Below are 72,089 nucleotides of genomic sequence, written 5' to 3' on the forward strand. Positions count from 1 at the left end.
ATGTTGCTTCTCTTCATCTACCACGGAGCTAATGTTCTCCAAACCTCCAGGTAGCCTAGATAAAGCATCTGCGATCAGGTTATGTTGTCTCTTTATATATACAACTCTGAAATTATATTCTTGTAAAGCCAAGGTCTAGCATGATAGACGAGCGTGAAGTAGATTGCATTGTTGCAAGAATGTGAGAACTTGATGATCGCAGTACACGGTAGGGCGTGATCCAAACAAGTAATAGTGGAATTTTAGAAACGCCCACACAGCTCCCAAAGCTTCCAATTCTGTGGTTGTGTAGGAGCGCTCGCAACGTGGTAACACACGACTTGCGAAGTTATGGGAGAGAACGTTGGCTGATTATTGATTTCCTTGGTTTGAAACAAACAGCAACCTAAACCAAAGCCCGATGAATAAGTCATCAAACCAAAGTCATATCTGGGTGGTGTAAAAGTTTTTCATCCGCAAGAGGGTCTTTCATAAGCTGCAATGCAACTTCACAGTCATTTGCCCACCTCCACGTTACGTTTTTTCGTAGAAGCTGGAGTAAGGGCTCTGCATTCATCACCTGTTTGTTTATAAATCGCCTATAGAAGGTCGTCATTCCTATGAAAGATTTTAACTGCTTTTTGTTTGATGGTGTGGGAAAATTCTTGATGGCGCTCACCTTTGCTGAATCTGGCATTATTCCCTTACTGTCTATTATATGCCCGAGGAAACGGATCCATTCGAGTGAAAAATGATATTTTTGCAGGTTAGCTGTCACGCCTGCCTTACTAAGTACGTTTATGACTCTGGCCAAGAGGTTAATTTGTTCTTCCCAAGAAGACGTAGCCATGAGAATAGCATCGACAAAAAGCGTAAGTTGACTACGCAATGCAGGTCCTGAAACAGCGTCCAATGCCTGGATAAACACACCAGAGCTAACATTTAGGCCAAATGGAAGAACCTTGAAATGATAGCTTCTCCCTGCATAAACAAATGCTGTGTACTTCCTCGATTCAGGACTTGGCATTATCTGCCAGTAAGAAAACTCTGAGATCACAAGTTGAAAAGAATTTCTTGCCATGAAACTTCTCTATAAGCTCGTCGATATTTTCTGGATGAGTGCGGATAGGAACTATGATCTTATTTATCTGTCTTGCGTCCGAAATTAATCCAACTTTGCCGTCTGGTTTAGGGACAACCAATAACGAACTACAGTATGGGCTTCTTGTGGATGGCTCAATCAACTTCCAATTCAACATTCGTTGCAATTCTTCATCGACAGATAGTCAAGGTCGCCAAGGTACAAGATAAATACTTTGGCAATATGTACAGGATGTACATAAAGTCTAGGAACACTTTCAGTTATTTATTACTTTGTACCGATGTCATACATATTGCATTTTGAAGAGAAACTCTGGAAGTTTTTTCTACAAACATTCGATGTACGAACCATGAGCGACCCGGCAGACGTCAATACGGTAATCGAATTCTTGCCATACCCGTCCCAGCATGGCATTGTTGACTGTGGCAGTCGCATCTTGTATTTTCTCCCGGAGCTCTGCTACATCACGTGGTGAGGCAGTACATACACCAGATCTTTAATGTGCCCCACAGAAAAAACTCAAACGGAGTGAGATCTGGTGATCGGGGATGCCATTTCATGAAACAGCTGTCTCCTTCTGTAGCAACGTGTCTATGTCGTCGTCATTGAACTTCTGCACTAGCTTCAATTTGAATGGTTTCGTAGACAGCTTCTGTGGCAGGACTTCCCACACTGACATTGAAACCATTTCGAGATCACGGGATGCGCGACGCACCGATTTCTTTGGACTCCTTATGAAGGTCTCTCGTACGCGCTCCACATTCACTTCACTCACACTGGGACGTCCGCTTCTCTTTGCCGGACATAAGTAACCCGGCGTAACGAATTTGTTGTGCCAGTGGTAAATGGCCTTCCTTGTTGGTGGTTTCTTACCGTAATTGGTTCTAAACATCCGTTGAACAGCTGTAGCACACACTTGTTTTTGTCTAACTCCAACACTCAGAAAGCTCGATCAGCACCTGAACTCGACATGTTTACTACCAGCGCTGACTATTGGCAAATTACCAAACTACGCTGAGGAGATATACACGAAAAAAAAAGTTCAGGGTTTCTCTTCAAAATGACATATGTATGATATCTGTACAGAGTTTGGTTCTTGTGCAATAAATAATTGAAAGTGTTTATAACACTATACTGTATCGCGTTTTGCTATGTCAGAATATAGATAATACTCAATTTTGGTATTTGAATACAGTATAATGTTACCCTCTGGGACGATTTAAGTAAAACTGACCGTGAGTTACCTACTGGGTTTGGCTTATCTGACCTGAATATCAATGTTACTTACGGATATAGAAAGTGACAGATCCAATTCAGAAAATGTTTTAGCTAATTACGTTTACTCAAATGAAATAGAATATGGTCACCGGCATAATTAGGCATAGAAATATGAAACATTTTTGTTAAATGAACAGTAAATAGTTTGATAGAAAAACACAACCTATACTTCTTTCTCACAGAATTGCAACGAACCCTTTTACAAACAGGCAAGTGGTATAGTGGATGTAACCAGTTTCAATAGGAAATGCAAGTTCTCACAAACACATCTGACACTTTAGCACTTATCAACAGTAAATACTTTACCTGGCATAAGTTATTTCATCAACAATAAAAGTTGAAATCAATGTTAAACAAAAAAATTAACATGGACCTAGTTCTGTTCCATCAGATACATTATAAATACCACAAATTCAACTAAAATTCACTTGCAGTAAGATTTACACATTCCTCAATAAGTAATGTTGTAAATGTTTTCATGAATAAGGGCACTCATAGTAACTTTATCTTCAGTAAGAAAAAAACTGTAAGGGGGTTCACAAGCTGATATTACACTTTTCATCACAAAATGTACACAAAAGTCAACATTAACTTCAAATCCATTTAGTACATTCATTAATCAAGTAAATTTATGCATTTTAAGCAACTTAAAATGGGGGACCCTTTATCTTGACCATGTTACATGTTCCCGGAGTTTATGTTATACCCTGTACTTTGTGGGTACACTTGTAAATTACACACACAGCCTTTCACTGTACCCAGTTTTTCACGAAAGACATCGATATTCTGCTGCAGTAAGTCTGCCAATTGTTTTCGCTGTCGAGCGTCCAAACAGTTACATTCATACGTCTTTTTAGATATAACATGACTCAACGTGCATACCTGATAAAGCTCTTCTGCATTTGATCTCCGATTCTTCTTCAAACACCTTACAAGCTTAATTGTTGATTCCCGACAATATCTTCCGTGGCTACAGTCTTCTCTGATCAGCTCCGCACACACATTCTCATTATCAATCTTAAAAGAGGCACAGCCCGCAGAGAAGTCAAATTTTACGTCCTTCTCCCAGATATTCTCAATACCCTAAATACAGTCCTCTATTAATTTATTTATTGCTAGAAACGTGCATAAAGTTGCTACGTTTCCTATTCTTAATTCAATAAGAATCTGTGTCTTTGCCTTCTGTGCCTTGGTACCGATTGCATCTATAACTTTACAATTACTCACAGGAAAGTCTGGTAGTTTCCGGTGTCGTGTGAACCTCTCAAACCGTGCTGCGGAGATTGCATTCACATTTGCTTCTGTATCAAGAATGACTTTAATGGTATGGCCATGGACTTCTGCATATATCGCCGGTATAGCAACGGTCGTATGCTTTGCTGTACAGTGCTGGAAATCATGCGTAAGTTCATCTACTAGTCTCTGTCCGTCATTGAACTGGAACGTGACAACTCTCTTGTCAGAGTCCCTTACATCACACCCGACCATTTATCCGGGGCACGATCCGGTCGTCTTTAGTGTAACGGATGGGTTCTGGGTTCGTCAGTGACATCCGTAATCACTGACGGTTGCTCTCTCCAGTCATTTATATTTGAAGATTGCTAGTTAATATTTTGTGGTTGCCAATTCGGATTATTCCCGTGGAGTTGGTGATTATTCTGACTATGTAGGTTGTGATTATTTTGATTCGTAGTTTGCATCGGGTTGAATGTTCGCTCTTAAGGTTTATTTTTCGCCCAGCGAGGTTGCAATTGCACCGCATTGGCATTCAGTCTTTGGCCGCCGTTCAGCTGTTATCATGCTGAGCTTCGAAGCCTGAGCTCTGCTGCACTCTACTATTATTATTGCCGCTCGGTCCTGGGTGGTATACAAAGTTCTTGTTTACATTAGTCGACAACCCATTCCCATGATTTGAAGCTCTTAACTCTTCGTTTAATAGGTCGATGGTGTCGACGACAGAGAGAAAGACTTCGACATTGCCTTCGGGAGCATACATGAGTTTTCCATGTATCTCGACCGGTAGCTTTTTGCCTTAATAATCTTCGAAATATCTACATGTGGGACTGGAGAATCTTAATATCTACTTTTATTCAGATACTTCTCAAAGTACCGACGCAAGTTTCCACTCTTGACTGAAAATGGTTCTGGATTATAAACCTCTTTTTCCAGTCGTTCTTGAATTCCTACTCAAGAACGCTCGCTCAAAATCCTCGTAGGTGCCACAGGTTTCCATAATATCCGTGCACCGTAAAGTATCTTTCCCTTGTACGTAGCCATAAAAGAAATCTTTTGTGTGTCGGCCCATGCACAGGGTAAGACACCTCGAAACGCGCGAATGAAAACGACGGGGTTAACAGTTTTCTTCTCCCGACAAAAGGCTTGGTACTGCCGGTGCTTTAGGAGCTTCTACTCCATTAACATTTGGGCGTATAAACTGTTGGGTGGTATATTGCCATAAATAGAGACAGACACCACATGTGCACTTTTCGTAGTTGGCATAGGGCTACTCGTCACTGACGCCGAATTCGTCACGTTTTGCTTCGGTTCGTCGGAAAATGTGACATGTGTGTCAGAACCACTCGCACTTATTTCTTTTAGTGATTTGGAACACTCTTCAAGCGATATGGTTATATAGTCTTTCCACTTCGAGAACTCTTGACCAAATTGTTGGCTTATCACATCATTATCGAGTTGCAGTTGTTCATTAACACATTGTGTCACCCTCTCTTCTATAACTGCGACTTAAACTGATTTAACAAGTTCCAATTTGGACACAAGAGAATCTACAGTTGTGGTAACATCTTTTACTTCGGTTTGGATTTTGAAGATTTCCTCAGGAACTTCCTCCTGGGATAGCTTAAGATTTGCCATTTTCGTAGCTAGATAACTTCGCATCTCAAACTTTCAACATCTTGTTTGGTTGGCAGTGTCTCAACCATAGCAATATACTCCTGCATAGTTAGCCTGACATTGGCTTGTACAGTTACTAGTGCCTCCTGCTGCTTAACGAGACCGTCTTGTTTAGCAGAGAGACTTACACGTTCTACTGCTACAGTATGAACTATAGCAGAAATTTTGTCTTGTTCTGCTGCCATAGATTCTTGTGCGGAAGCTTTTCTAGACTGTTCAGTTGCTATAGATCGCACTTTAGCAGAGATCGATTGTTGATTTGCAGTTAACGTCTGCGCCGCTTGGGATATACTATGTAGCAGATCTTTAATGTTAAACTCCTCAGTCCTAGCTGTGGTCATTACATGTACTGAACTATCAGTGGAAATTGAATATTATCCGTTGTATTATGTCTCCGTTCCATTCTCGACTGGACGCGTGTCCTAATCATAAATCACTAAACAAAAAGTTTTCACACGGCCCACGTAGTTTCAAAATACACACATAAAAGCAGTACAAATCTACACATGAATTTTTTAAAATATACGTCTATAACTAATACACTCCTGGAAATTGAAATAAGAACACCGTGAATTCATTGTCCCAGGAAGGGGAAACTTTATTGACACATTCCTGGGGTCAGATACATCACATGATCACACTGACAGAACCACAGGCACATAGACACAGGCAACAGAGCATGCACAATGTCGGCACTAGTACAGTGTATATCCACCTTTCGCAGCAATGCAGGCTGCTATTCTCCCATGGAGACGATCGTAGAGATACTGGATGTAGTCCAGTGGAACGGCTTGCCATGCCATTTCCACCTGGCGCCTCAGTTGGACCAGCGTTCGTGCTGGACGTGCAGACCGCGTGAGACGACGCTTCATCCAGTCCCAAACATGCTCAATGGGGGACAGATCCGGAGATCTTGCTGGCCAGGGTAGTTGACTTACACCTTCTAGAGCACGTTGGGTGGCACGGGATACATGCGGACGTGCATTGTCCTGTTGGAACAGCAAGTTCCCTTGCCGGTCTAGGAATGGTAGAACGATGGGTTCGATGACGGTTTGGATGTACCGTGCACTATTCAGTGTCCCCTCGACGATCACCAGTGGTGTACGGCCAGTGTAGGAGATCGCTCCCCACACCATGATGCCGGGTGTTGGCCCTGTGTGCCTCGGTCGTATGCAGTCCTGATTGTGGCGCTCACCTGCACGGCGCCAAACACGCATACGACCATCATTGGCACCAAGGCAGAGGCGACTCTCATCGCTGAAGACGACACGTCTCCATTCGTCCCTCCATTCACGCCTGTCGCGACACCACTGGAGGCGGGCTGCACGATGTTGGGGCGTGAGCGGAAGACGGCCTAACGGTGTGCGGGACCGTAGCCCAGCTTCATGGAGACGGTTGCGAATGGTCCTCGCCGATACCCCAGGAGCAACAGTGTCCCTAATTTGCTGGGAAGTGGCGGTGCGGTCCCCTACGGCACTGCGTAGGATCCTACGGTCTTGGGGCGCATCCGTGCGTCGCTGCGGTCCGGTCCCAGGTCGACGGGCACGTGCACCTTCCGCCGACCACTGGCGACAACATCGATGTACTGTGGAGACCTCACGCCCCACGTGTTGAGCAATTCGGTGGTACGTCCACCCGGCCTCCCGCATGCCCACTATACGCCCTCGCTCAAAGTCCGTCAACTGCACATACGGTTCACGTCCACGCTGTCGCGGCATGCTACCAGTGTTAAAAACTGCGATGGAGCTCCGTATGCCATGGCAATGTGTTCTTTTTTCCATTTCCAGGAGTGTAGAACAACTTGCGATGAAGACGCCGTCTCCCTTAGCAGCTACAATATTCTTAGTCACCGTATAAGATTTTATTTTTCTGGAAACACTTTTAGAATGTTAAGGTTGAACAACAGTGGCAGTATGATATCTTCTGACTAACAAACTGGTCACTTAGGGAACGTCTTGAACACACAAGTTGACGGCGAAATATTGCGCGTCGTTCGGACCCTGATAGTAGCAGATTCGCCCAGTATTGTAAATTCGCGAAGAAATCATTATGCACTGTATTGCTAAACACACTAATGAAGGTCAGAGGATGCAACATCGAATAAAGGTTCGTAAACGATATTTATCTACTTTTTTCCACAATTTCAATTTCTACTCTTGATAATCGCGATTACATGTTGGTCTCTGCACTTCAGATTACTTCTATATGCAAACTTATGTGACCTAAAAAACACAGTGTCCAATCGGCATTTCTTAACTCCAACAATTACAAGAAAACATAGATGCCCCTCAGTTTTTTCAGCAAAGAACTTTGTCATCAGAGCAAAGAGCGTTACCGTATCAAATTACGATACTGCATCATCACTGGTACTCGCAGCCAGAATATTATAATCATATTACATTAGTTGGACGCATCATATATATCGTATTTCTAAGTACCTGCAATAGTAGAATCTAAAGGAATTCCAGTATTATCGACAGAGGGCGCCACGGACCTGTAAGTCTGTCTTCGTCCAGATGTTCGGATATCCTTGATCACGTTGTGTATAACAGGTATTTATTTGTCCACTAATAACTAGGCCGTAGCAATAGTGCGGGAATATTTGATTTTTAAATAAATGTTTATTATAGAATGAACAATTTGTGTTCGTAAAATTTGCATTGCATTGAAATATTGCGTTACTATAGGATATGGAAAAGCTACCAGTGGTGTTTTCTACATTTACATCCATACTCCGCAAGCCACCTGACGGTGTGTGGCGGAGGGTACCTTCAGTACCTCTATCAGTTATCCCTTCCATTCCAGTCTCGTATTGTTCGTGGAAAGAAGGATTGTCGGTATGCCTCTGTGTGGGCTGTAATCTCTCTGATTTTATCCTCATGGTCTCTTCGCGAGATATACGTAGGAGGGAGCAATATACTGCTTGACTCTTCGGTGAAGGTATGTTCTCGAAACTTTGACAAAAGCCCGTACCGAGCTACTGAACGTCTCTCCTGCAGAGTCTTGCACTGGAGTTTATCTATCATCTCCGTAACGCTTTCGCGATTACTAAATGATCCTGTAACGAAGCGCGCTGCTCTCCGTTGGATCTTCTCTATATCTTCTATCAACCCTATCTGGTACGGACCCCACACTGCTGAGCAGTGTTCAAGCAGTGGGCGAACAAGCGTACTGTAACCTACTTCCTTTGTTTTCGGATTGCATTTCCTTAGGATTCTTCCAATGAATCTCAGTCTGGCATCTGCTTTACCGACGATCAACATTATATGATCATTCCATTTTAAATCACTCCTAATGCGTACTCCCAGATAATTTATGGTATTAACTGCTTCCAGTTGCTGACCTGCTATTTTGTAGCTAAATGATAAAGGATCTATCTTTCTGTGTATTCGCAGCACATTACACTTGTCTACATTGAGATTCAATTGCCATTCCCTGCACCATGCGTCAATTCGCTGCAGATCCTCCTGCATTTCAGTACAATTTTCCATTGTTACAACCTCTCGATACACCACAGCATCATCTGCAAAAAGCCTCAGTGAACTTCCGATGTCATCCACCAGGTCATTTATGTATATTGTGAATAGCAACGGTCCTATGACACTCCCCTGCGGCACACCTGAAATCACTCTTACTTTGGAGGACTTCTCTCCATTGAGAATGACATGCTGCGTTCTGTTATCTAGGAACTCCTCAATCCAATCACACAATTGGTCTGATAGTCCAATATGCTCTTACTTTGTTCATTAAACGACTGTGGGGAACTGTATCGAACGCCTTGCGGAAGTCAAGAAACACGACATCTACCTGGGAACCCGTGTCTATGGCCCTCTGAGTCTCGTGGACGAATAGCGCGAGCTGGGTTTCACATGACCGTCTTTTTCGAAACCCATGCTGATTCCTACAGAGTAGATTTCTAGTCTCCAGAAAAGTCATTATACTCGAACATAATACGTGTTCCAAAATTCTACAACTGATCGACGTTAGAGATATAGGTCTATAGTTCTGCACATCTGTTCGACGTCGCTTCTTGAAAACGGGGATGACCTGTGCCCTTTTCCAATCCTTTGGAACGCTACGCTCTTCTAGAGACCTACGGTACACCGCTGCAAGAATGGGGGCAAGTTCCTTCGCGTGCTCTGTGTAAAATTGAACTGGTATCCCATCAGGTCCAGAGACCTTTCCTCTTTTGAGCGATTTTAATTGTTTCTCTATCCCTCTGTCGTCTATTTCGATATCTACCATTTTGTCATCTGTGCGACAATCTAGAGAAGGAACTACAGTGCAATCCTCCTCTGTGAAACAAGTTTGGAAAAAGACATTTAGTATTTCGGCCTTTAGTCTGTGATCATCTGTTTCAGTACCATTTTGGTCACAGAGTGTCTGGACATTTTGTTTTGATCCACCTACCGCTTTGACATAAGACCAAAATTTCTTAGGATTTTCTGCCAAGTCAGTACATAGAACTTTACTTTCGAATTCATTGAACGCCTCTCGCGTAGCCCTCCTCACACTACATTTCGCTTCGCGTAATTTTTGTTTGTCTGCAAGGCTTTGGCTATGTTTATGATTGCTGTGAAGTTCCCTTTGCTTCCGCAGCAGGTTTCTAACTCGGTTGTTGTACCACGGTGGCTCTTTTCCATCTGTTACGATCTTGCTTGGCACATACTCATCTAACGCATTATGTACGACGGTTTTGAACTTTGTCCGCTGATCCTCAACACTATCTGTACCTGAGACAAAACTTTTGTGTTGAGCCAACAGGTGCTCTGAAATCTGCTTTTTGTCACTTTCTCTAAACAGAAAAATCTTCCTACCCTTTTTAATATTCCTATTTACGGCTGAAATCATCGATGCCGTAACCGCTTTATGATCGCTGATTCTCTGTTCTGCATTAACTTTTTCAAATAGTTTGGGTCTGTTTGTCACCAGAAGGTCTAATATGTTATCGCCACTAGTCGGTTCTCTGTTTAACTGCTCAAGGTAGTTTTCAGATAAAGCACTTACAAAAATTTCACTGGATTCTTTGTCCCTGCCACCCGTTATGAACGTCTGAGTCTCCCAGTCTATATCCGGCAAATTAAAATCTCCACCCAGAACTATAACATGATGGGGAAATCTACTCGAAATATTTTCCAAATTATCCTTCAGGTGCTCAGCCACAACAGCTGCTGAGCCAGGGGGCCTATAGATACATCCAATTACCATGTCTGAGCCTGCTTTAACCGTGACCTTTAATGGGAATACCGACAGAAACGAGCAAGAAACACATGGTATAAGAATTGGTACAGCATTGCTGAGACAATGAAGTACCTGCTACCATGTGGCGTGGCCTCTTAGACGATAAGCGCGTACATGCAATGTGCAAGAGTTGCCCCCGTTAAGTCTACATGGTGGTTCATCACTGTCATTGCTGGACATCATTTGTATAACAGAACAGCACCATCCCTAATCTGGAAGTTTTTACGGAATACTGTATCAATGAATTACAATGCTCCACTTGTTTTAAAAGACTAAAAACGGGAGTAGCCACAACAAAATTGTGACTTAATATAAGCAGTAAACTTATAACTTGACAGTTCTGTCATAGTTTAGAACAAAAATAGAAATTAGCAACCTGTGTATACCTTGCCTTGATCTGATTGTAGCCCTTCAAAATGGACAAACTAACACGAAAAACAGGGTTCTTCAACCTCTGTTTTCTTCCTTTAACAAGCTGAATGAAAACCACTGCAACTGTTATAAATCCTTTATCGAAGAGTTTACACCTGTAGTGGTTTTTATTGGACATGCAAAAGTTTGGCTCTGGATGCCCATACAGTAAACTGTTAGTATCGCCGTTTAGCACTTACTTTTCGTAATGCCCAAATAGTAGTATGATACCCGATTACACCATGATTTTTGAGCGTAGTTTCAAAACATTATGATTTTACTGGCGATTTTTTTCTGTAGGTAAAGCGCTTATCACTTTCGAGGAATGCAGTGAACTGTGGATGGACTGTATTTTTTTGCCTATTTAATTCATTTCCCCTATGTATATAGAATTTGGGCGAGTCAAAACTTTTCAATATTTGTGCGATTTCTACGTTTGCTACACGAATTAATAGCAATAAAAAACCGAAAATCGGATGTTTCAGGAATCGGTTATTTTGAGCTGTTTTAACTGATCGGTTAAACTGACGTTGAAGAAAAAAAAGAAAGATGTGACCGAAAACCGGTTGTTTCAGCCATAACCGCCATTCCTGCTAGGTAGCCCTATGCCGTAGTTCGCAAAATGCAGTGCGACGCTTAGTCTGAATCGGCAGATGATGTTGTTGCTCTGTTGTTGGAAAGACCAGTGGTATCATTGGTTCATTTACCGCTCACAGACGGAATCTCATGGAAAAAAGAAAACAAACGAAAAATATCTTTTGCCAGCAGGTCCATTCTTTCCATGGCCTTCTGTACATTACCACAGAAATTATCAGCCAATAGTTACACATACACAGTCTCACAAAAAAAGTGGAACACCCAGAAAGGGAGGAAGAGTCGAATTGAAACTTCTCAGATTGATTGGATGCGTTATGTGATTTCAGAGACAGAGGCAGAGAGAGAAAGAAACAGAGAGAGAGAGAGAGAGAGAGAGAGAGAGAGAGAGAGAGAGGGAAAGAGGGGGGCTAGAGAAAGAAAGAGAGATAGTCAAACGTACAAAGCACTTGACAGTTGAGCATAGCCATATGTTAATCTTTTTCTTGTATTTCTTGGGCTGCTAGTACTTGTACCAACTACCATAAATTAATTATGCGTTGAGCCATTATTGAGGAGACTTTTTTGTAAAATATTTGGTTGGTGCATAAGTTCGTAGTGTTTTTGTTTTGTATGTTGGTATTCCATTTGCTATTGGTTTATTTATCGATTTCCATTTTTTATTTGTATTTCACTGACGCCGTTTGATTGTTTGAAACTGCCATTTCGTCTTTCGGAGATGGTGAGTGGAGCTATGAATACTAGAAAATGGAGTATGAAGTGGTGAAATCGGAATCCGAGATATTCATCTGTTTCAATTCAACAGAGAGATGGCAGCAGCGGAGACAGCCAGAAACATTTACGGCATGTGTGTGGATAATTATACTGGACGGATCACAACAAGAAACTGGTTTTCTTGTTTTCAAGAGGACCGTTTTGGCAATAGTGACTCTCCACGTTCAGGGAGACCTTCGGAATTTCATGAAGATCGTTGTAACGCATTACTCCATGATGAGTGTGCTCGAGAACTGGCAAATGTGATGAACTGTGATCATTCCGCCATCGTGCGATATTTGCATACAATGGGAAAGGTTAAACAATTGGTTGTGTGGGTGCCGTATGCTTGAAGCCAAAATCACAAAACTCCGGGGATGGCCGTATGTACATCTCTGTTTGGTCGTCATCAACTAGCTCGTGAGCAGCACCGGACATTCCTATCTTCCGTCGTTACTGGTGACGAGAAATATTGTCGTTATGCTAACATAGCGAATAGTTGAGCCCAAAAAATGCAGCATCACCCGGTGCAAGGACTAGCGCGCATGCATCCGGTGAAAAGGCGACTGTGTGGTGCACTGCGAATTGCGTCCCTGAGGTTTAACCATCAATGCGGAACTTAATAGTCAAAACGAAGACAGCAGACGCAGTCCAAGAACAACCACTAGACAAAATACACAACACAGGAGTTGGGCTGGGAAGTCATTCCGCACCCACCTTGTTCACCTGATGTTGTGCCCCCAAATGTTCACCTTTAACACTCGCTATTGAACAACCTCTAAGGCACTTCCTTTTCCGATTAAAATGCACTCCAAACATGACTCGACGAGTTCTTCGTCTCAAATCCACGTGATTTCTACATTCGCGGAATCGAAAAGTTATCCCAGGGCTGGCAAACTGTTGTAAACAGTGAAGGAGAATACATTATTGATGACTAAAGTCTCTGTGTATATGTCGCGTTTATTAACCTACGACAAAACGCTTCGAAGTTACGTACGAACCCAATATTAGTTCATAGTGTTTCAAAAACTGGAGGAAGGGGTGTAAATTAAAATACCTTTGTTATGGAACCTCAGTCTTTTGTCTGTATTTCTTGTTCTGTCACTTGCTTCGTTATCTTTCGTCCTCCTGGGCTTGTACTGTAGCCGGCCGCTGTGGCCGACTGGTTCTAGGAGCTTCAGTCCGGAACCGCGCTGCTGCTACGGTCGCAGGTTCGAATCCTGCCTCGAGAATGGATGTGTGTGATATATTTGGCTTAGTTAGGTTTAAGTAGTTCTATGTCTAGGGGACTGATAACCTCAGATGTTAAGTCCCATAGTGCTCAGAGCCATTTGAACCATTTTTTTGTTAAGTCCCACAGTGCTTAGAGCCATTTGAAGTTTGTACTATTATGATGCACATGTTTATTTCAGTTTCGTTAAGTGAAACCAATCACTCTTTTTTGTCCAAATATTGTCTAACTGCCTTCCGTTTATACTAATGTTACCCTTTGTATGTTTTTAATAGGTTTTGTAACGAAGTGTGGGTGAGTCTTGCTGTGTGAACGGCAGTAACCGGCTTGAGCGAAGTATACATAACCGTCACTAAGGCCATCTCACCAATATAACCACGAACTACAGTGATTGAGAACCTACATATAATTTCGTTAAAAAAGTCCGACAGCCCAGTGCAAAACAAATTAGCGCTCTTGAGATTTTCGAAATCTTAACGGTAGCGAAAATGCGATACCAGGCCAGTTATTCCGAGAAAACGATATTATGTCTTATAAATTTTAGACCCGGTTCTAGTTACGTTGAATTAAACTTGCGACCGATCGTAGGACTATTAAAATAGATTCTGAATGTCTTGCATACGTAATGTTATTCCAAAATATGTATATTTCATTATTATTTATTTCTTTTTCGTATAACATAACTAAACGTAACCCCCCCCCCCCCCCCCATGAACCATGGACCTTGCCGTTGGTGGGGAGGCTTGCGTGCCTCAGCGATACAGATAGCCACAACGGAGGGGTATCTGTTGAGAGGCCAGACAAACGTGTGGTTCCTGAAGAGGGGCAGCAGCCTTTTCAGTAGTTGCAAGGGCAAGAGTCTGGATGATTGACTGATCTGGCCCTGTAACACTAACCAAAACGGCCTTGCTGTGCTGGTACTGCGAACGGCTGAAAGCAAGGGGAAACTACGGCTGTAATTTTTCCCGAGGGCATGCAGATTTACTGTATGGTTAAATGATGATGGCGTCCTCTTGGGTAAAATATTCCGGAGGTAAAATAGTCCCCCATTCGGATCTCCTGGCGGGGACGACCCAAGAGGATGCCGTTATCAGGAGAAAGAAAACTGGCGTTCTACGGATCGGAGCGTGGAATGTCAGATCCCTTAATCGGGCAGGTACGTTAGAAAATTTAAAAAGGGAAATGGATAGGTTAAAGTTAGATATAGTGGGCCTTAGTGAAGTTCCGTGGCAGGAGGAACAAGACTTCTGGTCAGGTGACTACAGGATTATAAACACAAAATCAAATAGGGGTAATGCAGGAGTAGGTTTAATAATGAATAGGAAAATAGGAATGCGGGTAAGCTACTACAAACAGCATAGTGAACGCATTATTGTGGCCAAGATAGATACGAAGCCCACGCCTACTACAGTAGTAGAAGTTTATATGCCAACTAGCTCTGCAGATGACGAAGAAATTGAAGAAATGTATGATGAAATAAAAGAAATTATTCAGATAGTGAAGGATGACGAAAATTTAATAGTCATGGGTGACTGGAATTCGGTAGTAGGAAAAGACAGAGAAGGAAACGTAGTAGGTGAATATGGATTGGGGCTAAGAAATGAAAGAGGAAGCCGCCTGGTAGAATTTTGCACAGAGCACAACTTAATCATAGCTAACACTTGGTTCAAGAATCATCAAAGAAGGCTGTGTACATAGAAGAACCCTGGAGATACTATCAGGTTTGAGATAGATTGTATAATGGTAAGAAGGAGATTTAGGAACCATGTTTTAAATTGTAAGACATTTCCAGGTGCAGATGTGGACTCTGACCACAATCTATTGGCTATGACCTGTAGATTAAAACTGAAGAAACTGAAAAAGGGTGGGAATTTAAGGAGATGGGACCTGGATAAACTGACTAAACCAGAGGTTGTACAGAGTTTCAGGGAGAGCATAAGGGAACAATTGACAGGAATGGGGGAAAGAAATACAGTAGAAGAAGAATGGGTAACTTTGAGGGATGAAGTAGTGAAGGCAGCAGAGGATCAAGTAGGTAAAAAGACGAGGGCTACTAGAAATCCTTGGGTAACAGAAGATATATTGAATTTAATTGATGAAAGGAGAAAATATAAAAACGCAGTAAATGAAGCAGGCAAAAAGGAATACAAACGTGTCCAAAATGAGATCGATAGGAAGCGCAAAATGGCTAAGCATGGTTGACTAGAGGACAAATGTAAGGATGTAGACTCATCTCACTAGGGGTAAGATAGATACTGCCTACAGGAAAATTAAAGAGACCTTTGGAGATAAGAGAACGACTTGCATGAACATCAAGAGCTCAGGTGGAAACCCAGTTCTAAGCAAAGAAGGGAAAGCAGAAAGGTGGAAGGAGTATATAGAGGGTCTATACAAGGGCGATATACTTGAGGACAATATTATGGAAATGGAAGAGGATGTAGATGAAGATGAAATGGGAGATACGATACTGCGTGAAGAGTTTGACAGAGCACTGAAAGACCTGAGTCGAAACAAGGCCCCCGGAGTAGACAACATTCCATTAGAACTACTGACAGCCTTGGGAGAGCCAGTCCAGACAAAACTCTACCATCTGGTGAGCAAGATGTATGAGACAGGTGAAATACCGTCAGACTTCAAGAAGAATGTAATAATTCCAATCCCAAAGAAAGCAGGTGTTGACAGATGTGAAAATTTCCGAACTATCTGTATAATAAGTCACAGCTGCAAAATACTAACGCGAATTCTTTACAGACGAATGGAAAAACTAGTAGAAGCAAACCTCGGGGAAGATCAGTTTGGATTCCGTAGAAATGTTGGAACACGTGAGGCAGTACTGACCCTACGACTTATCTTAGAAGCTAGATTAAGGAAGGGCAAACCTACGTTTCTAGCATTTGTAGACTTAGAGAAAGCTTTTGACAATGTTGACTGGAATACTCTCTTCCAAATTCTGAAGCTGGCAGGGGTAAAATACAGGCAGCCAAAGGCTATTTACAATTTGTACAGAAACGAGATGGCGGTTATAATAGTCGAGGGACATGAAAGGGAAGCAGTGGTTGGGAAGGGAGTGAGACAGGGTTGTAGTCTCTCCCCGATGTTATTCTATCTGTATATTGAGCAAGCAGTGAAGGAAACAAAAGAAAAATTCAGAGTAGGTATTAAAATCCATGGAGAAGAAATAAAAACTTTGAGGTTCGCCGATGACATTGTAATTCTGTCAGAGACAGCAAAGGACTTGGAAGCGCAGCTGAACGGAATGGATAGTGTCTTGAAAGGAGGATATAAGATGAACATCAACAAAAGCAAAACGAGGATAATGGAATGTAGTCGAATGAAGTCGGGTGATGCTGAGGGAATTAGATTAGAAAATGAGACACTTAAAGTAGTAAAGGAGTTTTGCTATTTGGGGAAGATGGTCGAAGTAGAGAGGATATAAAATGCAGACTGGCAATGGCAAGGAAAGCGTTTCTGAAGAAGAGAAATTTGTTAACATCGAGTATAGATTTAAGTGTCAGGAAGTCGTTTCTGAAGGTGTTTGTCGCCATGTATGGAAGAGAAACATGGACGATAAATAGTTTAGACAAGAAGAGAATAGAAGCTTTTGAAATGTGGTGTTACAGAAGAATGCTGTAGATTAGACGGGTAGATCACATAATGAGGAGGTACTAAATAGGATTGGGGAGAAGAGAAGTTTGTGGCACAACTTGACTAGAAGAAGGGATCGGTTGGTAGGACATGTTCTGAGACATCGAGGGATCACCAATTTAGTACTGGAGGGCAGCGTGGAGGGTAAAAATCGTAGAGGGAGATAAAGAGATGAATACACTAAGCAGATTCAGAAGGATGTAGGTTGCCGTAGATGAAGAAGCTTGCACAGAATAGAGTTGCATGGAGAGCTGCATCAAACCAGTCTCAGGACTGAATACCACAACAACAACAACTAGACGTACAGTCAATCAGGGTAACTTTTTACCAGTCAGGGTATCTTTGTACCTCTTACGACTTTTGTTTGAAATCGCTGCTCCTCCTCCTACTTGCATTACTTTGTACTAGTAGCAACAGTTTTGTTACGTCTGTGGTTTCTAATTGGTATTTCTGTTCTCTTTCCAATTTCTTACAAGCTCTTAAGCTTGGAATTATTCTTTAAGTGCGTTGGTTTTGAAGAGAAGCTAACGACAGTTAGTACAGATAAATCTATATTTCAAAGTAAACTTCCAGTACTGAATTAACATTATTTGTTTGTACTTGTTATTAACACCTGATTTTCTTCTGGTAGGTTCCAAAATTACCCAGACCATTAATACAGGAAAAATTCTTTATTTTTTTTGTTTTTTTTTAAGGCTTATCTAAAGTTATGCTGAATGATAGTGAAACTTTTTACTAGTATGGAAACTGAAATTTTACGGTGTACGGCACAGTTAGTACACATATTTATTACCCCAAGCACTCAATAAATATAGATGTAAAATGTTACATTGTCGATTGTGATGTGTAATTCATTTTGTGTGTAATGGTAAAAATTGTTACCAAGTTACCCTAACAGACTGTGCATATTAATATTAAAAAGTTCATAAAAATTAAAAGGGAACGAAATTTTACTGAAAAGCAGCAACAGATTTAAAGAAATGAATAAAAAATAATGCACTCAATAAATTCTTGCGAAGATATTACTAGCCGGCCGGAATGGCCGAGCGGTTCTAGGCGCCACAGTTTGGAACATCGCGACCGCTACGGTCGCAGGTTCGAATCCTGCCTCGGGCATGGATGTATGTGATGTCCTTAGGTTAGTTAGGTTCTAGGCGACTGATGACCTCAGAAGTTAAGTCCCATATTGCTCAGAGCCATTTGAACCATTTGAAGATATCACTATTAGCAGCTGCATCACAAGTAAGATAATGTACCACTCACTCCCCCTAGTTCTGCTTTCTGTAGCTCTGAAATCTCTTTATTTGAGGCTTTAAAAGTAGAAAATGGAGTGAATGGTGAAATATGTAATTATAATGTAATTATTGCACATTTTGTAAAAAAGGTCACAACATGGCGGGTATCCATAATTAGGCAAGCGCAGCGTTTAATAGCGATTGGCATTTGTCTCTCAAAGAAGCCTTCAGTGTGGGGCTGCGCGCAAATACCACCTGTAAGTTAACAAGTCTGCTTCCGGCGCCACAGCAGTAAGAGCAAACGATATGAAAATTGTGAAGAAAAATGCTCGGAACATAAAAACCTGCTTACGTTTCGTAAGTAAAGTTACAGTGGAATATTCAGCATGTGACCATATAAAAGAAAATGCAGATACAGTGACCAGATGAGAAGAAATGCGGATACAAATAAAAAACGCGAAGAACTGTAAGTACCGACCTATTTACGTGAAGAACGAGAGGTGAAATGTTTTATAATCTACAATTATAGTGATCAGCCAGAACATTATGACCACCGACTTACTATCAATATAAACACGTCCAGGCAACAGCAGCGTCACGTGGCGAGGTCGCAGGTTCGAATTCTGCCTCGGGCATGGATGTGTGTGATGTCCTTAGGTTAGTTAGGTTTAAGTAGTGCTAAGTTCTAGGGGACTGATCACCTCAGAAGTTATGTCCCATAGTGCTCAGAGCCATTTGAACCATTTGAAGATATTACTATTAGCAGCTGCATCACAAGTAAGATAATGTACCGCTCACTCCCCCTAGTTCTGCTTTCTGTAGCTCTGAAATCTCTTTATTTGAGGCTTTAAAAGTAGAAAATGGAGTGAATGGTGAAATATATAATTATAATCTAATTACTGCACAATTTGTAAAAAAGGTCACAACATGGCGGGTATCCATAATTAGGCACGCGCAATCCCCCATTCGGATCTCCGGGGGGCGGGGGGGGGGGGGGGGGGGACAACTTGAAAGGAGGAAAAAAATGTAAACGAGAATTGGTACCTGGAATGTCAGAACTCTGCTACAAGCAGGAAAACTAGAAAACCTTAAAAGAGAGATGGAAAAGAATCATATGGACCTCGTAGGAGTTGCTGAGGTAAGATGGAATGGACATGGAGAGTTGCAGTCAGATGAATATGTATTCTACTACTCAGGAGGAGAAGTTAAAGGAATTAATGGAGTAGGAATGATTATGACAAAGGAATTGGCTAAATGTGTGGAATATGTAGACTATGCAAATGACCGGGTTATTGGTGTAAGGCTGAAAGGAGCACAAAAAGATTTACTGATTGTCCAGGTGTATATGCCAACTTCAGAATATGATGACCAAATTGATGCTAGTCAGACACACGCACGGCGCATGTAGTATCAGTGAGCTTGATGTCCGTGTGTAGAATGGGGAAGGTGTGCGATGTATCTGAGTTTGACCGAGGGCAGATTGTTGACGGTCCGGAGGTTAGGCTCGAGCAGTCGGGTGTTCGAGGAGTCCTGTGATGAGTGTCTTCAACACGTGGCGAAACCAAGGGGAAACCACGCACAGACGTCGTGCGGTTGGGCGGCCTCCCCTCATCACAAATGTCGGACGTCGTAGGCTGGGCAGACTGGTGAAACAGGACAGGCAGCGAACTGTGGTGGAACTAACACCAGACTTTAGTGCCGGACAGATCAGAAGAAGGTTGTAGTGTCCCTTTTGCAATATTCACCCTTATCGAGGTGAAACATAAATAAAAATGACTGTATGTGACCGAAAATGAACTGCAAACATCGATTTATCTGCGAAAGGCAATAACACTAACTAAAAATATACAATATAGATCGTTAGATGCAGAAAAGACATTATTTTTAGTGTATGAGATTATAATGTGTAAGTAATTAAAAGAAGTATTATCATCTCTGTAAGAGCATAAAACACAATGCAATGTGCATTCTTCTGTCTAGTCTGTTTTGTTGTGTTCGTTCTGGTGTTAGCTGGAATAAGGTACGCAAGCTATTGTGCTGCGCTAGCATTTGTTTCTGTCGTAACGTAATTGCAAATATTTAATGGTGTAAACTGTGTCCTAGTAAGAATATATTAGTATAAAGTGATCTCCGTGTGTTATTTCAAGAACCTACGCCACATTTATCTTGTGAAAAGAATATTTAATGAAAATTATTTAGCATGTTTCCAGCTGCTGCGGAGCGAGTAACAGTGATCTCTGATTGTTAACAATTAGCCGCCATTACGCGGTACATTTAAAAATATTTCTTCACAGCACAATGTCTGATAGCCGGAGCGGAAGAAATTATGTAAAAATATTCAGCGAGATTAATTGAAGTAATCCAGTGAAATAATTTTATTAAAACTTGTCTATTTTCTGTGATAGTGAACTGGAGCTGAGTAATACTACGCTATTGCATTTACAGTAATTTGTAGGGAGCCTGGCGCTCGATAAAACCAGATATAATACGTAATTGGCAACCTACAAAATTCATTATTTTGCTTATTATATCTCTTTTGTATTTTTTTGAAAGCTAAAAGTAAAAACTAACTCCACTAAAAATCAGTAGCAGATCACGATAAATCAAAGGACAAATAAATTTACTAGGAGAGTGTTTCCTCTAAATAAATAGTTACATTACTTTTTTTAAGAGATATAATAAGGTCTGAATGCATACTGCACCGAACACTCCTAGTGATGTTCCTCCGCAACCGACGACCCATGCACGCGGCAATGTTAACGCCACGACATCGGCAACTGCGACTGCTATGGGCACGTGACCATCGGAACTGGACGTTGGCGCAGTGGCAGAGCGTTATATGGCCTGATGAATCCCGATACCTTCTTCATCATGCCGAAGGAGGGCGCGACTGTGTTGTCTTCCAGGGGAACAGCTCCTTGACAGCTGTGCTGCGGGATGGGTACAAGCAGGCGGCAGCTCCACTATGCTCTCTGGAACATTCACGTGGGCATCCACGGGTCGAGTTGTGCAAGGAATTGACGCGGCCGAGGAGTATAGTACACTGATTGCAGACGAATTACCTCCTTGCATGACGACGGCTGTGGCATTTTTCAGCAAGATAATGCTCCATGTCACAAGGCCAGGAGTGTGATGGAGTGGTCCGAGGGACAAAGTGGCGAGTTCCAATTCGTGTGCTGGCCGCACAACTCTGCAGATCTCAATCTGATCGAACACATCTGAGATGTGGTTGAACGTGGCCCCCATACCCGGAATTTATGGGAATTAGGTGCCTTGTGTGTGCAGACATGATGCCAACTCCTTCCAGCAAACTACCAAGGCCTCACTGCTTCCATGCCACGACGCGTCGCCGCTGTTATCCGTGCCAAAGGGGGACGTGATGTTCTGGCTGATCAGTATATTACAAATAAAAAAAAAACTGTATCGTTCTGGATCCCACTGAAGATGCCATTAAGTAAAAGGAGAATGCGTGTGGAAGAAATAAAATACGTTGCAGCAAGAAAACGCGGTTTTAATTTACAAAACGAACATATCTGTAAACTGACATCTTGGATATTCGGGAATCCAGCCGGATGTTCGCGTCGTTCTCGCACGATATTTCAACAGCGTGCCTCGCTGTCTTCTTCAGGTGCTACCTGAGACTGGTTCTTGGGTCTTTTTTTTTTCTTTATTGTAATTTTTATCACCTTACACAAGGCGGGCTGTCAGCAGCTGAGTACGCCGCTCTTCAGCCTTGAGATTTACAATAAGTAATAAATAGAGGGGACACAGAGAATACAATCAAAAATGGTGGGCAAAACAACGTAGACACCAAAAAACAAAAAAAAAAAAACACGGAGCCGTTCACGCCTGACGAGAAAACATCAAAAATAGTTCAAATGGCTCTGAGCACTATGGGACTTAACATCTACGGTCATCAGTCCCCTAGAACTTAGAAGTACTTAAACCTAACTAACCTAAGGACAGCACACAACACCCAGCCATCACGAGGCAGAGAAAATCCCTGACCCCGCCGGGAATGGAACCCGGGCGTGGGAAGCGAGAACGCTACCGCACGACCACGAGATGCGGGCGAGAAAACATCACTGACACTAGTTGACACGGCGCACAAAACATGGATGACGGCGATGGTACACGTGAACAGTGGCGGCGTTTCGGCGAACAAACACTAAACACAAACGAAGGCACACACACGAGACACTAATGGCGATGACCTCCGGCGCGCGAATGTTCACTATGCGTGTGCGAGTCCGGGGACCTGCCAAGAGAGGAGGAGGAGGAAGGGGAGTGGGAGAGCGAGAGGGGAGAGCAGAGATGCCAAGGGCAGGGGAGATAGGGCGAGGGAGAAAGGGGGAGGGGAAGCCCAGGGGAACAGGGGTGGAGGGAGGGGACGGGGGAAAAGGAAAGAGAAGGGAAGATAAGGGAGGGAGAGTGCCTAAAGGAAAGGACACCAGAAGTGGGGGGTGGGGCAGGGTCAAAGTTGATAGGAGGGGTAGATGGAGGGGAGGAGGGCATCATCAGGGAGAGGGAGTTGGCGGAAGCCACCTTGGGAGAGCGTAAGGAGGGTGGAGAGATGGAGACCGGGTGGGACGTGGGAATACAGGCGCGGCAGCGGGCGGGGGTGGGAGAGGATCGGGGAGACGAGTGGGTGAGGAGGATCGAGTTTACGGGAGGTATACAGGATCCGTATCCTTTCAAGGAAAAGGAGGAGGTGGGGGAAGGGGATGAGATCGTAGAGGATCCGCGCGGGGGAGGGGAGACGGATGCGATAGGGGAGGCGGAGAGCACGGCGTTCAAGGATTTGGAGGGATTTGTAAAAGGTAGGGGGGGCAGAGATCCAAGCCGGATGGGCATAACAAAGGATAGGGCGCATGAGGGATTTATAGGTGTGGAGGATGGTGGAGGGGTCCAGACCCCACGTACGGCCGGAGAGGAGCTTGAGGAGACTGAGTCGGGAGCGTGCCTGGGCTTGGATTGTCCAGAGATGGGGAGTGCAGGAGAGGCGACGGTCGAGGGTGACGCCAAGGTACTTAAGGGTGGGAGTGAGGGCGATAGGACGGCCATAGATAGTGAGATAGAAATCAAGGAGGCGGAAGGAAGGGGTGGGTTTGCCTACAATGAGCGCCTGGGTTTTGGAGGGGTTCTTGGGTCGATCGAGTCCAGTATTTATGCCTGGGAGGAGCTGGGCGTTCCCTAATCGGTCCGCACCGGGTCGAATGTTCCATCTGTGGTCCGCGCCGCCAGACTCGGCTTCAACGGGCCCCTCCAGTCGCAGATGTTCCGACTGCCGACGGCGCCCGTTCTGGCCGTCCTCAACGGATGTGGTTATCATCTGAGGACGTCGAGGACGGCCAGAACGGGCGCCGTCGGCAGTCGGAACATCTGCGACTGGAGGGGTCCGTTGAAGCCGAGTCTGGCGGACGCGGACCACAGATGGAACACTCGACCCGGCGCGGACCGATTAGGGACCGCCCAGCTCCTCCCAGGCATAAATACTGGACTTGATCGACCCAAGAACCAGACTCAGGTAGCACCTGAAGAAGACAGCGGGGCACGCTGTTGAAATATCGTGCGAGAACGACGCGAACATCCGGCTGGATTCCCGAATATCCTAGATGTCAACAGATCGCCGGGAAAGCATGAAGAATTATATCTGTAAACTGTTTACGTACATGCCGCATCACGACCAGCAAAAGTTCCCACAAACTGTTATGTACTGTACATAAATATGGTTACAGCGAGAAAACAGCTAAATATGGTTGCTTGAGTAAATCCAGAGACTGAATTGGATCAGGTGGGGGATGGCGAATTAGTCACTAAAAACTCAAGTAACGTTACAGCTGCGACTAGTGAAGTTACGTCGTCGACTGCAAGTTATTCTAGGAACTAAAAAACAAAATGGCTACTGTGAATCAGAGACAGAGAGGAACGAAGCGGAAAACAAGGCGATTTGACCTGTCAGATCTGGCTGCCAGTCAGGTGATCAAAGAGTTGCGACTTCAACCAGAAACCGTAACCCAGGAGAACTCAGACCTGATAACTACCATTAGAAGTATAGTCCTGAGTCTATAGAAAAATTGACGGGATATCTTAGTACCTTGCAATTACAGCAAGAAACTTTTAAATTTACGCTTCAGCAGGTAGTGGTAGTAAGCCAAGTAGAGGATCTTTGTAATGATCATGAAAGAAAACTGGATGAAGTTTCAAAGGAAAAGGAAGAGTAAACTACAGAAAAGAAAGCCGTACAGCACTTTATTACCAAACTGTATTCCAAACACTGACTTCGCATCAAATCAGTCAGAAGACGCAGTTCACACCACGTAAACACCGACCACGCTACTATGGAGCCACGACGAGCTTACACAGTGCCTTATTGACAACTGGGGCCCATGATTTCGTGGAGTCTGCGCCACACTCGTGCCCTATCGTCAGCTCTTACCAACCGAAATTTGGACTCCTCTAACCAGGCCACGGTTTTCCAACCATCTAGTGTCCAAGGAGCCCAGGAGAGGCGCTGCAAGCGATGTCGTGCCGTCAGCAAAGGCACTCGCGTCGGTCGTCTGCTGCCAGAGCCCATTAACGCCAGATTTCGCCACACTATCCTAACAGATACTTTTGTCGTACGTCCCACACTGATGTCACGCAGTGTTGCTTGCCTATTAGCACCGACAAATGCAGCTACTCTCGGTCGTTAAGTGAAGGCCATCGGCCACTGACTTGCCCGTAGTGCGGGGTAATGCCTAAAATCTGATATTTTTGGCACACACTTGACACTGTGGATCGCGGAATATTGAATTCCGTAACGACTTCCGAAACAGAATGTCTCACGCGTCTAGCTACAGATACTGTTCCGCTTTCGAAGTCTGTTAATTCCAGCCGTGCCGCCATAATCAATTCGGAAACAGTTTCACCTGAATCACCTGAATACAAATGACAGCTCTGCTCATGCACTACAGCCCTTTTATATCTCGTTTACTGCCATGTGCATACGTGCATATCGCTATATCATTACTCTTACGTCACCTCAGTATACAGTCCGCCCCCGGCGTTTTTTCTGTTTGTATGGGCAGATTAGCAAGGAGTGGGAGCAGCATACATTCAAGTGCTCAGGAAAATCTACGAGAACTCTTCAGCTTGTGTTAACATCGGCGAATCAACTCAAGAATTCCGTATCATGAGGGATGTCAAGCAAGGCGATCCCATCTCCCCAAAACTGTTGTCTGCTGTATTGGAAATGGCTATGTCAAAGCTGAACTGGGAAGGCAAGGGAATTAGAATTAATAGAAGAAGGCTTACCAACTTGAGATTTGCTGATGATATTGCCTTACTGGCCAAAAACTTCGCAGAGCTCCAAAACTTAGTTACAGATCTTGCATCGGAATGTCAGCTGGTTGGCTTGAACATGAACCCATCCAAAACAAATGTCATATCCAACAAATGGGTCCCAGCTGGAGATGTGAAAGTCAAGGACAGTCTATTAGAAGAGGTCAGTGAATATGTTTATCTTGGCCAGATTATAAATATGGAGACATAAGGCCAGAAATCTATCGACGCATCAAGCTTGGCTGGCAAGCATTTGGGAAGAATTCAACAGTATTCAGATCAAAAATGCCAGTAAATCTGAAGAAAGCAGTATTTGATCAGTGCATTATCCCTGTGATGACGTATGGCTGCGAGACATGGACACTGAACTCATTTACAAAAGGGCAACTTAGGACAGCACAGAGAGCCATGGAGAGATCAATGCTGGGCTATACAGGAAAGGATAGGAAAAGGGCAGATGACATTCGGTCTGTGACGAAGGTTAATGACATCTTAGAGACAGTAGGTTCCTTGAAATGGCAGTGGGCTGACCACGTCGCAAAAAGAAAAGACAACAGATGGACGAAGGTAGTACTGGAATCCGAGAGAGCACCGGAGGCCTAGAGGAAGACCACCAGACGGATGGGAGAAATACATCATTCGATCGCTGGTAACACCTGGCAGAGAACTGTCCAAGACCGTCCCACTTGTTGAAGACTGCTGAAAGCCTACCTGAATCTACGACTCGAAGAAGCCACATCATTTAATCACTGAACTGGCTGCTGCTGCTGCTGCTGATGATGATGATGGGCAGATTAAACTCAGATACCTCCGTAGTGATTTTGATACGGTTTTCGCTAATAGACTCCGACTGAGTCATGACGAAGGTTTGTCTAAGCTGAAAACTTAACAGAGACACGTTTTCGCTGGGCTATCGACAACACATCAGATGTACGGAATATCGTTCCTTTTTATGATTTTCCAAGGCGTAATGCTGATTTTATAAATAGGAACGCCTTTTTCTTAGTGCAGTTTAATATTTGCTTAGGAGTGCCTGCTGCTTTTCTACTTTTATATTAAATGCATCTTGAGTCGATTTTTGCTGGACTAACGCAGTTATGTCTCTACATGTTATACTTATAAATTCGAAACAGTTTGAAGTATGAAATATTTCTGAGTTACTAGTCCCTTCCACCAAAATCTAAGGTTCCTCCTGTTGCACCTACGCTAGACAAGGCATTTCTATTTCACTTACGTAAATTCGATGTACGAGGGTTGGAACTTAAACAGTGGCAACTATTTATTCACAACCGATATAAAAGAGTTGCATGTTTGCACCTGTTACTTTCCTTCGAAGTAGTCACCAGCGTTGTGTAGAACCCGTTGCCACCGCTGTGGAAGGCATAGTATACCGTTAACAGAGCCTGTTCTGTTGATGGTGCGATTGGAGCGGTCTACTGCCTGTCGAATCTCTGGAACAGAGGGAGTTTGAATATGGTACCATCTATCTGCAAATCACTGCGCATGCGCTATTTTCGCGCCTGCGCATTCTTTGCGCACGAGTTCTAGAAATGCGGTCGACTTGCGGATACCGTCAGCCGTACCTAGCCACCAGCAAGGTTGAACCGCCTGAAGAAGTTGCACAGTTGTTTCGAGGAAATATTGTGGAATTTGCACAACGTGATCCGGCGGCAAACTCGTGAAGACTATTTACAACATATCCACCAGGATAGCTTAAAGAGTCACAGTGTCTAGTTATGCGACAGAACGTAACTGCAAAATTATATCATTACACGAAACATAGTTTACGAGTTGATGCGTGAAAAATTAACTGTTTTAGACATGGGAGACGGAATATTTTTAGAATCAAGGGTACGGGTTGCTGGTTTTTAAATTATTAAAGCAGCCGCCGGTAGATGAGCACGTATCCAAAAATTCTTACAATTGTAGACTCAATCGAAACTCGCAATTAGCATTTTTTTATTTTTTCTTGCATAAAATTTCTTATTTATTTGTATAAATGAAATTTAAATGTTCTTTTGTACAAAACCATAAATCTTCGAAAGTTCTTCACCTATTTCTTCGGAATTTTGACACAACGTTGCGTACAAATATGGACATGTTTGTATGTACCTATTTTGTAACAGATAAAGGGGAAACGTTCTTACCAGAAATCTCGAAAAGTTCTTGACCGGTTCATTTCTAATTTTTCACCATCCTGTAATAAACATTCGGACGGACGTAGGAGAGCAACGTTGTTAGCAGACAGGGAAGTTGTATTTGTAACTCATCGGCGTATAATTAGAATATTATTGCAGAACCTCAATTACCTGTAGCAACAAACAAGGCCTAGTCAGAGAGAGGGGGAAGAAGAGGTGACAGAGTGGTGGAAGGAAATGAACATAAAAAGTGGGAATAAGAAGGTGGAAGTGACAAGAGGAAATTTGAGGAGGAGGGGAAGATGAACATAGAAAGGGGGAGAAGGTGGTGGACAGAGAGGGAGGCAGGAGAAGATGGAGAGAGAGAGAGAGAGAGAGAGAGAGAAAGAGAGAGAAGAGAGGAGAAGGTAAACATACAAAGTGGGAAGTAGGAAATGGACAGAAACAGGAGGAGATGGAGAGGGAGGGGGAGGAGAAAAAAGATAGAAAAAGGAGACAGGAGGCCACAGACAGAGAAAGGGGGGCAGCAGAGATGGAGAAAGAGGGGAGCAAAAGATGGACGCAGGGAGGGGGCAGAAGGTGATGGACAGAGGGAGGCGAAGGCAGAGAAGATGTACAAATGGTGGGGATGAGGAAATGGACAAAGACAAGGGGGGGTGGGGAGAGATTAAGACGTATATCCAGTTCCCATACATATCAGATATGGGTGCTTTTTCTTTTCTCTCTTTTCCACTTACCAAAACTGACACTTGGCTGGAAAAATTAATTGGCTCAAATGGCTCTGAGCACTATGGGACTCAACTGCTGTGGTCATAAGTCCCCTAGAACTTAGAACTACTTAAACCTAACTAACCTAAGGACAGCACACAATTACCCAGCCATCACGAGGCAGAGAAAATCCCTGACCCCGCCGGGAATCGAACCCGGGAACCCGGGCGTAGGAAGCGAGAACGCTACCGCACGACCACGAGATGCGGGCGAAAAATTAATTATCAAATGGAAATGTTAACTGACAAACATTGATTCATGTCTTTTTTTTAAACAATAATCACACGTTTCTGCCTTAATTAATAATGGCATGAACACACGATGATTCATAATGAATCAAAATTTGATACATCAAAAGTGCTTTTATATTTCTAGAGACTAATCAGTATTAATTATTTATGAATTTGTCTTGTTTCACAAAAACTCATATCGCACGTCCGCATAAAATTTTGTTTTATTTTCAAACGACAAGTAATTAAAAATAAAAGAAGTTATTTTTATATAAAACAAGAATTTAATATTTGTTAACTTTTACAATTGATAATAAATGTACAACTGAAATTAAAGTAGAAAAAGAGTCGCTGCTACTAAGTTTCGATCCAGTGTATTTACGATTAGAACCGGGTGAAGCTGTACACTCAGCTGCCGGAACTACCGGTGACCATGTCAACAAATAACGAATGTTTTGCACTTGACAGGGCTCAGAAATCTTCAGATTTACGAAGGTGATTCATTTGGACTTTATTTTACAATTGCGTCGTTTTACAATCAAAAACTTACTCCCAAGCACTGAGCTTCATATCTATAAGTTTGATGAAAATGATAGATGGACAGTCTGTTTTTGGCCAGAAGGCCCATCGCATTTTAAAATCTTTACGTTCGAATCTTTTTAATCCTGTAATTTCCTTTCAGCTTTTTCAGCGTTTCTTCGACACCCGAGATGAACAACAATAGAAGCTCCCACACTTCTTCGTACGAACAGCTGTTTTTTTCCATTTCTCAGTTTCATTACATTTGTGTGTCTCAGCATTTGTGATATGTCATTCCCCACGCAAACAAAAGTTCCGACGCGGAACAGATCCGACTCGACAGCATCGTAACTTGCTGAAGACATTTCTTACTCGCAAGTAAGGCTATCGGTTATTAGCATTTTCTCCGTTTTAGTACATTTTGCAAAGTAGATGCAGTATACATTAACATCAAGGCTTACTTTGTCTTTACTAGACTTACGCGAGGTTATGGGTCGAAGTTCCTACAGTTAATCTCCTGCACATCTCAGATGGACTGTGTGTGCATACACGCATAATGCAGTTGCCTATGCGCTCCGTGGAACCGGATAGTGGGAAATAAATTCAGCGCCTAAGCATCATGTCCGAGGCGTAAATTACGTCTGGGACGTCTATTAGCGTTGGAGAGCTAGCTAGCTAGAGAAACACAGCCAGTGCTCTATTCTATGACTTGGGGTTGACGCAGAACCTCACAGGTAGCTTTGGCCAATCCCCCAGAGCAACAAAGTACCCCGTTCCACCCTTCGCAACCTGGCAGCTAAACTTATATTGACATGTACAATAGCTGGCGTCATGGCCGTGTTGTACAAGGAGGTCCGTAGCAGTGGACAGGTCGAAAAAGTGAAGTAATATGAGATGAGTGCGACGGGGGGGGGGGGGGGGGGGGAAGTTGTGAGTGAGGCCACGTTGCCAACATAGTGACCATGTTGGAAGCCGCCGTCTGGGCTGCAAATCCTACTTTCATCATCGTCATGTTGTTTCCAAAGTTTACGCTATAGCACATTTCGAAGTTAGAAACAAAATCAACCCCTTCTTTTCCGAGATCTTCCAGTATCTCTTTTAGGATCCGCTTTGCAGTGCAGGGTCTTCTGGCAAATTCTATGACCTGGCATTTTCGTGAGATATTGTCTCAAATTTTCGTGATATTTTTTGAATTTTTTCATTCATGTTGAAAATACTTAATTATGGTTTAACATTTACATTTATAGTTATGTCTATTCTTGTCCAGCGCTTTGTCCCCCAGCTTCATGTCTCCTGTTTGAGTTTCCTTTTCTTTTCTTTCCTTTTCCTTTTTTCCTGTGCTAAACCAGCTCTCACTTCCTTAGAACAAGAAAGAAACCGCCATCACTTCATAGAATTTCAAGGTCACTTTTTGCACTTGATGACTGACGTTCCGCTAATGGTACCACAGATTGCTTGGACTTTTCTGTCGTTTTCAAAATCAAAACTTTTTTCACAACGGAAGTAGGAGATGTGAGACGTTCTAAGCTCAGTTATCTAAAACAATTTTTGATGTACTCGATATTTTACTTATTATGCTATTATTTTCGTTGTATTACTAGAAATTTTAAGTTTTAATCCTTGTATGTTTTGTTGAGCTGGTATACTAATTTCTCATCCACCTGTCAACAAAACCACATTCAGGTACTCATGGTTCGCCATCTTAATTTCATTGGGTCATTCAATGTCAAGTGATTCAGGCCATGACACGCATTATCTAGTTGTGAACTGAGATTTTGTGTACTGCTTTTGTGTCTAATATCATGAACTTTTGCCAATTTTTATTGCTTTATATACATTCTGTTGGTAGCAACTGCTGGAAGTTTGATGTAATGCGTTAATTCAAAGCCAACTGTAAAAATTTTAAAATTGGCTGCAATTTTTAAACAAAATACGGTTTTTCCCCTGAATATCCTGAATGAAAACATGTTAGAATTGTCCAATTAAATTTTTGTAAATTAATTTTACTTAATTTTATTGCTAAACTAGAAAAAATATTTTGGAAAACACTGAAAAAATTATAAATTGATCTACAAATAAAGTTTCATCACACAAAAAATCAGGTTTGAGAAATGAATTGCACTGGGGAAAAGAAATTACATATATACGAGAGAGAAATACAATTACTGACCAAAAGACATTAACAACGTAAGTACACATAACAATATCGAAATTGAACAAAAATTTGAAATATATGAAACAAAATTACACGTTATAAAATATAGAGCAACTTGTACATTACATGACATATGAACACTTTGTTACCTCTGCCATAGCCATATTAACTCAGTGTAGAAATACATTGTATTTCCTTTATAATATTTAAGCATTTTGACAAAAGCCAATATTGTCAACACTTCACAAAATGCTGGTGCTGCAATCTGTATTCAAGCTGATTCGGAACTACACATGTGACGATACACTTTGATGGTTAGATAATATTTTTTTGTATGAGAACCACTTTTCTTCCACCGACTTTGAGGACTCTTTGCTCAGAGAATAAGTACGGCCTGTTGCTGTGGTGATACCAGCTTCACACAGAATATGAGAGAAGGAAACATCACAAACACCATTCTCAGGCCGATAGAAGGTCGGGTATGGTCCATGAGGATGCATGAACCTTATTGTAACATCTTCATCACAATTCACCTTCTCAACAATTCCGGAATGCCAAGAAGAGTCATATGCAACCGAAACATAGCAATTGGGTTACACAGTGCCTTCTGGCATTAGTGGCGGAAGTGCATCTGAGAAATCATACACGATACTAAAATCCGTATCACAGCTCAGCCTTGTTGCTCGAATCTTGGTTGATGATACTTGTACAATGTGATGTAGAGATCGTGTTCCAGGAATAGTTTTTGCTCTTGTGAAGTGCTGAGAAAGATAATGTCTGACTTGTACCATTTCATGTTTTGAAACAAAGAGAACTGAAATGTCTTGTAGGTTCTCGCGACAGAATTCAGATACCTGTGAAGCTGTAAGTATTTGATCTCTATAAAATCTTTGCAAACTTGTTTTTGTTACAGGTCTTTTAACAGTGCCACCAATACCATCACAGTGAGATTTGCCATGGCTGGTAGCAAAAAAGGATCAGCTGCACTTTATGTTGAAGTCGTGTTCGTGGTAGCAGATATTTCTGAAATTCTTACAATTTTTGTATTGTGCAGCATAACAATCAGTGAAATATTCAACATATGCAAGATGAATTTCTGGAAAGTCACACTTAAAAAAATTCAGTACAGTCTTCTGAGTCTGGTACACCAAGGCAACATCATTTTCTAGATCATCATAAACAATACAAATACTTTTTGCATGCAACTGTTTGTCCTTTTTGTAATATATACGGACAGTGTGAAGCGTGCAGTTGCCATTGTTCCATTGGTACCCCTATACTTCATCTTGAACAACAAAATTGAGATTTTCACTGAAATCCAAAAAAATGGACACTGATCATTCAAGTGTTTCCTTCTTCATTTTCAGACAGTCAGATTGATTGGAAAATAAAAGAGTGTGGAGTAAGTTTTTCAATTTTCTTAATTAGTGTGTCACAGAATTCTGATAGAGAAATGATTTGAACACTTAAAGTCATTCTATCAATTAATACCCATTGACTGTACTGGACCATCTCATCAGGATCATAGTCTTCTATTTCATTTTCTAAGTGGGTTTGAAGCAGTGAACTGCTGGGGCATTTTTCACACAGACGAAGCATACAAGTTCGGTTATTTATATCACATGTTATTATTTTAATTAGATCTTAGTATACTTCTTCAAGAGAAATGAAATTTAGAAGCAATTTAACGTTTTGGTGGTAAATGCACACACATACAGTATGTGTTGCTGATGATCCTGCAAGTATGCACTATTTTGGTAAAGGGAAGCAAATTTTGAAAATCCTACTTTGTCTCCAGATTACTTTTTTATAGAGAGAATACAGTTCAGTTAAATTACTTAAAACAAGACTCTTTTGCTCATAGGTGCTCACGTTGTCTTTTTTACCACGCATTATTCTTGTGTTTTCATCATTCAAACAAAACTCTTTGCTTTTTGCTCTGTATCATGTGGCAACGTCTTTCGTCTTTTCTGCTCAGCCATCGATAAAATACCCTTCTCCATTAAAAGTGCTCTTGCTTGTCGTTCCAAATATTCAGAAACCTAAAATTGGGAATTGCCTTTATGTCGAGACCAAGTTGGTGGCACAAGGTTAAGTAATTGAATTTTTTCACGATTATTTGCATATTCAATTTTATGTTTCATTTTGTCTATGAGTTCATCATGAAGCTTTGCCTTTTCTTCCTGTTCTGTTAAATCACTGTCAGCGATAGTGCTTGCATCAGAGGCCAGCTCAACTTGATATGTATCTGAAATTTTTGTTTTACGGAGCACCAGCAGCTGATTCCAATTTTTGCTTGGCTGCTGCATACCGACTACGCCGAGCAACCAATGCAGCTTTGCAGGAGATACTCCTAGGCTTGTACTGAGCACAGATTTTTCAAGAGGCTGCACCTTCACATTACTATCTTTTTTATAGTCTGGTGATGAGTCGTCACTTACTTGTTTTTCATTAGTAAGTTTGATACAAGTTGAGCACATTTTCTTCCCAGGAGTAACGCTAAACCCACTCATTTTGAAGGTCTTTGCCTTTTCTAAACAAATTTCACGCAATCCAGATGAAACAGATGGTTTATGGGCGCTCGAAGAGATCACAGCAAATTTTACTATGTAGAGAGAATCTGCGCAGGTGCCTGTCTTTGTGTTAGCGGGATACTCACGATTCTAGAGAGCTTTGTTTCACTATTTTTGATGACTTATTGCTAGGTGTTTTAGAGCTATTTCTCAGTCAACATTACGAAACTATTTCGCTGAAAACTCATTTTCTGTCGTTTTTGATGTGGTATATGTCGAGATGTTAAATAAATGACTTATTAAACTTAGACTTGATTTGAATCTCAGAACCGAGCTTTTGCTCTAAAACTGTTTTTGGTTAGGCGGCCCTTTAAAAACAAATATGACCACTGCATTCCTAATTGGCCTGTTTCATAACCCCTGCATTCCTAATTTACCTGTCTCATTGCGGTGATGTTCCACTGCAAAGTAGGTGCCAACCCTTTTGGTGTAAATATTAAATATGAGAGTCCTTTGATCATCGGATATGACTTACAAGTATCTTCAGTATTTATGAGTATCGCACTGATCTCCCTACAGACGTAGTAAAGGCATGTTAGAGAGACTAAAGTAAATACAGGCAGTAGGCGTTAACTGTCCAACGTTTGACATGAACTAATATAGAGGTAATAATTTATTAGACACATTTGTTAGCTGTTTAATAACTGAAGTATTCACGTTGTCAAATATTGGCAATTCAGTGGAAAGTGTTGCTGCAAGGAATTTGCGGCAACGGCGTACTGAATATTTGTTTAGGTAATACACGAATCCACAGATTTTTTTGTTTGAGTTATACCTATAAGTCTCCATGCTGGTTTAATACCACCGGTCACAAATTCCTGTCTTGCACTAACCTCTCCACCTAAAAAATTGGCAGTCTCTTTCCTCGCTCATTATCTTACTAGTCCACCTAACTTTGGACATCGTTATACAACACCACGTTACAAACTCTTCGTTTGCCTTTTTTTTCGTTCCCAACAGTTTCTGTTTAATTTCCGTAGAATGCTGTGCTCCAGATTTACATTCTCAGAAATGTCTTCCTCAAATAACGGTCAGTGTTTCATACTAATAGACTTCTTTTGGCTAGGAATACAATCTTTCTCTGATCTAGTCTGCTCTTTATATCATCCTTGCTTCATCCGCAACATGTTGTTTTCGATCCATTGTAGCACAGTTCTTTAATTTTATCTAATTCGCAGTCACCAGTTATGGTGTAAATTTTATCGCCAAACTCGCTACTGCTTTTCCTCACTACTTTCGTCTTTCTTCGTTGCTCTTCAGACTTTTCATTTAACGGGTCCTGCACTTCTTCTTCAGTTTCATCAGCTAACCTTATCATTGATATTCTTCCAGCCAGAATATTAATCCAAAACTTTTAAATTTCTTTTATTTACGTCATTGATTCTTCTGTATATAGGTTCTGCAGGAGGAGCGAGAAATGACACCTCTGCCTTGTACCCTTTCTAGTGCGAGCGTTACATTTTTGGTCTTCCATTCTTATTTTTGCATGCTGGTTCTTGGATTTATTTCACATTAACCGTCTTTCCATACAGCTTACACGTCTTTTACTGATGATTTTGAACGTCTTGCACCATTTTACATTTTCGAACACTTTTACCAGGTCGACAAATCCTGTGAATGTGTCTTGGTTTTTCTAAATTTTTGGTTCCATTATTAACGTTAGACCTACCTAAATCTAAACTTATCGTCATCTATCAGCTTCTAATTTTTTTTATTCTGGGTTAGATGGAGCAGCAATCAGTCGTGGAATTAAGTTGCTTTAATATGACATTTATAGTCACAACGCAGATCAGATTTCGACCTGTGTCAGGTCATTATCAATGCTAAAACAAATACAAGAGTATATATTACAATGTGATGTACAAAAGTTATAAGTCCATCACATCGTTGTCTTTTAATGTTAACATTACATACCAGTGCGGAATTGTAGCAGTTGTTCGTGCTCAAGTGAATGCTTACACAATTCAACCATTACTGTCGTAAGATTATATGTTGGTTTCACAGTACACATCGGTTTTGCGTATGGCGCCCTCTATGAGCTGCGCCTGAAGTTTACAGTTTTGACGACATTTTTTGTAATATTTATGTTGTATAGTAACTAAGTAGTAACATGAAATTATTATGAGTAAAACTATGTAAAATTACAGTTCTTACTTTTTCTCCTGTCTGTAATGTGCTAGATGTTTAAAATTACTATAGCACGTAACAGAGACAGTTTACGCCTCATGGACTATAATTAATTATAAAACTGATATGGCTACGTAAAGTACGTTATAGGAAGTGTTGCATATTTTCTCGTGTTGGGACCTGTCTTAACCTAATTAGTTGTTAGTTGACAAAAGATGTAACGTGAACTTTATTTACAAAATGCACTTTGTTGGCGCTAGTAGCGCTTGTAGGCATCATTTCAATATGTCGCACTTAATGGCCGAGAAATAAGAACAATATGATAAAAGGTGATCTTTTGAACACTTATTTTGAAAAATGACAGTTTTACGTATTAATTTTTGCTAATAGTTTTCCTCATGAGTTTGTGTGTTATTCTAATACAGTAAGTTATGTAAATATAGTGTTATGAAAGTGGTACTCGTTTAGATCTTATGCAAGTGGCTGCTACATAATGGCGTGAGGTTGCGACTGATCTTCGAGACCCCCTGGGTCGAGTTTTTCACTGCTTTCAAGTAGGGAGTTTTCATTATGACCTGATCATTGTTCAGGTTACACTAAGCATTTCTTTGGTGGCAAAAGGTCTCCATGTCCTCAAGAAGATCGAGGTGTCCATACTTCTCGCCTCTATGTAGGAACATTTTTATTTCTGTGTGGTTACTCTTCATTATTTTCGTCTTTTTTCGGTTCACTCATATTTAGTAATGTGTGTTTATTGAACTGTTCCCCCTATTCGATAGGTCTTGTGGTACCTCCTAATTTTCACCAGAGAGCTTGTTTTAGGTATGGTGTAATGTCTGTGTATTGCTGCTCCTAACACAAGAATAAAAAGTTGTAGAGATAAGTTTGTAGTTTCCTATGCAGCTGGATAAGCACCTGTCGTCCGGCTGGTTTCCTGAGCTGCTGAGTCTGCTGTACTGGTGGGCGCCGGCGGCTCCACTGTTCTTAACCGCCTCATTTGTCTGTCTGGGGCAGATAAGACTCGCCGGTGCTGTTGCGCGGCCTGTGCTGTACCTGGTGAGGAGAGTGGAGGTGTGGTACACTCATTAGCCGTCAGACGGATGCTAACAGCGCCCGCAGTGACAGCCACGAGCCTTATCCCCGCCGCATCGGACGCCGGAGGCTGCATCTCAGGTTTAAGGCGCTGCCCACTCGCCCAGAGAGAGCCAGCAGTGCAGCTGAGGGCGGCACCTGGCTACTGTGTTTACAAACTGTTCTCTACTAACATAGCATGTCGGTCGAACTGGAGAGGCCTCGTCAGAAGCGAAGCTGGCGTCCGGCTTTCCTCAAGGCACTATGCTAGGGCCGCTGCTATTCGCTATATCTACCTACATACACTCTTCAGAATCCACTGTACGGGTTGTGGTGGAGAGTATTTCTGACACATCTGTCACTCCCACCTTCTGTGTTCCATGCACGAATGGAGCGTGCGATGGACGACTGGCGATAATCTTCATGCAGAGCACAGTTTTATCTGATTCATTTTCTCGTAGGAGTCCTTTCTTGAGACGTATGTGGGAAGTGCACCATGGACCTTGGGTTGCATACTCAAAACGGTTCAAATCGCTCTGAGCTCTATGGGACTTAACATCTGGGGTCATCGCCGGCCGGAGTGGCCGAGCGGTTCTAGGCGCTACAGTCTGGAACCGCGCGACCGCTACGGTCGCAGGTTCAAATCCTGCCTCGAGCATGTATGTGTGTGACGTCCTTAGGTTAGTTAGGTTTAAGTAGTTCTAGGTTCTAGGGGACTGATGAGCTCCGAAGTTAAGTCCCATAGTGCCCAGAGCCATTTGAACCATCTGGAGTCATCAGTCCCCTAGAACTTAGAACTACTTAAACCAAACTAACCTAAAGACATCACACACATCCATGCCCGAGGCAGGATTCGTACCTGTGACTGTAGCGGTCGCGCGGTTCCAGACTGAAGCGCCTAGAACCGCTCGCTCACACCGGCCGGCTTGCATATCTCAAGAATATGGTTAGTTTAATTTCTGTCACAGTCTTCTGATGGTTTTATGCAGTGCCAACGTCTTCATCTTGCAACATACGTCCTCACTTATTTGCTGGGTGTATCCCAATATCTGTCTTCCTCTACAGTTTTTGGTCCCTACAACTCCCTCTAGTACCATGTAAGTCATTCTACACTCCTGGAAATGGAAAAAAGAACACATTGACACCGGTGTGTCAGACCCACCATACTTGCTCCGGACACTGCGAGAGGGCTGTACAAGCAATGATCACACGCACGGCACAGCGGACACATCAGGAACCGCGGTGTTGGCCGTCGAATGGCGCTAGCTGCGCAGCATTTGTGCACCGCCGCCGTCAGTGTCAGCCAGTTTGCCGTGGCATACGGAGCTCCATCGCAGTCTTTAACACTGGTAGCATGCCGCGACACGTGGACGTGAACCGTATGTGCAGTTGACGGACTTTGAGCGAGGGCGTATAGTGGGCATGCGGCAGGCCGGGTGGACGTACCGCCGAATTGCTCAACACGTGGGGCGTGAGGTCTCCACAGCACATCGATGTTGTCGCCAGTGGTCGGCGGAAGGTGCACGTGCCCGTCGACCTGGGACCGGACCGCAGCGACGCACGGATGCACGCCAAGACCGTAGGATCCTACGCAGTGCCGTAGGGGACCGCACCGCCACTTCCCAGCAAATTAGGGACACTGTTGCTCCTGGGGTATCGGCGAGGACCATTCGCAACCGTCTCCATGAAGCTGGGCTACGGTCCCGCACACCGTTAGGCCGTCTTCCGCTCACGCCCCAACATCGTGCAGCCCACCTCCAGTGGTGTCGCGACAGGCGTGAATGGAGGGACGAATGGAGACGTGTCGTCTTCAGCGATGAGAGTCGCTTCTGCCTTGGTGCCAATGATGGTCGTATGCGTGTTTGGCGCCGTGCAGGTGAGCGCCACAATCAGGACTGCATACGACCGAGGCACACAGGGCCAACACCCGGCATCATGGTGTGGGGAGCGATCTCCTACACTGGCCGTACACCACTGGTGATCGTCGAGAGGACACTGAATAGTGCACGGTACATCCAAACCGTCATCGAACCCATCGTTCTACCATTCCTAGACCGGCAAGGGAACTTGCTGTTCCAACAGGACAATGCACGTCCGCATGTATCCCGTGCCACCCAACGTGCTCTAGAAGGTGTAAGTCAACTACCCTGGCCAGCAAGATCTCCGGATCTGTCCCCCATTGAGCATGTTTGGGACTGGATGAAGCGTCGTCTCACGCGGTCTGCACGTCCAGCACGAACGCTGGTCCAACTGAGGCGCCAGGTGGAAATGGCATGGCAAGCCGTTCCACAGGACTACATCCAGCATCTCTACGATCGTCTCCATGGGAGAATAGCAGCCTGTATTGCTGCGAAAGGTGGATATACACTGTACTAGTGCCGACATTGTGCATGCTCTGTTGCCTGTGTCTATGTGCCTGTGGTTCTGTCAGTGTGATCATGTGATGTATCTGACCCCAGGAATGTGTCAATAAAGTTTCCCCTTCCTGGGACAATGAATTCACGGTGTTCTTATTTCAATTTCCAGGAGTGTATAATTCGTAACAGATATCCTTTCATCTTGTCCCTTCTCCTTGTCAGTGGTTTCCACATATTCCTTTCCTCTCCGATTCTGCAGAGAACTTCCTGATGCCTTATATTATCAGTACACCTCATTTTCAACATTCGTCTGTAGCAACACATCTCAGATTCTTCGATTCTCTTCTGTTCCGGTTTTCCCACACTCCATGTATCACCACCATGTAATGCTATGCTCCAGACGTACATTCTCAGAAATATCTTCCTCAAATTAAGGTCTATGTTTGATATTAGTAGACCTCTCTTGGCCAGGAATGCAATTTTCACCAGTGCTAGTCTGCTTTTGATGTATTCCTTGCTCTGTGTATCATTGGTTAATTTGCTGCATATATAGCAGACTTCCTTAACTTCATCCTCATGTGAATTGTACGGAAAAAGATAGGCAGGTAAAATTCATGGGGAACAGAGGATTCTCCGGAAGTGACCAACGGTCGCAATGGAACCACGTGTTTTAATTATAAGATGAAATACTGGCGTGTGGTAATATTAAGATGAAACACTTGCATGTGTAAATCTAAGTTGAAAATATTTAAGAGCTGCGTGTGCAGAACTTGAATTAGAGTCAAGCACTTCCACGTGGTGAGTACAGTGTGAGTCTCAACCTCACTATGAGACAATAAAAAAATAGAAGTACTTGTCCAAGAAGATCAGTGTGTGAGATAATTAAGATACCAAAAATTTCCATTATGAGATACATTCGTGTGACGCTAGCTTGATATTCTGATACTCCGAGAGAGAATTAAGGCGAGTCAGCCATCTACCCGGCAACACCATGTGGGTTGCTTTGCACAGGGAGATGTGCATAAATCCTCCAGAGTTTGTGGTAGGGAAACTTGTAAAGTGGGTCAGTGACGTGTGAATCTGAGATGACTATTGATTGACGTGGAAAGCAGAACAGGTAGTTAATTAAACATTTTGTTTTTGAGATGTGATTTATACTGCCAATGTGATTTACTTTGTATATTTAATCTGTGTGATATGCATGAGACAGCAATACAGTGGGTCAAGCATGACTTTCTTTAGTACAGCCCGACAGTCAATAAATTCGTTTTGTTGCTAATGAATGAGCTTTTGAAGTATGGGAGAGGATGAAGTAGCGAAAGATTCCTTACCAATTCAGAAAGTGGACAGTAGCAATAAACAGAAACATACGAGACCATAGAGTAGTAAAATGCTTATGTAATATCATACCCATTGGGTGGAGAATCCCTTGTTTAACTATTGTGTTTAAGTGTAATGCAAGAAATTATGCATCATTAGCGTGAAAGAATTTATTATAATAAAAGAGGAGATATTTGAAACAAATGGTGGTCTTGATTATTGAGTTAAGGGTAGCCATTTTGTTGAGGCATTATACCATAAGCTCTATTCTTTTGCTAGTATGCCCAAGCTTTGATTAAAATATATACTAGAGAAAGGAAATGTGGTCTTGCCAGGGTGGAGTGAGTCCCTCAGAAATGTGCACAAGCTATTAGTCAGATGCGTTATCCATTCCGTTGCATTAAGAATTAAAGACGGAATAAATTATAGCTTAACTGATAGGCACTAGGGTACTAATTTTAAGCATATTTGCAGTGGGCGTGATAAATCATGAAAATATTTCTGATGTACGAATAATAAAAGCACTCGCTTGGCAGGCCACTCATCTAGTAGGCCTGACTACTAGATGCCACAGATGAGGGTAACCTCCCAATAGGTTACCCCAATTTTTCTCAAAATTTCGAACACTATTGTACACTGTCGAACGCTTTTTACTGGTCGACAAGTCCTATGAACGTGTCTTGATTTTTCTTCAGTCTTGCTTCCGTTATTAACCACAACGTCAGAATTGCCTCTCTGGTGTCCTTACCTTTTCTAAAGTCAAACTGATCGTCGTCTGGCACATCCTCAATTTTCTTTTCCATTCTTCTGTATACTATTCTTGTCAGGAACTTGGATGCATGAGTTATTAAGCTGTTTGTGCGATAATTCTCGCAATTGTCAGCTCTTGCAGTCTTCGGAATTGTGTGGATGATATTTTTCCGAAAGTCAGATGGTGTGTCGCCAGACTCATACATTCTACACACCAACGTGAATAGTTGTTTTGTTGCCACTTCCCCCAATGATTTTAGAAATTCTGATGGAATGTTATCTGTCCCTTCTGCCTTTTTTGAGCTTATGTCCTTCAAAATTCTCATAAATTCTAATTCTAATACTGTATCCCCTACCTCCTCTAAATAGACTTCTGTTACTTCTTCTTACATCACATCAGACAAATCTTCTCCCTCATAGAGGCCTTCAACGCACTCTTTCCACCTATCAGCTGTCTCCTGTGAATTTTACAGTGGAATTTCCGTAGCACTCGTAATGTTCAAAGCGTTTCAATATTGGTCTAGAGGCAACTGCAGATAGAGACTGGCGTGTTGTGACAGAGATCGACAACGCAGCTAAAAGCACTAAAGTGCGGTTCATGGAGGTGGACTGGGATGAACCGTGTCGTGCAAACGTATAAAACAATCAGAAGTTGAGCGCTGAGTATCATCTGAGCCGTCCTCTTCAGAACATTTACTATGCAGCTCTAACTCAAAAAAGAGTGTACAATGAAATCGAATCACACATCCATTTATCTACAGCACTCCACCGTTAAATACTCGATCTGCTATGATGTTATCCATCGCGTTGGAAAGACACAACAGATGGTTGCGAAGTACTGAAGCTGTGTTTAGAGACATTGCAGAGTATCCCCGTGTGTATGTAGACGACTTCGAACAGTGGGTGAATAGATGCCAAAGAAAACTAATGTACTGCCAAAAAGTTTGAGAGAAATACATGCAGAAAGAACCTGTTGATGTAGTGTGTCCTGCGTATGATTACTGAATAAAAATGTGTATAAGTATGTATGTGTTTTTTATTTCTTACCTCACATTATATTGCAAGTACTAAAGTAATTGCCACCAGTAATTTCACTGTAAACATGCAACAGCAGAAAATTCTGTCATTTAACTAAATTCTCCAAAAAAGGCTTTGCGCACCAATACCTGACGTGGAAGGGCATAATCGTCAGTTTTTTTCTATAATTATTTGTGGGAGGATATCGATCCATTTGTGTGAGCCACGAAGATACACTACTGGCCATTAAAATTGCTACACCAAGAAGAAATGCAGATTATAAACGGGTATTCCTTGGACAAATACATTATACTAGAACTGACATGTGATTACATTTTCACGCAATTTTGGTGCATAGATCCTGAGAAATCAGCACCCAGAACAACCACCTCTGGCCGTAATAACGGCCTTGATACGCCTGGGCATTGAGTCAAACAGATTTTGGATGGAGTGTGCAGGTACAGCTGCCCATGCAGCTTCAACACGATACCACAGTTCATCAAGAGTAGTGACTGGCGTATTGTGACGAGCCAGTTGCTCCGTCCACCACTGACCAGACGTTTTCAATTGGTGAGAGATCTGGAGAATGTGCTGCCCTGAGGCAGCGAACAATTTCTGTATCCAGAAAGGCCCGTACAGGACCTGCAACATGCGTCGTGCATTATCCTGCTAAAAGGTAGGGTTTCGTAGGGATCGAATGAAGGATAGAGCCACGGGTCGTAACATATCTGAAATGTAACGTCCACTGTTCAAAGTGCCGTCAATGCGAACAAGACGTGACCGAGACGTGTAACTAATGGCACCCCATACCATCACGCTGGGTGATACGTCAGTACGGCGATGACGAATACTCGCTTCCAATGTGCGTTCACCGCGATGTCACCAAACACGGATGCGACCATCATGATGCTGTAAACAGAACCTGGATTCATACGAAAAAATTACGTTTTGACATTCGTGCACCAAAGGTTCGTCATTGAGTACACCATCGCAGGCGCTCATGTCTGTGATGCAGCGTCAACGGTAACCGCAGCCATAGTCTCCGACCTGATAGTCCATGCTGCTGCAAACGTCGTCGAATTGTTCGTGCAGATGGTTGATGTCTTGCAAACGTCCCCATTTGTTGACTCAGGGATCGAGACGTGGCTGCACGATCCGTTACAGCTATGCGGATAATAGGGATGTCATCTCGACTGCTAGTGATACGAGGCCGTTGGGATCCAGCACGGCGTTGCGTATTACCTTCCTGAACCCACCGATTCCATATTCTGCTAACAGTCATTGTATCTCGACCAACGCGAGCACCAATGTCGCGATACGATAAACCGCAATCGTGATAGGCTACAATCCGACCTTTATCAAAGTCGGAAACGTGTTGGTACGCATTTCTCCTCCTTACGCGAGGCATCACGACAACGTTTCATCAGGCAAAGCCGGTCAAATGCTGTTTGTGTATAAGAAATCGGTTAGAAACTTTCCTCATGTCGGCACGTTGTAGGTGTCGCCACCGACGCCAACCTTGTGTGAATGCTCTGAAAAGCTAGTCATTTGCATATACATCATCTTCTTCCCGTCGGTTAAATTTCGCGTCAGTAGCACGTCATCTTCGTGGTGTAGCAATTTTAATGGCCAGTAGCGTAAAATTGCATCCACATTTTTGTTTCCACTCTTCTGTTCAGACGTTCTCGAACTACAGTCTCCACACTTATTCGATGATACTTCTCTCTCTAAGGACAGAAATTACTGAAACGGCTTCATTTGAGTGAGCTATACTACCAGCGGCTGCTGATGCCAAGAGCAGTCGTAGCTGGGGCTTATTGGGGACGTCGTAACATCTATACTGCGGGAGTCGATTGTTCACTCTTTTGTGCTGAATGTCAGTACCATCACCACAGCTGCTTTTTTTCATCAGCCAATATAGGTTTTATAATGGGCTAGTTTTGCAATTAGTTTCGGCTTTTCGCATTCGTATGCAGATCAGTCAAAAGCAGTATCTCACAATGCATTTACAGATCTTTAGGCGAATAATTTTCATTTTTGTGGGTCTTAGGAAAATAAAGTTCAGTAGACCGGGCCTTGGGAGAGCCAGTCCTGACAAAACTCTACCATCTGGTGAGCAAGACGTATGAGGCAGGCGAAATACCCTCCGATTTCAAGAAGAATTTAATAATTCCAATCCCAAAGAAAGCAGGTGTTGACAGATGTGAAAATTACCGAACTATCAGTTTAATAAGTCACAGCTGCAAAATACTAACGCGAATTCTTTACAGACGAATGGAAAAACTGGTAGAGGCCGACCTCGGCGAAGATCACTTTGGATTCCGCAGAAATGTTGGAACACTTGAGGCAATACTGACCCTACGACTTATCTTAGGTTAAGGAAAGGCAAACCTTCATTTCTAGCATTTGTAGACTTAGAGAAAGCTTTTGACAATGTTGACTGGAATACTCTCTTTCAAATTCTAAAGGTGGCAGGGGTAAAATACAGGGAGCGAAAGGCTATTTACAATTTGTACAGAAACGAGATGGCAGTTATAATAGTCGAGGGACATGAAAGGGAAGCAGTGGTTGGGAAGGGAGTGAGACAGGGTTGTAGGCTATCCCCAATGTTATTCAATCTGTATATTGAGAAAGCAGTAAAGGAAACGAAAGAAAAATTCGGAGTTGGTATTAAAGTCCATGGAGAAGAAGTAAAAACGTTGAGGTTCGCCGATGACATTGTAATTCTGTCAAGGACAGCAAAGGACTTGGAAGAGCAGTTGAACGGAATGGACAGTGTCTTGAAAGGAAGATATAAGATGAACATCAAGAAAAGGAAAACGAGGATAATGGAATGTAGTCGTATTAAGTCGGGTGATGCTGAGGGGATTAGATTAGGAAATGAGACACTTAAAGTAGTAAAGGAGTTTTGCTATTTGGGGAGCAAAATAACTGATGATGGTCGAAGTAGAGAGGATATAAAATGTAGACTGGCAATGGCAAGGAATGCGTTTCTGAAGAAGAGAAATTTGTTAACATCGAGTATAGATGTAAGTTGCAGGAAGTCGGTTCTGAATGTATTTGTATGGGGTGTAGATATGTATGGAAGTGAAACATGGACGATAAATAGTTTGGACAAGAAGAGAATGGAAGCTTTCGAAATGTGGTGCTACAGAAGAATGCTGAAGATTAGATGGGTAGATCACATAACTAATGAGGAGGTATTGATTAGAATTGGGGAGGAGTTTGTGGCACAACTTGACTAGAAGAACGGACCGGTTGGTAGGACATGTTCTGAGGCATCAAGGGATCACAAATTTAGCATTGGAGGGCAGCGTGGAGGGTAAAAATCGTAGAGGGAGACCAAGAGATGAATACACTAAGCAGATTCAGAAGGATGTAGGTTGCGGTAAGTACTGGGAGATGAAGAAGCTTGCACAGGATAGAGTAGCATGGAGAGCTGCATCGAACCAGTCTCAGGACTGAAGACAACAACAACAACAGACCGAGCGTTCTTTCAAACTGCTTAAAGCCGATGTGTATTGTCTTTTCGTTTAAAGTTATAGGCAGTGTGCCCAACATGTATGGTTTCTCACTAGTGACACCGAATGTTTTATCTGTCCTAGCGTCGCTGTGACATTTAATCAAATCGGCAATAGCGTCATCGTCGCCGTTGTGAGATTCAGTAACTGGTTTAAAGGTTTCTCGCTTAAATGCCCTAACCTCAGCAACCGTAACATCTTACCAACGGCCTTCCATGCCTTAATGACCTAATGCTTAGTCTACATCTAGTTTATATATTAATGGGTCTTTTATATATCCGCTCTTCTTGTTATTGTGCTGCTTCCCATTCTCGGTAACAGCTATTTTACCTTTAGTTAGGTCGCCTATTTTCTTTTTAGTTGCCTTAACCCGTTCACACAATATCCCCATCTCAATAACAGCTATTTTCCCTTCAGGTAAGGCGTTTATTTTTTTCTCGATTGCATTAACCCGATAATTTATTGTAGTGTTCAGTCTCAGAAGGGTATGACAATATGTCTTTAGTTCCTTGCGTACGCCTCCAATTTTACCTTCAAGAGTTTGTGTTTTCGCGTCCTTGTACAAGCGAATGTTTTGTCCATGGACGCACATCATATCAAATGAAGCTCCTGGCATGCGTGGAAATTTATGCATGGTAATGTACTCATCTCTATGCATGACTATATATATAGGAACTCCTGGATGCTTTGGCTGTACCTGGCATCATTCCTTGTTTTATCAATAATGAGAAACTGTGAGTTTTTCCAGCAATCTGAACATATCTTTGCAAAATCATTGAACGACGTATCGGTTCCTAGCCTGGAAAATGAGTTTCAAATTCAGATTGTTTTGTTTGAATGTTATAATTAGATTTGCATTATACCCCACCAGCTGTGTTGGGATTCTGAAATATGTCTGACTCGAATAAAATACATTAGCAGCCATAGGGCGATCGAAATGGAAATATCGCCGAATTTGATCTTGGTTGTCCACAGCAGCGCCGTCAAATATCACCACTGTCTTTGGCTTTACTTTTTCCGGTGGATGGATGTCATTGCTCTCACTGAAAGTCGTGTACGTCACACCATCTATACCCTGCTATATCTCCTGTACAAGTTGGACCGTGCGGACACTCTCATACGACGTGGTCGACGTTTCACAATCAAACACATCGCTGCTCGACTGGACGTCTCTGTTGGTAGTGCTGGCACACTCGCCCACCAAATAGGATACTCAAAGTTTTGGGCCCACTGCCTAACAGAACACCACAAAGAGCAACGAAGGATCATGCCGCTCAAGTGCTTGCCCGTTATGAGGCAGATTGTGACAAGGTTGATCGTGACAATTTTTTGGCGAACGTCGTCACAGGCGATGATACATGGGTTCATCATTTCGAACTGGAAACGAAACGGGAATCCATGGAGTGACTCCACACCAGCTCTCCTCTGAAGAAAAAGTTCAGAGCAGCACTTTCATCGGGTAAAGTCATGGCGACGGTCCTGTGGGACTCTGAAGATGCCACTGTGTTTGATGTCCCCCAACTCTAAAGTAAATTGTGCTACCCTCTGGAAATCTAATAAACGGCTTCACCGTGTTCGTCTACAATAAAACGGAAACAAACTTCCCCTTCTCCAGGACAACACAAAAGTCTACCGATCCAAGAGAAGCTGATAGAATTTCACTGTTCTTCCCCACCCACTCTACAACCAGGAACTCGCATCTTCCGACCTCCATCTGCTTCGCCAAATGGAGGATTCACTTCATTGTGGTGTAGCACTTGGGTGAAGCGCAAGTTACTGATGCCGCAAGACACTGGCTACGACACTGACCAGTAGAGTGGTACCATGCGGGCATAGAGGCCCTCCCACTAACATGGCGTTAAGGCCGTCAAAGATTATGCCGAAAAAACGTGTTTCCTAGTCAAAAGACTCATTAATAATACGATGTATTGGTCTGCTGAATAAAACCAACTTGCTTCCAGAAAAGAAAATTGTCGCATTACTTAACGCTCCTCGTATGTTGTCTGCCTCCTCTTGGAACGTAGACATCTCCTTGATGCGTAAGGCTTCATACCATTTCCAACTAGAGTATGTTCAGCATCTCCGTATCGCTCTCGCGCTTTCTAAATGATCCCGTGACGAAGCGTGCCGCTCTTAGTCGGGTCTTCTCTACCTCCTTTATTAACTCAACCATGGAAGGGTTCGACACTGAGGAAGAATATTCGAGACTCGGTCGCAATAGCATTTTCTAAGCCATCTGATCGTCCATGAATTGCAATTCCTTGCGATTTTCGACATTTCGGACTTCTCACGGTTACCCCAGAAGAGTTCCGTGTGATTTTGAACTCACTCTTCATTCTTTTAAACTTTCCCTCAAGGTACTTTTTCGCTACTGGTCTCGCGGTCACTTTACCACCCGCTTGGAACTGCAACCTCAAGCAACCCGACTCGAAGGAGAGGTCCTGTCGACTTTCCGGGCCAGGCACCCTGTATGGACCGTACACTCATTCAGTTGGATTCGGTGCGAGGCGCCGGAGTAGTGGTTCTTCCACTTTAGGTAGCTCCAGATGATTAGTCCTACGGATTTTACGCTGCCCCTCGTTTCCAGTGACGTGCCGGCAATGGTGTAACCGAACAGCACTGGATCTGGGAATTTTTTAGATTTTCACGACATATCACTTCATCCAAAAAACTGCAGGAACCGTACTTGGTCTTCTGCTGATATTTCGGCTGAAACAAATCAGCCATTTTTGCAGTGAGTCAGTGAGACTGAAGCCAAAGTGCTGCCATTCACTTTACATACTGCTGTAGCGAGCCAGTTGCCCATGTTTGCCGAGAAAATAATTGTGGGAGAAATACCAGATGGGCGTCAGAGATGTACGCTACCGTCACGCCTCTGTGAAGAATCTACATCTACGTGAATACTGTGCAAATCACTTTTAAGTGCCTGGCAGAGGGTTCGTCGAACCACCTTCGCAATAATTCTCTATTATTCCACTCTCGAACGGCGGGCGGGAAAACGGACACCTATATTTTTCCACGCAACCTCCTGAATTTCCTTATTTTATTATGATGATCTTTTCTCCCTGCGTATGTCAGCGTCAACAAAATATTTTCGCATTCGGAGAAGGAATTTGGTGATTGAAATTTAGTGATTGAAATTTCGTGAGAAGATTCCGCCGCAAACGAAAAACGCCTTTGTTTTGATGTCTCACGTCCGTGACACTCTCTCCCCTATTTCACGATAATACAAAACGTAATGTTCTTCTTTGAACTTTCTCGATGTTCTCCGTTAATCCTGTCTGGTAAGGATCCCAGAACACACAGCAGTACTCTAAATGTAGTCTTTAGTAGATCTGTTACATTTCCTAAGTGTTCTGCCAATAAAACGCAATCTTTCCTCTGCCTTCCCCACTACATTTTCTGTGTGTTCTTCCCAATTTAAGCTGTTCGTAATTCAAATTTCTAGGTATTTAGTTGAATTTATGGCCATTAGATTAGTCTTATTTATCGTGTAACCGAAGTTTAACGGATTCCTTTTAGCACTCATGTGGATTACCTCACACTTTTCGCCATCTAGGGTCAAATGACAATTATCGCACCATTCAGATATCTTTTCTAAATCGTTTCGCAATTTTTTTCATCTTCTGATGACTTTATTAGTCGATAAACGGCAGCGTCATCTGCAAACAACCTAATGCGGTTGCTCAGACTCTCCTGAATCGTTTATATGGATAAGGAAAAGCAGAGGGCCTATAACACTGCCTTGGGGAACGCCAGAAATCACTTCTGTTTTACTCGATGACTTTCCGTCACTTACTACGAACTGCGACTTCTCTGCCAGGAAATCGCGAATCCAGCCACATAACTGAGACGATATTCCAAAAGCACGCAATTTCCCTACAAGCCGCTTGTGTGGTATAATGTCGCAAGGCCTCTGGAAATCTAGAAAGACGGAATAAATTTGAAATAGCTTATCAATAGCACTCAACACTTCGTGTGAGTAAAGAGCTAGTTGTGTATGACGAGTATGATGTTTTCTAAATCCATGTTGGCTAGTCAGTAGACCGTTCTCCTTGCGGTAACTCGTGATGTCCGAACTCAATACATGTTGCGAAATCCTGCTGCGTATCGACATTAATGATAGTGGATTACTACTACTGCCTTTCCTGAATATCAGTGTGACCTGTGCAATTTTCAAGTATTTTGATACGGATATTTCTTCGAGCGAGTGGTTGTATAAGATTGTCAAATATGGAGCTATAAACAATATTCCGTCAATATGTGGTGAAAGAGATAACCAGTTACAGTCGGATAGCGAGCTGTTGGTTTTATTGCAAACTGTAATATGCAACCGTGTTTCACGAAATCACAAAACACATTGTGCTTTCTTTTGCGTAGACAGTACTGCGGCAGCTGCACTTCTAAATTACGCTGCCTGTAAGAGACTGGCAGACAGACAGACAGACAGAGAGCAGACAAAGAGACCAAAAATCAGATACTGTTATAGCGTATGTACAGGTGCATTCATAAAATCGATTTGAGTTAAGCTACGATTTGCAACAGACCGCATAGCTGTAGTACAGTCCCTTAGAAACACATTTTTGGAATTAGGGGAAGACTTAATGCTCACCTTGCGCGTCAAAGGTGCTTTACGTACCGTTCCAGAACTTTGCGTAGAACATCGACGCCGTAGGTACCCGCGATAGACTGATAACTCAGTTCTGCCCGAGCACAGTATTCAGGGAGCCAAGGCTATGGACTGCGAGAAAGAACGCCTCGTTTCATCCTTCCAGGATTCAGTTTCGAGGGAAGCCCTAAAATTCGTCTGACGGATGTTTAAATTAATCCTGATGATGGTCTTAACCTCAACAAAACGTGGAATCCGCCACCGATAGTTAGCTAGATATCGCAGAGAACTTGTAAATCGGCCGTTGCATTTTACACTGAAGCGCCAAAGAAGTATTGGCACCGTTATTCAAATACAGAGATACGTAAACAGGCAGAATACGGCACTGCGATCCTCAACGCCTGTACAGGGTGAAAAGTATTTAAACCGACAAACTGTGGGACGTTCTAGGGGACATGAAAACAAATATTTTTCCCTAATGTCATTTTTTCCTAAGAGGAGTACTTAAACCGATAGAGGAAGATTTCTCTGGCGGCAGATTAATTAAACCAACAAACACTTTTCCATTTTTTATGACCAAGAGTGTGGTGTCACCGCCAGACACCACACTTGCTAGGTGGTAGCCTTTAAATCGGCCGCGGTCCGTTAGTATACGTCGGACCCGCGTGTCGCCACTATCAGTGATTGCAGACCGAGCGCCGCCACACGGCAGGTCTAGAGACACTTCCTAGCACTCGCCCCAGTTGTACAGCCGACTTTGCTAGCGATGGTTCACTGACAAAATACGCTCTCATTTGCCGAGACGATAGTTAGCATAGCCTTCAGCTACGTCATTTGCTACGACCTAGCAAGGCGCCATTACAAGTTACTATTGATGCTGTAAAACATGTACCGTCAAGAGCGATGTTCACCATTTATGGATTAAAGTTAAGTATTCCACAGCTACGTCCTGTTTTGCTAGTCTCATTTCCTTGACCTGTTACAGACCTCACGCCAGCCTGCGTGAGCTAAAACGCGTGCCTTTCGGCTTCCTCTCATAGTGGGTTGCCTCTCTTGCCAATCCACAACAAAGAGTCATTAACGCAACCCAATTTCAATTACAGTAGATTTTCAAAAATGCCGCCATTGACCTCCATCGACGTCCACGACGACTGAAATGTGGTGCCGGCGCCCCGTCATGTTGGAACCACATGCGTTGTCTTGTAGGGAGCGACACGTCTTCCAGGAATTCTGGCATTGCTCTGGCGAGGAAATTGTAATACCGCTTGCCATTTAATGGCCTAGGTAGCAGATATGGCCCAATTAAACAGTCCTCAACTACACCGACCCACACATTAACGAAGAACCGCATTTGATGAGCGCTAGTAACTGTGGCATGTGGGTTAGCCTCACTCGAAACATGCGAATTGTGCATGTTGAAGACTCCATCACGCCAGAACGTTGCTTCATTGGTAAACAACACGGAGGATGGAAATGTAGGATGCATTTCACACTGTTCCAGGTGCCACTGCGAAAACTGTGCTCTGGATGGATAATCAACAGGGTCCAGGTTGTGGACACGCTGTAAGTGAAATGGACGTAACAATTGCTCTCGAAGGAATGTTCTTACATTCGTCTGATTCGTTCCCATGTTACGTGCAATTGCACGAGTGCTGATTGAAGGATCCCAATCCACATGCTGCAAGACAGCTTCCTCAAATTGCAACGTTCTTACCGTGCGCCGGCCGGGGTGGCCGAGCGGTTCTAGGCGCTACAATCTGGAACCGCGCGACCGCTACGGTCGCAGGTTCGAATCCTGCCTCGGGCATGGATGTGTGTGCTTTCCTTAGGTTAGTTACGTTTAAGTAGTTCTAAGTTCTAGAGGACTGACGACCTCAGAAGTCCCATAGTGCTCCGAACCATTTGAACCACTTCTTACCGTGCGACGGCGTCCCTGTCCAGGTAATCTGTTAAATGACCCGGTCTCACGCAGACGTTGGTACACAGCAGGAAAGGTCGTATGATGCGGGATACGGCGATTAGGATATTGTTGTTGATAAACGCGCTGTGCAGCTCGTCCATTGTGGTGCGCTACGTAGTACGCACCAACCATATCAGTGTACTCACTCCAGGTGTATCGCTCCATTAGTAAACAGCGACAATGCACTGCTACACTGGTTGACAGCAGTTGCCTACAACTGAAGATCGTAATACGGCCTCCATCGGTTTAAATAATCCTCATAGGAAAAAATGACATTAAGGAAAAATATTTGTCTTGGTGTCCCCTACAACCTCCCAGAGTTTGTCGGTTTAAATACTTTTCACCCTGTATAGGACAAGTGTCTGGCGCAGTTGCTAGGTCGGTAACTGCTGCTGCAATGGGAGATGATCAAAATTTAAGCGAGTTTGAACGTGGTTTTATAGTTGGCGCAAGAGTGATGAGAGACATCATGTTGGAGGTAGCGATGAAATGGAATTTTCCCGTAAGACCATTTCACGACTGTACCGTGAATATCAGCAATCCGGTAAAACATCATATCTCCGACATCACTGCGAACGAAAAATCTGCTGCAAGAACGGGACCAACAACGGCTGAAGAGAATCCTTCAACGTGACGGAAGTGCAAGGCTTCCGCAAGCTGCTGTAGATTTAATGCTCTGCCTTCAACAAGTGTCAGGTTGGGAACCATTAGTTTCGGATAAATATAGTTCCAAATTGTCGCTTGGGCCCGTTAACATCGACATTGGACTGTTGATGACTGGAAACACATTGTCTGGTCGGATAAGTCTAGTTTCAAACTGTATCGAGCGAATGGTGTGTACGGGTATCGAGGCAACATCATGAATCCATGGACCCTGCATGTCAGCAGGGGACTGTTGACGGTCGTGGAGGCTCTGTAATGGTGTAGGGCATGTGCAGTTGGAGTAATATGGGACCTCTGGTACGTCTAGATACACGTATACAAGCTTCCTGTCTGATCACCTGCATCCATTCCTGTCCATAGTACATTCCGACGGAATGGGCACTTCCAGCACGACAATGCGACAGCCGTGCAGGATTCATGGTGTCAGTTCCCTCTAGCACTACTTCAGACACTAGTCTAGTCCATGTTACGTCTTCTTGCGGCACTTCTGCTTGCTCGCCGAGCCCTACATGATATTAGGTAGGTGTACCAGTTTCTTTGGCTCTTCAGCGCATAATGTGAATCGCCTTTGACACTGAGGTATGTCGATTGGAGACCCTTTGTAAATCGAAGATCCTGTTACAGCAATGACTCGTACTAATAAATGTTTTAATTTAGAAAATGTGACGTTCTCAAGGTAGACAGAGGTGACATCAACGACTTCATTGAGGCCAAGATTCATTTCAATAGAATAGTAAGCTCATTTGACAAAAAATGTGTCACTCCAGTCACAGATCAGTCATTCAGTCTTTACAGATGGCAGGTTTCGAGTCACGTGCTTAGCCTCGTGCGCATTGCCTCTACATGAGTATAGGAAATAGTAATCAGTGAGACGTTATGTTTCAAGCGTATACTGACGTAAGCATGAGTAAATGTAAAGACGTGAAACAGATTCGAAAAGGAGCAATTGTATTCGGACGTGCCCGTGGCCATACGGTGTGTGAAGTTGCTGGATGTGCTGGTGTCTGCAAGCAATGGTGTCACACACGTGACCTTAAAGACGAAGTGAGAATTACACAGAGGTGACAAAAGTCATAGAATAACGATATGCATATATGCAGACAGAGAGTTAGTATTGCGTACACAAGATGTAAAGGCCAGTGCATTGGGGAAGCTGTCATTTGTACTCACGTGATACACGTGAAAATGTTTGCAACGTGATTATGGCCGCACGACGGGAATTAACGACGTCGTTCGCTGAATGGTATTAGGAACTAGACGCATGGGACATTCCGTAACGGAGTCAGGAAATTCAATATTCCGACACACATAGTGTTAAGAGTGTGCCGAGAATACCAAATAGCAGGCTTTATATCTCACCACGGACTACACAGTGCCCGACGGTCTTCACTTAAGTACCGAGAGCAGCGCCGTTTGCTCAGTCAGTGCCAGCAGACAAGCAACATTTCTTGAGATAACCGCAGAAACCAATGTGGGACTTCCGACGAACGACTCCATTAGGACTGGGCAGCAAAGCTTTTTTTTTTCTTTTTTAATTCTTTATTCAACTCATTACATTATACATATTAACCCACTACCCGATTAAATTAGTGGGTCCTAATTTCATACACAAAAAATAGAGCGTAAAGAGAGCAATGAGAGAAGCATTCAACGAATTCGAACATAAAACATTGGCAAACAATCTAAACAAGAACCCTAAAAAGTTTTGGTCATATGTAAAATCGGTAAGCGGATCTAAATCCCCTATTCAGTCACTCGTTGACCACGATGGCACCGAAACAGAGGACGACCGAAGAAAGGCAGACATACTGAATTCAGTGTTCCGAAACTGTTTCACTGCGGAAAATCGTAACACGGTCCCTGACTTCAGCCGTCGCACGGACGCCAAAATGGAAAATATTGAAATAAACGATATCGGAATTGAAAAACAACTGCTATCACTTAGTAGCGGAAAAGCATCCGGACCAGACGAGATACCCTTAAGATTCTACAGTGATTATGCTAAAGAACTTGCCCCCTTTCTATCAGCAATTTATCGTAGATCGCTGGAAGAACGTAAAGTACCTAGCGACTGGAAGAAAGCGCAGGTCGTTCCCATTTTCAAGAAGGGTCATAAATCAGATGCGAATAATTATAGGCCTATTTCGCTTACGTCAATCTGTTGTAGAATAATGGAACATGTTTTGTGTTCTCGTATTATGACGTTCTTAGATAATACAAATCTCCTTCATCATAACCAACATGGATTCCGCAAACAGAGATCATGTGAAACTCAGCTCGCCCTATTTGCCCAAGAAATTCACAGTGCCGTAGACACTGGCGAGCAGATTGATGCCGTATTCCTGGACTTCAGGAAGGCATTTGATACGGTTCCGCACTTACGTTTAGTGAAAAAAATACGAGCTTACGGAATATCGGACCAGGTTTGTGATTGGATTCAGGATTTCCTAGAAGAAAGAACACAACATGTCATTCTTAACGGTTCAAAATCTGCAGATGTAGAGGTAATTTCGGGAGTACCGCAAGGAAGCGTGATAGGACCTTTATTGTTTACAATATACATAAATGACTTAGTTGACAACATCGGTAGCTCCGTGAGGCTATTTGCAGATGAGACGGTTGTCTACAAGAAAGTAGCAACATCAGAAGACTCGTACGTACTCCAGGAAGACCTGCAGAGGATTAATGCATGGTGCGACAGCTGGCAGCTTTCCCTAAACGTAGATAAATGTAATATAATGCGCATACATAGGGGCAGAAATCCATTCCAGTACGATTATGCCATAGGTGGTAAATCATTGGAAGCGGTAACGACCGTAAAATACTTAGGAGTTACTATCCGGAGCGATCTGAAGTGGAATGATCACATAAAACAAATAGTGGGAAAAGCAGGCGCCAGGTTGAGATTCATAGGAAGAATTCTAAGAAAATGTGACTCATCGACGAAAGAAGTAGCTTACAAAACGCTTGTTCGTCCGATTCTTGAGTATTGCTCATCAGTATGGGACCCTTACCAGGTTGGATTAATAGAAGAGATAGACATGATCCAGCGAAAAGCAGCGCGATTCGTCATGGGGACATTTAGTCAGGGCGAGAGCGTTACGGAGATGCTGAACAAGCTCCAGTGGCGGACACTTCAAGAAAGGCGTTACGCAATACGGAGAGGTTTATTATCGAAATTACGAGAGAGCACATTCCGGGTAGAGATGGGCAACATATTACTACCGCCCACATATATCTCGCGTGATGATCACAACGAAAAGATCCGAGAAATTAGAGCAAATACGGAGACTTACAAGCAGTCGTTCTTCCCACGCACAATTCGTGAATGGAACAGGGAAGGGGGGATCAGATAGTGGTACAATAAGTGCCCTCCGCCACACACCGTAAGGTGGCTCGCGGAGTATAGATGTAGATGTAGATGTAGAAATATGCAGCTATTTATTCTACACTATAGGTAAATCTAAGTTATGATGTTACCGCTATGTACTTCCTAATTGTACTTAATCTACGATGAAACTTATGCTACCTGCAGCGTTACAGGCGTGCCAGTGCTCCTATAAACCTAATAGATGTTGGCCTGGCCTACTGAGCTAATCCCAGTGCGCATGCCCCTGGCACTGGGCTGGCCAGTAACTTGGTTTCGCTGCAGTCTATCCTAAGCCTTATCCTATCTTCTACGTATAACTTAGATTTAGATAGAGTCATAATTGGTGCGTGGTCCTCTCCGGTTATTGTGCACCCTCCCCCCCCCTAGTCCAGAGCAAGGCGGATTCCAGCCGTGAAGCGGCTGACCAAGTCCCGGCCCGGCGGAACAGGAAAGGTGCACGGAGTCTGAGTTGGTGTAATTTTTACTGGTTTTTAATGGTTGTCCCTTAGAAAATTCTTAAGGACTTTTTTTGAAATTTCGTCTGTCAATTTGTTCAAGACATTGAAGGTGTTGTCGTGCCTTAGCAGATGGTACGTCTCGTTTTTCGGAAGTTGTTGTCGTAGGTCGTTGGCTACGTGATCGAAGAGGCTCCCCAAACCGACATAGATATGTTGGGTAGGGTCCATGTCCAGTAAGAAAGTGCAGTATTCCTCTCGTAGGCATGAAGTACGTAAGCTTTACTCGTTCCTCTATGTCCGGTAACAGCTCATAGGTTCTGCGCCCCATACCCTCGTTATTCCACTGTTCTTGCCATAGTTCGTTCCCTCTGTTTTTAATTGCATTTTTATCCCCAGCGTAAACCCCCAGTATCTCCCTTATCTCATCCCTCTTCTCCTTCTTCGCCCAGTATCAGGCGGCCTGCTCACGGATTTTAATGTCCAGTGGACAGATCCCCATTAGCACTAGAGGCGCCCCTCCAGGTGTTGTCCTGTAGGCCCCTGCTGAACGTAGCAGCATGTTCCGCTGCACTCTTCTTACGGCCATGGCAGGCATGACCCTCGTGAGTCTGTGTGCTCAGACCCCACATCCGTATCCTACTATTGATGTTAAAATACAGGGCTATTACAAATGATTGAAGCGATTTCATAAATTCACTGTAGCTCCATCCATTGACATATGGTCACGACACACTACAGATACGTAGAAAAACTCATAAAGTTTTGTTCGGCTGAAGCCGCACTTCAGGTTTCTGCCGCCAGAGCGCTCGAGAGCGCAGTGAGACAAAATGGCGACAGGAGCCGAGAAAGCGTATGTCGTGCTTGAAATGCACTCACATCGGTCAGTCATAACAGTGCAACGACACTTCAGGACGAAGTTCAACAAAGATCCACCAACTGCTAACTCCATTCGGCGATGGTATGCGCAGTTTAAAGCTTCTGGATGCCTCTGTAAGGGGAAATCAACGGGTCGGCCTGCAGTCAGTGAAGAAACGGTTGAACGCGTGCGGGCAAGTTTCACGCGTAGCCCGCGGAAGTCGACGAATAAAGCAAGCAGGGAGCTAAACGTACCACAGCCGACGGTTTGGAAAATCTTACGGAAAAGGCTAAAGCAGAAGCCTTACTGTTTACAATTGCTACAAGCCCTGACACCCGATGACAAAGTCAAACGCTTTGAATTTTCGGCGCGGTTGCAACAGCTCGTGGAAGAGGATGCGTTCAGTGCGAAACTTGTTTTCAGTGATGAAGCAAGATTTTTTCTTAATGGTGAAGTGAACAGACACAATGTGCGAATCTGGGCGGTAGAGAATCCTCACGCATTCGTGCAGCAAATTCGCAATTCACCAAAAGTTAACGTGTTTTGTGCAATCTCACGGTTTAAAGTTTACAGCCCCTTTTTCTTCTGCGAAAAAAACGTCACAGGACACGTGTATCTGGAAAATTGGCTCATGCCACAACTGGAGACCGACAGCGCCGACTTCATCTTTCAACAGGATGGTACTCCACCGCACTTCCATCATGATGTTCGGCATTTCTTAAACAGGGGATTGGAAAACCGATGGATCGGTCGTGGTGGAGAACATGATCAGCAATTCATGTCATGGCCTCCACGCTCTCCGGACTTAACCCCATGCGATTTATTTCTGTGGGGTTACATGAAAGATTCAGTGTTTAAACCTCCTCTACCAAGAAACGTGCCAGAACTGCGTGCTCGCATCAACGATGCTTTCGAACTCATTGATGGGGACATGCTGCGCCGAGAGTGGGAGGAACTTGATTATCGGCTTGATGTCTGCCGAATCACTAAACGGGCACATATCGAACATTGGTGAATGCCTAAAAAAACTTTTTTAGTTTTTGCATGTGTGTGCAAAGCATTGCGAAAATATCTCAAATAATAAAGTTCTTGTAGAGCTGTGAAATCGCTTCAATCATTTGTAATAACCCTGTACTATTGTGGTACAGTTTGATTAAACTGGGTGGAAGATGAAAGCGTTTGTGGCCTATTCCAATGAGGTTGTTTAGCAGTACCAAGGATCTTTGAGATACGGTATCACCTCTCGTCGAAGACTACACCAAGATGTCGGGCCTCGCGGCGCCGAAGAACTGGCGATCCATTGATTCTCACTGTAGGATTTCTGACCAGTTGGCGTTTGAGTAAGAGATACGCTGATTTATTGGGCGCGATCGTCATTTTCGTTTTGTGGCACCATGTTGTAAGTATGGTTCCACTTTAGGCTCTAAGTCTTCGCGGCTACGGCCGCCGACCAGCGGAGGAGGTCGTCTGCGTATGCTATGACCTCTACCACATCGTCACTGCTCTTCCAGTAGCGGCTCCATGTTGATGTCCCAAAAGAGAGGTCATAGGACAGAGCCCTGAGGACATCCTTTGGTTACTTTCTTACTAACTTTGCCGCTAGGAGCCGATAGCCAGACCTCCCTGTCTGCACAATAGCTCCTCAGACAGCCATATAGCAACCCTGGATAGTTCTTCTCCCGCAAGCAGGAAAAGAGTGAGGGCCACCACAGGTTCTCCAAGGCGCCATTGATATCCAGCAAAGTTTAGCGTTAGTTGGCTATGGCAGCAGACGACCGACGCGAGTGCCTTTGCTGACAGCACGACATGGCCTGCAGCGCCTCTCCTAGGGTCGCGACCATATCTGTTGGACCCTAGACGACTGGAAAATCGTTGCCTGGTCGGACGAGTTGAGTTGGTAAGAGCTGATGGTGGGGTTCGACTGTGGCGCATATCACACGAAGCCATGCATCCAAGTTGTCAAAAGGCATTGTGCAAACTGGTGGTGGCTCCATAATTGTGTGAGCAATGTTTATCTGGAATGGACTGCGTCCTCTGGTGCTGTTGAACCAACCATTGACTGGAACTGATTATGTTCGGCTACTTGGAGATCATTTGCAACCATTCACGGGCTAAATATTCTACAAGGGACTTATAACGACGTGTTCGTTCCATGGCACGTCGGGTTGCTGGACTACGCCGGACAAAAGGAGGTCCGACACGATATTAGGATGCATCACCTGATTGTATGGTTGCGCTGAGGTACAGTCACATGATCCCTAGAAAAGTATGTGGTTTCCTCTTTTTTATTTTTATAATTTAAAATTTTTTTGTGTAGCCCGCAACGAATTCTTCTCCTGTGTCAAACTTTTCATCTCAGAGGAGCAAATTGAAACGCCCGCTAAACCCGCTAGGCAGAACAGGTAATTAGGATTGTGGAAGGCCGCGCGACCGCCACGGTCGCGGGTTCGAATCCTGCCTCGGGGATGGATGTGTGTGATGTCCTTAGGTTAGTTAGGTTTAAGTAGTTCCAAGTTCTATGGGACTGATGACCTCAGAAGTTAAGTCGCATAGGGCTCAGAGCCATTTGAACCATTTGATTGTGGAAGGGGCAAATAAGGTTGTGGTCAGTTTCACCTTCTAATTGTAATTTATTGTAATTTACTAACACATTTACAAACAAAGCGGCACTTAGCCGAACCTTTAAACAATGCAACTCTTTCACAGCTGAAGGCCTCCAAACAATGAAATCTTAAAATCAACAAGAAAAAAATCTGTTAAAATAGCATATAAAATAATTAAAAAAACGTATATCACAGCTAGGTGGAAAGCCTCAAGGCAAAGTGGATAGAACAAACATATGCAACGTGCAATAGAAATGGCTGAAGGCACAATTAAGTTTCAAAATTTGAAGGCATATTACCATAATCTTTTAAACGCAGAAGGGCGCAATGTTTAAGCTTGAAAGATAATATTAAGAATAAAGTTGCAAGGCTGAAAGACCACAATCAATTTTTAAAAATTTTTTGAAAGAATGTAACCATGAGCCTTAAATTTTAAGTAGCCAAAAACAGTTAAACAGCGGTGGGAAAGACAATAAAGAGAACGGCCCTGAGAAGCCTCGAGGGAGGTCGGTCTGCCAACGTTCACTTAGGTGAGACAGGTGGTGAGCCCAACTATACTTGATCCGTCGGAACCCACCCTGGGGACAGCCACGGACCGACCGACACCAGGACTTGTTTGCCACCAATGGGTACATGAGAACTCAAACACCAAAAGTTACGAACGTGAGTATCCACAATGAAACGTGTATTAAGCTGTCAAAACTACACACCATGTTGGACAGCGACAACAGGTGAGGAAAGGACGCTGCCTGAAATTACGTTAGTAGCCAGGGCAGGTAACCGGAACACTAACGGCCACAAGGCAGAAAATTCCGCTGGAGTACTTGAATTGTAGTCAACCAACATAGTTAATTGCACCGTATGGCGGCTAAATTTCAGCTATCGAAGCGCTCGGTGTTGCTCACAGGGAAACCTCCCCAACAGCGAACCACCGAAACGAACCACACAACATGAATGGACGTGGCTTGGGTAGTTGAAACCACTACTCAACTTTGACGTCCTGGGTCGGTGAACCACGAAACTCGTAGCTATCAGACAGCTCCACACACGCTCCGACACTGCGCAGGGACCGCCAGCGGACCCTGCCGACTGCACGGCGCGGAGATAACTTCCCTCGTCCGCAGCAACCGACCGACACCCTTCAGAATGCAGACAGTATCTAAAATAGTCGTCAGTGGAAATAACGGCAACTATAGACAAAACCTGAAAAACACTTGCACGAAGACCTGAACGATACCCAACAATAAGACACCCAACAACAACACACGAAGACAAATCGGGAGTCGATGCGCGCGCGCGCACACACACACACACACACACACACACACACAAACAGCCGACTCATGAACGATCGGCGATCCAAAACGCGTCGTCCGATAGGACGACCGACTGACGATACCGCCTCCAGTGATGCGTGGCGGCAATGGTCGGGCGAGCCATGTCGACGCAGACCTCACTGCTTCTCCAACCAGACTGCACTAGTGTGTCGCGTTGCAGCTCCACGACTGGCATGTCCGGACTGCCATCCAGACGCTTTCCAACTGACTGGCAGACCCGAACTCGCGACCCGAACTCCTTACGACAGACAACGACCGGGAAGTAATAGCCGTCGAGCGAAAATACTACGAGAGGGGACATATCGATACGCGCTGCTAGCGCCGGTCACGGTCAGGCAAAGCAGCAACTCAGTGGCAGTAGTAATTTAAATTAACTTATTGAGGTGGATATACGTTAAAAACAAGGTGTAAAATACATGATAGAGGGAATAAGAGCCACGCACGGCTCACAAATGTAACTTACTTCCTCAATTATTTACTCAATGTACTCAGATATTTGTCTTTCTGTGCAGTTTTTAGCCTGTGCAGTTCCATTGTCCGCAGCTCGTGGTCGTGCGGTAGCGTTCTCGCTTCCCGCGACCGGGTTCCCGCGTTCGATTCCCGGCGGGGTCAGAGATTTTCTCTGCCTCGTGATGACTGGATGTTGTGTGATGTCCTTAGGTTAGTTAGGTTTAAGTAGTTCTAAGTTCTAGGGGACTGATGACCATAGATGTTAAGTCACATAGTGCTCAGAGCCATTTTTTTCTTCTTAGCACATGTCATATCTTCCCGTCCCTTGTGAGGTCTGCGTTTCTGCCGGCGTGTACAGTGTTCAAATAACTTACTTGAATGCAGCTGCGTGACCTTCTTGACAACTGCCGATATTTCCACAGCAGCCTACCCTGCCATCTTCAAGGCAGAACTCTACGATCGACGTCGGAGCCAGTGTCTTGCTACGTCAATAACCTCCCCATCATCCACGTACTGCTTCCTGGATAGTGTACACTTCACTAGGCGAAAAATGGTTCAAATGGCTCTGAGCACTATGGGACTTAACAGCTGAGGTCATCAGTCCCCTAGAACTTAGAACTACTTAAACCTAACCAACCTAAGGACATGACACACATCCATGCCCGAGGCAGGATTCGAACCTGCGACCGTAGCAGTCGCGCGGTTCCGGACTGAGCGCCTAGAACCGCTAGACCACCGCGGCCGGCGTGGGTCAAACATACCAATGCTCATTTCTCTGTATACGCTCAATATCCTCTGTTTGTCCCAATTGTTACAGGTCTCACTCACTTGAGCTAGGATCGGTGGCTCGACTGATTTGCAAGCAATCTCCATTGTAGACTGATTGCATTATCCTAGTATTCTACCAATAAACCGAAGTCTTCTACGTGTTTCAATGACGATTATGTGATTATTCCGCCTCACGTCCCTACTAAGTGTTAAACACAAGTATTCGAGTTTTCAGATTCCATCTGCGGCTCACTAATATTACATTCACGGGAGACATTGTTCCTGTTTTGTGAAGTGCACACTGCGACCGTAGCGGTCGCCCGGTTCCAAACTGTAGCGCCTAGAACCGCTCGGCCACTCCGGCCGGCTCACTGGGCTAAACATATGGAAAAAATTGTGCAAATGGCTCTGAGAACTACAGGACTTAACATCTGAGGTCATAAGTCCGCGAGACTTAGAACTGCTTAAACCAAAGTAACATATGGACATCACACACATCCATGCCCGAGGCAGGATTCGAACCTGCGACCGTAGCAGCAGCGTGGTTCCGGACTGAAGCGCCGAGTACCGCTCGGCCACAGTGGTCGGCAAACAGATGCAAATCGGGAGGTGCGTGATGCGGGCTGCAGTGTGGTTGCGGAGGAACAGTGCTTTGAAGTTTTGCGAGCTCATCTCGGGTGCGCAGCTTCGTACGAGGATTTGCGTTGCCATCGAGGAAGATGCAATTCGCTTGAAATTTTGTGGCGCAATATTGCAGGAGTCAGAGATGTGTGCGGCCAGTCGGCGCTTGGGGGATTGGACAGATAGACGCTTCTTCTAACATCTCACTAGCAGGTCTCCGCGGGCACTCCGCAGACGCCTATGGGTAACTACGATGCTGTGGTTTCCCGCCAAAAGAGATTTAGTGACAGCTTGGATCGCCCCTCCCTCACAGATGCTATTTCGAAGGGTACGTACCTACTGGATCTGCATTAAACTATAGAGGCTGAACCGTGAATATTCCACGATGGCCTACAAAAAATTACGCGTTGTTTCCACCGAAATTGATCCCCAAAAAAGAGTCACATTAAATATGGATCGCCCGTGTATTATGCTGGGTGAAGATATGGAGGGGGAACGAGATGTCTCTAGTCGTAAATCTAAAAAATAAAAGTTTTTCTTGAAGTAATAAAATAAGAAGATATCGTAACTTTCCCACTGAGTTGCTGTTTTGCAGAAGCTCCTGTAGAACAAAGCGAGCGGCAATAAACGCGAGATATTTGCAATGCAGAGCTGTACCATAACGCAGCTCTTTACGCACGCTCACATCAGGACGCGTTGCGGAAGATAATGGCGCATCGGCCTGTTACATCGCTCAGGCGTCGCCATTGTCAGTCCGCGGTACGTGCCCGCCGCTATCTCCAATCGCCGCCACACGCGCTGTCAGTAGGCGCGTTTACGATACGGCGGATACTACACCGGTCTCGTCCGCTGCTCCCGGCGGAGATGAGTGAAGGGCCATAACCAGAAGGCGAGGATACGGGGCAGGCGAGACAAGATCTGCGCAGCGGTGTGTGTGACCGCCGCCGTCGGGGAGCCGCGCTCCCCGAGGCGAGGCCGCGGCTGCAGACGCCGTCGGAGGCGCCGAGTCCTGGGTTCTGACCCCGGCGCGGGCACAGTGATGTCAGCTGTCGTAAAGCGCGCAGGCCGTTCGTTGCCGCGCCGCGCGCCTTATGGTGATTGGAATGCTGTTGCTAGCCGCGGACGCTCCGCCGGCTGCGCCGCAGGGGGAAAGAGGCTGCCGTCTCTTCGCCAGGCTCGGGAAGAGAGAGTGGGGGAGGAGGTGGGGGGGGGGGGGGGGGAGCACAGCAGGCCGTCCACGGTGAGTGACATTTGATACCTCAACATCTGTACTCTGCGAATCACTATAAAATCAAAGGGTGGCAATTCTCCGAGGGGTGACAGAAAAACTGGACTGCAGCAAACATAGTCGCAGAAGTACAGGGTGTCCGAAAAGTCTTTCCCTGATTACATAAATTGATAACTCGGGCTAGAAGTAAGATACAAATATGAAACTGGTGTCTAATTGTTTACAAACTATCAAAGTTGTTTTCACACATCAGTAAACTTCCACATGAGCACGTAGCACATCTAGGCGATATTCAATTTCCGTCCACACATTAGCCAACATCACTGGAGGGATCGATTCAGCGACTGTGGTTATCCGTTGCCGCAGGGTTTCAAGATATGGTATACGTGTTCGGTAGACTTCGTCCTTGACATAGCCCCATAAAAAGAAGTGTAATGCGGTTGTGTCAGGAGAGTGAGGAGGCCAAACCGTTGGCCCATCACGACCAATCCATCGCTCAGGAAAGGTCATATCGAGATAGGCACGGATATCCAAACCCCAATGAGGCGGTGCACCGTCTTGCTGAAGCAAGACATCGGGGTGATACTGAAGCAGCTGAGGAACAGCATACAGTTGCAACATGTCCAGATACACTGCAGATGTGATGGTAGCCTCAGCGAAGAAGAATGGCCCGATAATTCGATCGTGCAATAGCGCGCACCAAACATTCGCCTTTGGACTGCATCTGGTGCACTCCATGACCTCGCCAGAGGGTTGTGAACCCCAAATGCGCACATTATGGCGATTCACTACTCCACTAACAAAAAAGGTCGCTTCGTCGGAAAAGTCAATTCGTCTGAGATAACCATCATCGTCCTCAATACATGATAGCATTTCGACAGCAACGTCATATCGACGTATACTGTCTTTGGGCAACAAGGCCTGAACGATTTGCGCTTTGTATGCAAGAAACAAAAAATGATGCAAATGACTCTGAGCACTATGGGACTTAACATCTGTGGTCATCAGACCCCTAGAACTTAGAGGACATCACACACATCCATGCCCGAGGTAGGATTAGAACCTGCGACGGTAGAGGTCACGCGGTTCCAGACTGAAGCGCCTAGAACCGCACGGCCACACCGGCCGGCTGCTCGAAACAATAAACGTTTGTGTAAAATGTCATGGAGAGAGCTTTTTTTGGCATCTGTAATTCACGTGAAGCCCTGCGCACCGATTTCTTCGGACTTCGCAGAAAAGACTGCCTTACAGCTTCCACCCTGTCTGCTGAGGTTCTTGGTCGACCAGACTTTGGAAGGTCAGCAACCGATCCTGTGTTCTTGAACCTCTCATACCAGGCTTTATTGCTCTTGACATCAGGTGGATTCCTTCCAAATGTTGTCTGGAAGTGTCTCTGCACTGTGGTTGGTGATCGTGTCTCATGGTACCACAGGACACACTGTGCCTTCTCCTGATTAGTTAACATGACTTCTTGGGCACTGCACCTTATCCACTAATTACGTACTGCGAACCTAAAACAGAAAAAAACTTTGATAGTTGTAAACAATTCGACACAAGTTTCATATTTGTGTCTTACTTCTAGCCTGAGTTATCAATTTATGTATTCAGGGAAAGACTTTTCGGACACCATGTATGTCATATCGCAGTACCGAGGAACACTTTCTTAAATGCTGCTATTTTGTATAAAGGGCAGCCGCAGCCACAAATAGACATCTTCGATAGTAACCGCTTGCCTGATCTTGTGAATAATATACTTAACGACTTGGTGAAGGCGTGGCACCTTATATCGCTCCTGTCTAGAGCCTTTGTATCGGGAGAATGACTCATGCGTGCACAGTGACAGATGGTCTGAAGCGGGTTCAGTCGAGTACGTAGTTCTAATTTTCATCTGCTAGAGGACAGTAGCGGACAGAGGCATTCAAGAAAGAGGTAAAGAGAATGTTTTGTTGTGAATTGTTACGTTTATTTCTTGAAGGCTGTTCTGCTTATTTATGTTTGTATAGTTTTGCATGTGCTTTTAGCAGTGTGAATGATGCGTGAATGTGGACTACAGTAAATATGTAGATCATTGTTCCACTGACGAACGTTGTACGACGGCGAATTTCGTATCATAATATGTTAAGTAAGTTTATGGCAAAAGTAAAGCTAATTCGAGTGCAAATGGAAATAGTTAATAACGTAAAATATAAACAAAATATCACAATGTTAAATATTTATTTCGCGAAAGAGTACAGCTCGAAAGTGTGTTTTTTTGTTGATTGGTTAGTCATGAAAAGCGCAGACTAACGCACGAGAATAATGTTTTTCTATTGGCCTTAAAGAAAACTGATCAATCAGAACGGAGTATTCTTCGCGCATCTTTTCTCTTGGGGATATAGAATGCTTACCGTTCAATGGTACGGTCGTGTGTAGTATGAGCTCCGAAGGGAGCTATAATCTGCCGGTTTTAGTTGTGCTACATGTTTTAAAGGGAAGGCATATTTATTCCTGCATGTTTTTTTCGGAAGTGCGGGTTTTTTAAAATAATTTTGTATGTTAGAAAAGACAGTAATTCCGCGTGGCGTATTGAGCAGATCGGTGGCTAAAACTTGAGTGCATTAATAGTATGGCCAGCATTTTCATTTAAGAACAATCCATGCTTAGTAGCTGTTCAGATTTCGGGAAATACGTTATCATAAACTTGCTGACGTGAATGAAAGGGGTTGTGCATGACTGTGTTAAGATTAGCACGGGCTTGGCAGTGAACGTGTACATTATCACGGTTCAGAATATACTGAAGTTTTACCAGTATTTCCACCTTCCATTCAAAATTGAGACCTTTTCCCGATTCTTTTCTGCTGCATAGAAGTTCACAGGTAGGTACAGGTAAAGGACGAAAGGAAACCGCACCGTGGCCTAGAAGCCACACCATGAGGTTAAATATGGTGAGTCATGTCATTAAGACCGAACATATCTCGTCTATGAGTAAATGACGCAATTGGCGGATCGTTGGGTATGTATGGGAGGAACCGCGGACCCATTCCTTCCGCGTCACAGTTCATTCTAGAGTACTTTGATCAACTGTGAATGAAGCCCGAACAACAGGGGACTCACATACTAGGGCATGTACTGAAACTGTGAAATAGTGCACTGGTAATAGCTAGGCAGTTGCCGAAATCTAGATTTGCTTTAATAAAACCTGAAAGTAAAAAATGACTGATTCCTGTGTTCCATCATTTTGAAGGTCATATCACAGTAGTTGAGCGCATCCATATTTCTAATGGAAGGCAACTTGGTGAAGTCACAATATATTATCTGTGGTGTCACCGCCAGTCACCACACTTGCTAGGTGGTAGCCTTTAAATCGGCCGCGGTCCGCTAGTATACGTCGGACCCGCGTGTCGCCACTGTCAGTGGTTGCAAACCGAGCGCCGCCACACGGCAGGTCTAGAGAGACTTCCTAGCACTCGCCCAGTTGTACAGCCGACTTTGCTAGCGATGGTTCACTGACAAATTACGCTCTCATTTGCCGAGACGATAGTTAGCATAGCCTTCAGCTACGTCATTTGCTACGACCTAGCAAGGCGCCATTATCAATTGCTATTTATCTTGTGATGCCTGTACCGTCAGATCTATGTACACCAATTATGGATTAAAGTTAAGTATTCCAGCAGCAACGTACCTTATTGGCTATATTAATTACATTGTTCTGTTCCAGACCTCACGCCAGCCTGCGTGAGCTTAAACGCGTGCCTTTCGGCTACCGGTCATAGTGGCTTGGCTGTCTTGCCAAGTCACAACATTATCTACAGGTTTTGCAAAAACAGACATAATGTCTTATGGGATAACAGCAATCAGTGATTTTATAATGTTGCTTAAAATCCGTCTTGATAGCAAAAAATTTTTTTTTATTATTCATATGACCGGTTTCGGTTCATTCAGAACCATCTTCAGATCTGATATTTCAGTTACAGGAGTAACCCGTCCAAATCCAGCAACTTTCACATGTGACGTAGCATGTGAAAGTTGCTGGATTTGGACGGGTTACTCCTGTAACTGAAATATCAGATCTGAAGATAGTTCTGAATGAACCGAAACCGGTCATATGAATAATAAAAAAATTTTTTTTTTTGCAATCAAGACGGATTTTAAGCAACATTATCTACAGGTGATAATACTTTTTTCAAGAAGTGTCGATATATCATCGATGAAAAAAATGGGCCGGGAGGCCCCATCCGAGGAAGTTCGACCGCCGAATGCGAGTCATATTTCAGTCGACGCCACATTGGGCGACTTGCGTGCCGGTGATGACAATGGAATGATGAGCGTTTATCAAATGTGGTTGAAGGACGGCCAGACCACAAGCAGGCGGCGTCCACGCCTCCTCACAGTAGATGGAGCCAGACGCGTGCCCGCTCTACGAAGCGGGACAGTTGACCATCTAGGCAGGTCTGACGACACAGTACTGTAGTAGCATGTATCAGGCACGTAAAGATTTAGACACAAATATATAGATCAAGGTGTATACAATCCGGTAATGGGAAGGCGTAGTGGGCTCGGAAACATTAAGTAGTGCAGTACCACCTGCACCCGGCTGGCTGTACACTCGAGCGCGTCTTGGAGATTTTGGAAATTTGTGGTAAGTTCCTATGGGACGGAACTACTGAAGTCGTCCGTCCTAGGCTTACACACAACTTCATCTGACTTAAACTAACATACGCTGAGGGCAAAACCCACAACCATGCCCGAGGTAGGACTCGAACCTCCGACGGGGAGAGCCGCTCGAACCGTGGCAAAGCGCATCAGAGCGTGCGGCTCTACCGCGTCCGCTTTCGGACGCTGCGCCTGCTCTATCAGTCAGGCAGATTCCACCGAAGTCCTATCAAAAGAAACCGTAATGGTAGGCTAATTAATAGGGCAATACAGAATTTAGTACGAGATTTAGATCAGGCGTCTACTACAGGCTGAACGCCGCCGCACGATATTCAAAATTACGGCAACAATAAAAACAAACAGATAATTTTCAGTGCGTTAACGCAGTCAAATCAATTAAACTTGTAAGGCGGCCAAGATCTCTCTCTCTCTCTCTCTCTCTCTCTCTCACACACACACACACACACACACACACACACACACACACTGTGTGTGTGTGTGTGTGTGTGTGTGTGTGAGAGAGAGAGAGAGAGAGAGAGAGAGAGAGAGAGATCTTACGGGAGTTAACTGCTAAGGTCATCAGTCCCTAAGCTTACATACTGCAGGGTTATTACAAATGATTGAAGCGATTTCACAGCTCTACAATAACCTTATTATTTGAGATATTTTCACAATGCTTTGCGAACACATACAAAAACTCAAAAAGTTTTTTTAGGCATTCACAAATGTTCGATATGTGCCCCTTTAGTGATTCAGCAGACATCAAGCCGATAATCAAGTTCCCCCCACACTCGGCGCAGCATGTCCCCATCAATGAGTTCGAAAGCATCGTTGATGCGAGCTCGCAGTTCTGGCACGTTTCTTGGTAGAGGAGGTTTAAACACTGAATCTTTCACATAACCCCACGGAAAGAAATCGCATGGGAAGTCGGGAGAGCGTGGAGGCCATGACATGAATTGCTGATCATGATCTCCACCACGACCGATCCATCGGTTTTCCAATCTCCTGTTTAAGAAATGCCGAACATCATGATGGAAGTGCGGTGGAGCACCATCTAAGTCGGCGCTGTCGGTCTCCAGTTCTGGCATGAGCCAATTTTCCGCGGGCTACGCGTGAAACTTGCCCGCACGCGTTCAACCGTTTCTTCGCTCACTGCAGGCCGACCCGTTGATTTCCCCTTACAGAGGCATCCAGAAGCGTTAAACTGCGCATACCATCGCCGAAAGGAGTTAGCAGTTGGTGGATCTTTGTTGAACTTCGTCCTGAAGTGTCGTTGCACTGTTATGACTGACTGATGTGAGTGCATTTCAAGCACGACATACGCTTTCTCGGCTCCTGTCGCCATTTTGTCTCACTGCGCTCTCGAGCGCTCTGACGGCAGAAACCTGAAGTGCGGCTTCAGCCGAACAAAACTTTATGAGTTTTTCTACGTATCTGTAGTGTGTCGTGACCATTGCGTCAATGAATGGAGCTACAATGAATTTATGAAATCGCTTCAATCATTTGTAATAGTCCTGTACTTAACCTAAATTATCCTATGGACAAACACACACACCCATGCTCGAGGGAGGACTCGAACGTCCGCCGGGACCAGCCGCACAGTCCATGACTGTAGTGCTGTAGACCGCTTGGCTAATCCCGCGAGGCTAAGGCGGCCAAAATCCAAACACAGTTCTCAGTACAGTTACCGAGCGGGAAGCTCGACTGCCAACGACAAATTTTACCCTACTCGTGCCGCGTGGGCGTGGGTAACTGCCTCGCGTAGGGCAGCACTAAACCCGAAGGGAACGTGTTGGGTTGGCTAACGAACCCCTCACTAAAAGCAGATAGAACATAACTTTTGAATAACATTACGGACATATACAGGTTATTACAAAAAAGTACGGCCAAATTTTCAGGAAACATTCCTCACACACAAATAAAGAAGAGACGTTATGTGGACATGTGTCCGGAAACGCTTAATTTCCATGTTAGAGCTCATTTTAGTTTCGTCTGTATGTGCTGTACTTCCTCGATTCACCGCCGTGATTTCATGCGGGATACTCTACCTGTGCTGCTAGAACATGTGCCTTTACAAGTACGACACAACATGTGGTTCATGCACGGTTGAGCTCCTGCACATTTCAGTCGAAGTGTTCGTACGCTTCTCAACAACAGATTCGGTGACCGATGGACTGGTAGAGGCGGACCAATTCCATGGCCTCCACGCTCTCCTGACCTCAACCCTCTTGATTTTCATTTATGGGGGCATTTGAAAGCTCTTGTCTACGTAACCCCGGTACCAAA

This window comes from Schistocerca cancellata, chromosome 10 (assembly GCF_023864275.1).
Source record: "Schistocerca cancellata isolate TAMUIC-IGC-003103 chromosome 10, iqSchCanc2.1, whole genome shotgun sequence".
In the NCBI taxonomy this organism is placed as follows: domain Eukaryota; kingdom Metazoa; phylum Arthropoda; class Insecta; order Orthoptera; family Acrididae; genus Schistocerca; species Schistocerca cancellata.